The sequence below is a fragment of the Dipodomys spectabilis genome, unplaced genomic scaffold, assembly GCF_019054845.1.
Source record: "Dipodomys spectabilis isolate Male_0828 unplaced genomic scaffold, ASM1905484v1 ptg000570l, whole genome shotgun sequence".
Taxonomy (NCBI): domain Eukaryota; kingdom Metazoa; phylum Chordata; class Mammalia; order Rodentia; family Heteromyidae; genus Dipodomys; species Dipodomys spectabilis.
Window position 1 is genome coordinate 1,546,571 of NW_024871247.1, and position 72,089 is coordinate 1,618,659.

The window sequence follows — 72,089 nt, forward strand, 5'->3', positions numbered from 1 at the left end:
TTCTTTGGTGTCTCTTAGTAAGAATCATTGATTGTTTAAAAATATTCTCTACATTCTAAAATATCGTATGGAATGACAATCTTCAAGAAATACCAGACAACACAAGGTCTAATTTATTTCTTTTGTAATGCAAATACATCGCAATGTAGTTGTTTTGTAAATGTACCACAATGTAGTATTAGTCAAACATATTAACCCAACATACCACAGTGTTTTCAGATTTAGTCTATTATATAATAATGCTACTTATTTTCTTCATGGTTTCTTTTTATGTATACCTATGTATTTCAGTTGGACACATACACATACATGCACACACACACACACATGCATTTCTACGAGTGAGATGCCAGACCCTATAATGAATTAATAGTTACCCTTAAGCATCAATGTTACAAGGTAGTGTTCCAAAATTGGATTTAACCTTCAATGTCTGCAGCTGCAGTGCATTCTGCTCGCATTCACATTTCTTTCCATTCTTGGCCTTCTTCAAAGTACACTGGTACAGCACTTGGTTGGTTTTTTTTTTAATTTAATTTAATTGTAAGAGTGATGTACAGAGGGGTTACAATTACAAAAGTAAGGCTAAGAGTACATTTCTTGTCAAACATTGTTACCTCCTCTGTCACTTTCCCTCCCCGACCAAGTTGTAAAGTTCATTTCCACCATTGTGTCTTGTGAGTATTGCTGTTGCATTGGTTCTTTGTCCTTTGTCTCACCATTTTGTTAGCCCCTTTCCATTCCCCAAATCACATAAATACATACACAAGACATGGGGTACCAAAATGAAGAACAGTGACAATAGGGAATAAACTACAAGAGGGAAAATGAAAGAAAAAAGAATTTCACACAGAACATAAAAATTAAAAACAAACAAAAACCCTCATTTCCATGGAGTTCATTTCAATTTGCATCATCTTATATGGTCATATGTATGTTTGGTCATATGTACATTGAGCTACTGCGATCCTCTGCTAGGACTATCATAGACATATGCTAATTATTACAAATAAGGGAAAGCATGGAGCCTATATTTCTTTAGTCCTGGATTACTTCATTTGATATGATTTTTCCCAATCTTTCCATTTCCTTATGAATGAGGTGATGGCATTCTTCCTGATGGAAGCATAGAATTCTATTGTGTATATATGCCACATTTTCTTCATCCATTCATCTACTGAAGGGCATCTGGTTTGGTTGCTACAAAGAACATAGTTGTGCTGGTAGCTTTAATGTGGCTTTGTTTGCAAATGTTTGGGTAAATGCCCTGGAGTGGGATTACTGGATCATTAGGAGATCTATGTGGTTTCTTTTAAGGAACCTCCATAATGCTTTCCAAGGTGGTTGAACAAGTTTAAATTTCCACCAACAGTGCAGTAGGGTTCCCTTTGGCCACATCCCCTCCAGCATCTGTTGTTATTAGACTTCTTGATTATAGACATTCTCACTGGGTGAGGTGGAATCTCAATGTTGTTTTGATTTGCATTTCTTTTATGGCCAGAGATGTTGAACATTTCTTCATGTGTCTATTGGCCATTCTTATTTCCTCTCCAGAGAAATCTCCTTTTTATTCCTTAGCCCATTTTTAATGGGGTGGTTGTTTCTTTTTTTTTTTTTTAAATTTTATTTTATTTTATTTGAGAACATACTGTACAGAGGGGTTACAATTACATGGTCAGGATAATGCATACATTTCTTACCAAGCATTGTAGCCTCCTCCTTTGTTTACCCTTCACCTCCCTTCCCAGCCTCCCCCCTCCCCCCCACCCAATCATACCCCCCTCCCCCCCCTCCGACATTGTAAAGCTGCTTTTGACATGACGTTTTGTACTTCTCATTGTTGCAACAGGTCCACCTGAATCCTTAAACGACTTGTTTGTCCCCATCTCCTCCACATGTTATACTGACATCAAATATAGTGAAAGCAGGGGTTACACTGTGGGGGAGGGACATACAAAGCAACCAAGAAATAATCTTATAAATGCGTTAGAAACACATGCATGAAAGAAACAAAAACATTAAAATACATATTTGAGGGTTCGTTTTCCTAACATCACCTTCTCTGACTTTTTCCGCTTGACTCATACCTATACTAGATATTGCAGATAAGGGAAACCATGGGACCTATGTTTCTTTGGGCCTGGCTTACTTCACTTAATATAATTTTTTCCAAGCCTTTCCATTTCCTAACAAATGGGGCAATGTCATTCTTTCTGATGGAGGCATAGAATTCCATTGTGTAGATATACCACATTTTCTTGATCCATTCATCTATTGAGGGGCATCTGGGTTGGTTCCATATCTTAGCTATGGTAAATAATGCTGCAATAAACATAGTTGTGCTGGTAGCTTTAGTGTGGTCTTGTTTGTAAACATTAGGGTAAATGCCCAAAAGTGGGATTGCTGGGTCATAGGGGAGCTCTATGTGGAGTCTTTTGAGGAACCTCCATACTGCTTTCCAAAGTGGTTGAACAAGTTTACATTCCCACCAACAATGAAGTAAGGTTCCTTTCTGTCCACATCCCCTCCAGCATCTGTTGTTGTTAGAGTTCTTGATTTTTGCTGTTCTAACTGGAGTGAGGTGATATCTCAATGTTGTTTTGATTTGCATTTCTTTTATGGCTAGGGATGTTGAACATTTCTTCATGTGTCTATTGGCCATCCTTCTTTCTTCTTCAGAGAAGTTTCTCTTTAAGTCTTTCGCCCACTTATTTATTGGGCAGTTGTTTCTTTGAGGATTTGTTGTTGGGGGGTTTAATTTTTTGAGTTCCAAGTATATTTTAGATATGAGACCCTTGTCCGTTGTATGGCTAGTAAAGATCTTCTCCCAGTCCGTGGGCTTTCTATTGATCTTGCTAGCTATGTCATTTGCCCTGCAGAAGCTCTGCAACCTTATACAATCCCATTTGTCCAACCTTTCTTTGATTTGTTGTGTTTCCGGGTCTCTATTCAGAAAATTTCGGCCTGAGCCAAGGAGACCCAGGGTTTCTCCTATTCCATCCTGTAATGTTTTCAGAGTGTCTGCTTTGAGTTCAAGGTCTTTGATCCATTTGGAGTTGATTCTGGTGCAGGGTGATATATAAGGATCTAGCTTTAGTTTTCTACATGTAGTTAACCAGTTTTGCCAGCACCATTTACTGAAGAGGCTGTCTGTCTTCCATTCTATTGTTTTAGCTCCCTTATCGAAGATTAGATGGCTATAGGTCTGTAGGTTCATTTCTGGGTTTTCAATTCTATTCCATTGGTCCTGAGGTCTGTTCTTATGCCAATACCAAGCTGTTTTGATTACTATGGCTTTATAGTAGAGTTTGAAATTTGGTATTGATATTCCTCCAGCAGTGTTCTTTCCGTTGAGGAGCGTTTTTGCTATTCGGGGTCTTTTATTGTTCCATATGAATTTTTGGATTGCCTCTTCTATTTCCTTGAAGAATAAGGGTGGAATTTTGATAGGTATTGCGTTGAATTTGTAGATAGCCTTGGGAAGTATTGCCATTTTCACGATGTTAATCTTTCCAATCCAGGAGCATGGGAGGTTTTGCCATTTTTTAAGTTCTGTGTTGATTTCCTTTTTCAAGATTTTAAAGTTTTCATCATAGAGGTCCTTCACTTCTTTAGTTAAGTTAATTCCTAGGTATTTTATTTTTTGTGGGGCTATTACAAATGGAGTTGCTTTCCTAATTTCAGCCACACTTTTCTCATTGTTGGCATACAGAAAAGCCATTGATTTTTGGGGGTTAATTTTATAACCTGCTACTTTGCCAAAGTTTTGAATCAGCTTGAGTAATTTGGGAGTGGAGTCTATGGGATTCTTTAAGTACAAGATCATGTCATCTGCAAAGAGGGAGAGTTTTATTTCTTCTTTCCCTATTTGGATCCCCTTTATGTCTGCATCTTGTCTTATTGCTGTAGCTAGGCATTCTAATACTAGATTGAAGAGAAGTGGAGAGAGTGGGCATCCTTGTCTTGTTCCTGAGTTAAGAGGAAATGGCTTTAGTTTTTCACCATTGAGTATAATGCTGGCTGTAGGTTTGTCATATACAGCCTTTATTGTATTGAGGAATGTTCCATGGATTCCTAATTTTTCCAAAACCTTCATCATAAAGCGGTGTTGGATCTTGTCGAATGCTTTTTCTGCGTCTATTGAGATAACCATGTGGTTCTTATTCTTGCTCCTGTTGATGTGATGAATAATATTAATTGATTTGCGTATATTGAACCAGCTTTGCATCCCTGAAATGAATCCTGTTTGATCGTGGTGTATGATTTTTTGGATGAATTGTTGAAGTCGGTTGGCCAAAATTTTGTTGAGAAGTTTTGCATCAATGTTCATCAAAGAAATGGGTCTATAGTTCTCTTTCTTTGATGAGTCCCTGCCTGGTTTTGGGATGAGGGTTATGATGGCTTCATAGAATGTGTTCGGTAGTGAGCTTTCTCTTTCAATTTCATTGAAGAGTTGGAGGAGAATTGGTGTGAGCTCTGCTTTGAAGGCCTTGTAAAATTCCGCTGTAAAACCATCTGGTCCTGGACTTTTCTTAGCTGGGAGGTCTCTTATTGCTGTTTCTATTTCAATGCTTGATATGGGCCTGTTAAGATGGTTTAACTCATCTTGGTTTAGTTTTGGCATGTCAATATTTGCTAGGAAAAGGTCCATTTCTGTCAAGTTCTCAAACTTATTAGCATAAAGTTTTGAGAAGTATTCCCTTATAATGTTCTGAATCTTGGTTGTTTCCGTGGTGATGTTTCCATTCTCATCTCTGAGTTTATTAATTTGGGTGTGTTCTCTTCTTTTTCTGATAAGATTTGCTACGGGTCTGTCAATTTTGTTAAGTTTTTCGAAGAACCAACTCTTTGTTTTGTTGATTCTTTCTATAGTTTTTTTGGATTCTAATTCATTTAATTCTGATTTAATTTTGATTATTTCTTTCCGTCTACTGGATTGGGGTTTATCTTGCTGCTCTTTTTCAAGGAGGTTTAGATGTGTCATTAAATTGTTAGTTTCAGATCTCTCCAATTTGTTGATGTAGGAGCTCAGAGCTATAAACTTGCCTCTGAGTACTGCCTTTGCTGTGTCCCAGAGGAGCTGGTATTTTGTGTGTTCATTTTTGTTGAATAGCATGAACATTTGAATTTCCTTTCTAATCTCTTCCATGACCCACTCATGATTCAGCAGTGTGTTGTTCAGCCTCCATGTGATACCGGACTTTCTTTGGTGGCTTTTGGTGTTGAGTTCTAATTTTATTCCCTTGTGGTCAGAGAGAATGCAAGGTATAACTTCAATGTTTCTGAATTTAGACAAGTTTGCTTTGTGGCCTAAAATGTGGTCTATTTTAGAAAACGTTCCATGTGCTGCTGAGAAAAACGTGTATTCTGATGCTGCTGGGTGAAATGTTCGGTAAATGTCTGTTAAGTCTAGTTGATCTATGCAGCTGTTTAGATCTGCGGTTTCTCTGTTGAGTTTTTGCCGAGTTGATCTATCTAGTGGGGAGAGTGGTGTGTTAAAATCCCCAACAATTAATGTCTTTGGATCTATATGGGATTTGAGGGAAAGTAGTGTTTCTTTGATAAATTTGGGTGCTCCATTGTTTGGCGAATAGATATTTAGAATTGTAATATCCTCCTGAAGGAGAGATCCTTTAATTAGTATGTAGCAACCTTCTTTATCTCTTTTCACGAATTTTAATTTGAAGTCTATTTTATCTGATATTAGGATTGCAACTCCCGCCTGTTTATGCGGTCCGTTTGCTTGGTAGATTTTGTTCCAGCCTTTAACATTGAAAATGTGTTTGTTTTTACGGGCAAGATGTGACTCCTGCAGGCAGCAGATAGAAGGGTCTTGTTTTTTAATCCAACTAGACAGTCTATGTCGCTTAATTGGAGAGTTCAGTCCGTTAACATTAAGAGATAGGACTGAGAGGTATTTGGGAGTTCCTGCCATGTTATCTACCTTCTTGGGGGCTGCGAAAACTGGGTTCTTCCTATGGTTCTTGGATTCTCAGTTTGGGTGCAGTTTCTTGGCCTTTATTGCGGTCTTGTTGGTTTTCTATGCGTAGGACATCTTTAAGAATCTTTTGTAGGGCTGGTTTGGTGGAGATGTATTGTTTCAATTTTTCTTTGCTATGGAAGGTTTTTATTTGGCCTTCAGTTATGAAGGAGAGTTTAGCTGGGTACAGTATTCTTGGTTGATAGTTGTTTGTTTTTAGGGCATGGCATACGTCATTCCAGGCTCTTCTTGCTTTGATTGTCTCTGCTGAGAAATCTGAGGTGATTCTAATTGGTTTCCCTTTATAAGTGATTACCCTTTTCTCTCTGACAGCTTTAAGGATCTTTTCCTTGTTCTGAGTTGATCCTGTGTGGATTATAATGTGGCGGTGGGATGTCCTATTCTGGTCTGGTCTATTTGGGGTTCTAAATGCTTCTTGTATCTGGACAGGCCTATCTTTTTTCATGTTTGGGAAGTTCTCTGCTAGGATCCTGTTAAACAAATTTCCTAGTCCATTAACTTCTGTTTCTAGGTGCTCCTCTACACCCATTATCCTTAGATTAGGCCTTCTGATGGTGTCTTCCAGGTGTTGGATAGATCTATCATACTTCTTGGACTTGTCTTGGATGGTTGTATGTTCTTTCTCTATAATATCTAGGCTGTCTTCAATCCCTGAGATTCGATCTTCTGCATGGTCTAACCTGCTGTCAAGACTCTCTACTTTGTTTTTTATCTCTTTTCCTTCTAGTTGGTCAGCTTTGATGGCTTCAAGTTCTTTGTTGAAGCTCTGTTTTAGGTCTTGTATGAATTTCTTTACTTCCTTAATTTGGTGTTCAGTGTTTGTCCTCAAATCGCTTAGTTGATTGGTTATGGTTTCTTTGGGCTCCCATTCCTTCTGTTGGGTTCCATTCAGCATTCCCTTTGTGGTCTCCCTGACTTCCTTCAGCTATTTGTTAATGGATTCCATGAATGCCTTTAGTGATCTTTGTGTGTTCTCTACCTGGTCTCTCAATTCCTGTATTACTCTTTGATTAGCTTCCTCCCGTTCGTGGGATTCCTGCAGATCTCTTTGAGTGTTCTCAGCCTGCTCACGCCATTCCTCCCTTTCTCTTTGAGTATTTTCAAGTTGTTCACGCAAATCCTTTATCAGTTTTTGAGTAGCTTCCTCACGCTTATGATATTCCTGTATAAACTTCTGGGATGCTTCCTCTCTCTCCCTATCACGCTCATACAGAGTCCTTTGTACGTTGTCAAACTTTTCATTTATCATGTTTGCCACCAGTGTTTGTAGAGCTGTTTGGGAACTCTCCTCTGGATTATTCATTATCTCTTCTAACCCCTGATTATCAAGATTGGGAATTGAGATACCCGAATTTGCCATTTTTCTTGTGTTTTTCCGGCTTACTCTGCCCATTTGAGATGAAGATAGCACCAGTTTTGTGCTAGAACACTATCTTAAGGCAACCATCAACCAAAGTTTGCATTTGTACAGTCAATAGTCTACAGATACACTCTAGTTCAACAGATACATCTATTCGACATCAAACAACTATATGTTAAAGGGCTTCGAACCGCAGAGAAGAATTTGGAAAACCAGAAATTATTAGGGTTAGGGAGAGATGTGGGTAAAAAATAGGAATAGATTGGTGTGGGGAGGCACAGGGAGAGTTAACTATGTCCTAATCACAATGCAGGAAATAGGGTGGGTAGGATGCAAGTAGAGAGAGAGAGAAAAAGAAGAAAGGGAAAGGGGAATGAAAAGAGACCAGAAAAAAAAAAGAAACGTAAAAATTAATGTTATTTTAGAGATTAAAGGACCATCTATTTATAGAGGAATATGAATATGTTGAGAGAAAGGGAGGGACATAGAGGAGATGTGAAAAACTTTAAAAAAATGCTTAAAATATTATATAGGTATAAAGAGGTAGTACTGCTATTAATGAATTTAAGTCTCAGAGGTTTTGAATTGAGTAATAAGTTTGTGGATTAAGTGTGTACACAATGGGGGATAGGGTCTACTGGTTAACTACGGGTTTATCTGAGGATGTGCAGAACAAGAGTTAAGTTATATAAAGAAGAACAAAGAGGAAAAGATGGAAAGGATAGGAGAGTGAGAAGAAATGATCAGAAATTCAGTAGAGCTAGACAAAAAACAAAAAGATAATTAAGAATGAAAGAAAAAGAGAAAGAAGACAAGAAAAGAAAGGAAAACACACATTCACGTATTCCTAAAATAAAAATTATAAGAGGAGAAAGAAAAAAAAAAGTTAATGGAAAACAATTATTTTTTCAGAAGAGGCAAAAATTAAGGATTAATAAAAGTTTTAGAAAAGCAAAAAAAAATTTTTTATATATATAAGGTAACATAGGACGAAAAAAAAAAAACAAAACAAAAAAAGAAAAAAGAAAAGAAGAAGAAGAAAAAAAAAAAGTTCTTTGGTTTTTTTTTTTTTTTGGGAGGGGTGGGAAGAGTCCTGTATCTCCCTTTTGTCTGTAACCAGAGTGTGGTTGGAGTCTCTGGTCGGCTTGAGGTCCTGTGGCTTGATTGGTTTCTTAAGTCAGTTTGTTGGAACAGGCAGAAAAATGCTCTGCTTTACCCAAGATTTTGAGATTCCCCCTCCCAGGTTAGTTTACTGGGAGGGTGATCTGCTTTGAGAATCACAAAAGAGGGGGATGCAGTGATGAGGCTAGGTTCTGGGTAGAGTTGAGGCCTTTCAACAAACAGTAGCTTTTCCCTGGGGCTATTTTGTGAAAAGAATCTCAGAGCACCCAGCCTGGAGCCATTCTCAGAGTTTCTGTTTTTCAATTGATTGTGGTGGCTGCTAGAGGGAGGGGCAGCCTCTGGCTCTGGTTACCCAGTGAGGAGAGCCACTCCAATGGCTGGCGCCTGAGCTGGGTGACTTTTCCCTGGATGGAACTGAGTCTGTGAGGTCACTTCGCCGTTAAGTTCTTGTGACCTGCTAAATGACTCGTTTTATTCCAAGGCCTGAGCTGGAGCTAGCCGCTCCTCCGAGCTTTGTCGGTGTCCAAGATGGAGATCACTGGTGCTGGGGGGGGGGAGGGGTGGCCTTCCCTCCTCTGCTCCCTGGGAAGGAGTGAGGAAGTGGGGCTACTCACGCCGAGTCTTGGATCCTGGGTCGTCTCTGGTCTGCAAAGTGCAGGATGAAGTTGTCCGCTCCTTGTCGGTTCTTGCTGGTGTTGAGTAGAATCCGCTCGCCCGCTGCGTCTGGCTCCTTCGTCCCGGACTCTCTGTGTGAGCGCTCAGGTATGGCCGCGGCTGCGGTCGCCGCTGCGACCCTGCCGCCGCAGCAGCAGCTGCTGGCAGACGCTCAGATGTGTCTGCTTGGCTTCCCCTCTCTTGGCTAACTCTCTGTCCTGTGATGGCACACTTGGTGTGATTCTCTGGCTTGGGACTGTTCACTGGAACTCTGAAACTGTTTTCTATGCAAGAGCTTGTTCAGATTCCAGCTTCTCCTCCGCCATCTTCCCGGAACCCTCTGGTTGTTTCTTTTTTAAAAAATAATTTTTATTGAAGTTGTGATTACAAAAATTTCACAGTACTGTGGAATTTTGATACATAGTTATAGTCACAAACACATTTTAACCTTCACAAGGCAACTTGCCTTTATCATGGTGTATAAAGTTTGTGAATTTTATAAGCTTTGGCAATACAACTATGTCTTCCAAATCGGGTGATATGTACATTTCTTTACTTTTTCTTAGTGTCAGCTGTTCCCTCTTTCCCTCTCATTCCCTCCCTCCCATCACTGCCCTTGAGTTGCTTAGCTCATTTTCATCAATGTCCAGTGCAGCTGATGGGCCCCTCTGTTGTATATTTTCCCCTAATTCTATGTCCTCCTCTTAGCTTCCCTCAGATGTGCACATGTATATACCATATATGAGGTCAAGAACATGAAGTCATTTAGAAATGATATGACAAATTCAGTAGTGATCCTTTGATTCTTGTGTCGTGTTTACATTGTCATATCTCCTTTCATTTTGGATTAACATACACATATCAGGGAGATCATGTGTCGTTTGTCTCTCTGATCTTGGTTTACCTCGCTTAACATGATTTGTTCTAGTTCCATCCATTTCCCTGTGAATGTCATTATTTTGTCCTTTCTAATGGCTGCATAATATTCCATTGTATACAGATACCACAATTCCTGGATCCATTCATCTGTAGTGGAGCATCTTGGTTGTTTTCATATCTTGGCTATTGTGAATAGCGCAGCAATAAACATGGAGGTGCATGTGTCCTTGTATCCTGGTTCCTGTTGCTCAGGGTAGATGCGTTGGGAGTGGTATGACTGGGTCATAGGGGAGGTCTATATTTAGCTTTCTGAGGTGCCTCCAGACTGCTTTGCAGAATGGTTGTATTAGTATACATTCCCATCAGCAATGAAGTAGGGTTTCTCTTCCTCTGCATCCCCACCAGTATTTGTTGTTGGCTGAATTTAGGATATAGGCCATTCTGACAGAGGTAAGGTGGTATCTCAGGATTGTTTCTATTTACATTTCCTTTATGGACAGGGATGGTGAACATTTCCTCATGTGTTTCTTTGCCACTTTTTATTGTCAGTTGTGGGGCCTGAACTCTGGGCCTGGGCACTGTCCCTTAGCTCTGCAGCTCAAGTCTAGCACTCTACCACAACTCCACTTCCAGGTTTTTCTGCTTATGTGGTTCTGAGGAATCAAATCCAGGAGCTCATGCATCCAAGGCAAGCACTCTACCACTGAGCTACTTCCCAGCCCTTCTTTGACATTTTTATCTCTCCTTCTGAGAAGTGTCTCTTTAGTTCTCTTGCCCATTTAATGATTGGTTTATTGGATTTGAGATGGATTGGTTTATTGAATTCCTTTTTTATTTTTTGATATTAGGGCTTTGTCTGATATAGTGCTAATAAATATCTTTTCCCAATTTGTTGGCTGTCTTTCTAGTTTGGTAGCTTTATCTTTAGCTGTGCAGAAAATTTTTATTTTAAGGGATTCCCATTTGTTGAGTCTTTCTCCAATTTATTGTGACCCTGGGACTTTGTTCAGGAAGTTCCTTCCTGGGACTTTGTTCAGGAAGTTCATGCGTCTCTCTTACTCAGATTTGATGTTTAGGTCTTTAATCCATTTTGAGTTGGTGTTAGTGCACAGTGACAGGCTAGGATCCATTTTCAGTTTTCTGCATGTGACCACCCAGTTTTCCCAGAACCAATAGTTGAAGAGGCTATGTTCCTATCACTGTGTGTCTTTGGGTCCTTTGTCAATTATCAGCTGACTATAGGTATGTGATTTTATTTCGGGATATTCTAATCTATTTCATTGGTCTTCAGGTCCATTTTGTGCCAATAGCAAGCAACTTTTGTTATTATGGCTTTATAGTACAGTTTGAAATCTGGCATCGAGGTCCTTCCCATGTTGTCTCTTTTGCCTAGAATTGTTTTGGTTATTCTAGGTCGTTTGTTGTTTCATATGAATTTTTGGATTGTTTTTTTTTTTCTATTTTCGGTAAAGAACATCATTAGGATTTTGATGGGAACTGCATTGAATTTTTATATCAACTTTGGCAGTATGGCCATTTTCACAATATTGATTCTGCCTCTCCAAGAACACGGAAGGTTTTTCCATTTCCTGGTGCTCTCTTTGATTTCTTTCTTTAGGCTTTTATACTTTTCACTAAATAGGTACTTTACATCTTTGGTTAGATTAATTCCTAAATATTTTATTTTATGTGATTATTGTGAATGGAGTTGTTTCCCTGATTTCCCTTTCTGCTTGTACATTGTTGGTGTACAGAAAGGCAACTGATTTTTTGGGTTAATTTTGTATCCTGCTACTTTGCTGAAATGGTTCATAAGTTCTAGGAGTTTGGGAGTGGAGTTTTTGGTGTTGCTACGGTATAATATCATATCATCTGCAGAAAGGGATAACTTAACTTTTTCCATCCCTATGGAGATCCCTTTAATGTTCTTTTCTTGCCTTATTGCTCTGGCTAAGGATTTCAGAACTATATTGAAGAGGAGTGGTGAGAGTGGGCATCCTTGCCTTGTTCCTGATTTTTGGAGAATTGGTTGTGTTTTCCCCATTGAGTATAATATTGGCCATTGTTCTGTTGTATATGGCTTTTATTGTTTTAAGGAATGTTCCTTCTGTTCCTATTTTCTCCATAGCTTTTAGCATGAATGAATATTGTATCTTATCCAAGGCCTTTTCTGCATCAATGGAGATAATCATGTAGTTCTTACCTTGTATATGTTGATGTAATGGATTACATTTATTGATTTATATATGTTAATCTATCCCTGCATCTCTAGGATGAAGCCTAATTGATCATAGTGTTTCATTTTTTGATATGTTGATGGATTCTGTTTGCTAATATTTTATTGAGGACCTTTGAATCTGTGTTCATCAAACAAATTGGTCTGTAGTTCTATTTTTGCTGTATCTTTGCCTGGTTTGGGGATAATTGTGATATTGGCTTCCTAGAATGAGTTTGGGTTGTCTCCCTCTACTTCTATATCATGGAAGAGCTTGAGGAGTATGGGTATTAGTTCCTTTCTGAAGGTCTTATAAAATTCCATAATGAATCAATCTGTACCTGGGCTTTTCCTTATTTGAAGACTTCTGATTGCTTCCTCTTTCTCATTGTAAGATCTTGGCTTATTTGATTGATATCTTCTTGGTTCAGTTTGGGCAATTTGTATTACTCTAAAACTTCATCCATTTCTGCTAGGTTTCCTTACCTTAGAGAGTATAGATTCTGGAAATAGTTCTTTCTGAGTGTTTGGATGTCTTGGATATTTGTTGTAATTTTTCCTGTGGCATCCCTGATCTTATTGATTTGGGTCTCCTCTCTTTTTTCCTTAAGCTTGACAGAGGTCCATCAATTTTATTAATGTCTTGAAAAAAGTTTCTTGTTAATTTTATTTATAGTTTTCTTAATCTCTACCTCATTAATATCAGCTCTTATTTTGGTTAACTTGTTCCATGTATTATTTTTAGGTTGAATTTTTTCTTGCTTTTCTAGCAGTTTTAGTTGCATCATGAGATTACTTACTTGTTCTTTCTCTATTTTCTTTCTTTCTTTTATTTTTGGGGTGGGGTTCGATCGTGGTGCCTGAACTCTGGGCTTGGGCGCTGTCCCTCAGCCCTTCAGATCAAGGTTAGCGCTCTATCACTTGAGCCCCGGCGCCATTTCTGGCTTTTCCCCTTTTGCTTATGTGATGCTGAGGAATCGAACCCAGGGCCTCATGCAAGGCAAGTGCTCTACCACTGAGCCATCTTCCCAACCCCTGTCTCTATTTTCTTGATGTGTGCACTGACAGTGATAAAATTGCCCCTCAGGACCGCTTTTGTAGTGACCCATATATTTCTTTAAATTCATTAACTTGTAGGAACTTTAAAATTTCTTATTTAATTTCTTCTGTGACCCAGGTGTTTCTCAGAAGTGTGTTGTCCAATTTCCATGTATTTAGTAATTTCTATGGTATGCCTTGTTACTGAGAACTAGCTTGATTCCACTGTGGTCGAATAGAATACAAGGAATTAGTCGATCTTCTTGTATTTGCTTATATTCTTTGTACAAACTATGATGCTACTTTGGAGAAAGTTCCATGGGCTGCTGAAAAGAATGTGTACTGGGTTGTTGTTGGGTTGAAAACTAGATATTGTATCATTGAATTCAGTGGTTTCTTTACTAATCCTCTGGTTGGTAGACCTGTCCTTTGGTAAGAGCGGAGTATTAGGATCTATTTTGAGAATATTTACTTAACATATGGATGCACCAATGTTTGGAGAGTTTAAACTGATAATGGTGATATCCTCTTCTTGGATTGTTCTCTGTATTAATATAAAGTGTCCTTCTTTGTCTTTTTGTGTTGATTTTAATGAAAAGTTTATTTTTTCAGATATCAGGATGGCAACTCCTACCTTCTTGCAGGGAGCATTTGCATGGTGCATCTTCCTCTATCCCTTCACTTGGAGTTTGTTTTTATCTTTGGCTGTGAGATGCGTTTTTTTTTGAGGATTTGTTTGGGGGGGCTAAATTTTTTTGAAGTATTTTTTGCCAACCCTATGGCTGGAACTTTAGGCCTGGACACTGTCCTTGAGATTCATTTGCTCAAGGCTAGAAATCTACTACTTGAGCCACATCACTGCTTCAGGCTTTTTCTGTGTATGTGGTACTGAGAAATTGAACTCAAGGCTTCAGACATGCTAGGCAAGCACTCTACCACTAGGCCAAAATTCCCAGCCCCTGAGCTTTAGGTATATTTTTGATATGAAGCCCTTGTCTGTTGTATAGCTAGTGAAGATCTTCTCCCAATCTATGGGCTTTTTATTTATCTTGCTAGATATGTCCTTTGCCATGCAGAAGCTTTACAGTTAAATGTAGTCCCATCAATCCAGTCTTTCTCTGATTTGTTGTGTTTCTGGATCTTTATGAAGTTTCTACCTGTGCCAATGATCCCTGGTATATCCCTTATCCCGTCCTGCAATATTTTCAGGGTATCTGGTCTTTCATTGAGGTCTTTGGTCTATTTGGAGTTGATTCTGGTACAGAGTGATACATAAGGATCTAACTTCAGTTTTCTGAACATGTAGCCAATTCTGCCAGCACCATTTTTTAAAGAGGCTGTCTTTCTTCCATCTTAGAATTTTGACTCCCTTATCAAGGAGAGATCTGCGGGATCATTTCTGGGTTTGAATTCTATTCCATTATTCCTCAGGTCAGCACTTGGTTTTAACTTACAGTTTTCTGATCCTAATTAAGTGAAGAATCATTTCATACTTTATTGACTGTTTGTACATTTTTAGTAAAGTATCTATTCTGATAGACACTAGTCTCTAACCGAGGTTGTTTTTGTTTTTGTTGTTGTAGGTCATGGGCCATGATCTCTGGGCCTGGGTGCTGGCTCTCAACTCTTCAGCTCAAGGCAAGCACTCTACCAATTGAGCCACAGGGCCACCTCCAGTTTTCTGGTGGTTTATTGGAGATAAGAGTCTCATGGACTTTCCTGCCTGGGCTGGCTTTGAACTGCAACCCTCAGATCTCAGCCTCCTGAGTAGTTAGGATTACCGGTGTGAACCATGGGCACCTAGCTAACCCAAGTTTTTATTTACTCATTTTTTACTTATTTAATTTTTGAAAGTATTTCCTATATTTTGGGTACTATTACATTCCTAATAAAATGTCTATAAGTATTTCTTCAACATGAGTTTGTCTCTTCAAAGTATCATGTATGTGAGAAAAGTGTTCTGCCATTAAACTATATCCCCAGCTGTTTGTCCTTTTTACTTACTTCATTTGATTAACAACCACTTAATATTAATGTCACCTACTTAATCTCTATTTGTGTTAATCCTCCCCTTTATTGTCCTTGGCTAGACCTATTTTCTCCTTCTAGCCATGGAAAGGCAATGCTGAACAAAATTGCTTTTATTCAGAAAGTTTACTTAATTTCTTTGCATTAACATGGAGAAAGCACTTTGAGGGTACTGAGACACTTGGGACTGCACATGCTCAGATGGATTCAGGGATAACATTTCTGAGTTGGATCTTTTTCAGAGCTAGGGATTCTATACTGTCATTTGCCTGATGAGGCTTATTCTCAATCTGTATTATGGGAAAGTCAGGACCTTTGGTCCATATAGATTGTATAATCTTTCTCTTGAGGAAGAGCGGTACAGAAAAGGAGGGTGGCTTATTAAGAAAGTATCATTCACCAGGCCTTTGTGGCTTATACCTGTAATTCTAGCTCTCAGGAGGCACAGATCTGAGGATTGAGGTTTGAAGCCAGCCTAGGATAGAAAAATTGGAGAGATTCTTATCTCCAATTAACTAATAAAAAGCAAGAAATAGAGGTGTGGCTCAAATGATAGACCATCAGTTTGAGTAAAAACACTAAGCAAGAGTAAAAGCACCAATTCCAGCATGCAGCTTTGAGTGAAAACACTAAGCAAGAGTTCAAGCACCAGTTCCAGCACATGCGTGTGCATGCGCATGTACACATGCACACACACAGTAGAAGAAGAAGAAGAAGAAGAAGAAGAAGAAGAAGAAGAAGAAGAAGAAGAAGAAGAAGAAGAAGAAGAAGAAGAAGAAGAAGAAGAAGAAGAAGAAGAAGAAGAAGAAGAAGAAGAAGAAGAAGAAGAAGAAGAAGAAGAAGGAGAAGAAGGAGAAGAAGAAGAAGGAGAAGAAGGAGGAGGAGGAGGAGGAGGACGAGGAGGAGGAGGAGGAGGAGGAGGACGACGACGAGGAGGAGGAGGAGGAGGAGGAGGACGAGGAGGAGGAGGAGGAGGAGGAGAATGGGCTGGAGGAGGAGGGGCTGGAGGAGACGGAGGAGAAAAAGAAGAACAATAACAACAATAAGGAAAGGGGAAAGCAAGAAAGAGGAGAAGAAAGAAGAAGAAGGTGGAGGAGGGAGAAGGGGAGGAGGGAGAGGTGGAGGAGGAGGAAAAGGAGGAAGAGGAGGAGGAGGGGGATGATAAATAATTCATTTACCTTTTACCCTTTTGCCAGCATTGGTAAAGGTGAGATATTTGCAGAAATCTCACCCCCAAAAGACAAGTACTTCCAGGGAGGAGTGCATATCTACTTGTGTCATAGAGAAAGACAGCTTTGAGTTGAAAAATTAGGAAATTTGGTGAAGAACTACAAGATAATCTGGGCCAATCCCAGAAGAAAGTGGTCTTGATGATCCATGGTTGGGCTTCAATGTTTCAGAGCAAGTCACCTGAATGGAATTGAAACATATTTAGAAATGCTTGCATTTCAGACCCTTTCCATGTATTTTCTTCCTTTTTTTAATGTTAGACACTCCTATATCAATCAAATTCTCATAAGATCAAATCTGCTCATTATGAAGTATGACCATAATTTTAAAGAATTACGGTTCTTCTGAAAATCTCCCATAAGCAATAAAGATTATTTTTGAAAGTTGTATTTATATTAAGAGAGCATTAACGCTGTGTTCCCCTAAATATAATGAAGAAACGTAAAATGCTTCCCTTCTTCTCTGGAGATTGTTATTAATGGCCTTTTAAGGGTATTGGAACAATAGGCCAGAGTTTAACATAATTCTGCATTTCTACAGAATTCCTCTGATGGAGATGTGATGCTATAAGCCAATCTGATTGTCTTTCGGTGTCATTCTTCATATTGGTGATCAAGTATGTACATCCTGCATGCCTTTTATCAATTAAAAGAGGCTATATGAGCCTGAGACTTTTTTTTAACCAAAGAAGAATTCGTCAAGGAACTATATAGATTTATTGGCCAGAATACTTAACTATTACATGCACTTCTCATTCCCATTAATATAGCATTCTTCACTTACTTTTCAGCCATTTCCTGTCTTCAAGTACAACCTTTTGCCACCTTCTCACATAACTAGTCTCCCTCTTTCTATGGACTTTAATTGCTCTTGGAATTCTGATTCTTGAGCCAAGTGTCTTGCTGTTAACTACATTTTTGGACAACATAATCTTCTATTGGCAAGTGGCAAAATAGAACACAAATGCTTCTCTTTCATAAATACCAATTATCTCTTATATACATTCCATCCTTAATTATACTGAACTCTTTCTAAGCATCTAAGTACCTCTTGCCCCTCCACTCCTCCTTGATGTGCTTTTCCAGTCTCAATGTGGTGACTGAAGTGGCTGCTTCCACTTGTGCTTAGAAACATTATATCTCCATTCCATCTATTGACAGGAGTTAGTAGAAAACTGGTCAGGAAATTGAACTGATACAACTTGCAGATGACAGAATAAGCTGATAAACCAAAACTTGCCTAATGAAAACTTGCCTGAGGACAAGGGCTACAGAAGAATAAGGAAGGAAGACATTTGTTAAGTAAGAAAAAAAAAGAATGAAAAACTAAAGCTAGGATATTAAATCATTGGTGCCATAACTTGACAGAGAAAAGAAGGAACCTCACTAATATGGAGGTCTGTAGTTCTCCCTATTCTCCCTGAGGCTAATATCTCTATCCCTGAAGATGGGTGAAGATGAGCTGAAGTACTGTTTTCTCCTAGCATAGCTATTCTATATGTTCTCTCATATTGCTTATGTTCAACTTTTGCCTGAAGTCTTTTCTTGCCAGATACAAAGACCCAAGGTCAATTTAGCTACCCTAAATTTCTGGTAACATGATCAACTTCTGGTTATATTTATCCTTCCTGGTTTCATTCATCAAAACTTACCTGGTTATTCCTTTATTTTTAAGTAGTTGTACAAAGGGATTTCAATACAAAAGTCAGACTATGAGTACGATGAATAATGATCAATGTCATCTCTTCTCACTAGAGATTATCTAGAAAATGAAGTATATAACTTGCAAGTGGGGACAGGAGGGAAAAAACTGGAAGAGAGGGAGAGAAGGGGTAATATTGTTGAAAAGGAAATGTACTTGTTACCTGACATGTAACTGTAAACCCTCTATACATCATTTTACAGTAAAAATTTAAAAAATATTACCCACATAAATAGAAACAGGGTTTATCTCTATGCATCTGTCTCTTATCTCTGTCTTATATGTGTTTTGACTTCATTTTATCCTTCTTCAGATGAATCTTTCCATCCATTAGCAGCTCTAATTCATGGTATCTTCATACATCTGGACCCAAGAAGAAAAGACTTCTATTCTTAATATCCCTGTAGCACATAAAAGGAAAGAATCTGATTGGATCTGTCTGGATGAGCTCAGAATCAATCACCAAACCAATAAATATGGAAATATTTTATTCTTCTTGAGTGAATTTGGATCTTGACATCATGACAATGAATAAAAATAAAGTTGAGCCCACCTAAACCAATGAATAAAAATATAGTTGAGCCCATATAAACCAAAGGAAAAGGAGAAATTTCCCAAAGGAAAGGGCACTTACCTATTGATAAAAACATAATAGTACAAAAACAGATATCTGTTCAAAAGACAAGTTGTACTTAATGGAATCCAACACTTAAAATTAGAAAACTATATTTGTATTTCCTTACCTTAAAAAGAATATAATTTTAATCATATCAGGAACTACTAGGGATACTTAGAAGATATAAAAGGCCCTCATGATTCTAGATCAGATTATAATAATAGTAGTAATATCTAGTTAACAGTGAATGATTGGCCAGGAATAACATTAATTACACTCTTAAAATAAGTCTTCAGGTAAATTACATTTTCAAATGAATGTATTGAGACTTAGAGGGTAAGTTTTTTTAAGTCATTTAGCTAAATACTAGCAGAACTTTCTTTGTGTTATATTCATTGCCATGTTATGTGATCTTGTCTGAGATGTTATAAAACATTCTGAATTAGCCCTATTGTTTCCAAAGATACCACTTAAGAACTGAAAAAAAGTATTAACAGAAGGCTTTATTCTATCTATGTTATCTATTTATGTTTATAAATTAATGTATATATTAAGTTGAATGATAATTACTATATAATTTTACTGAGATTATTAGTCCCTGAATAATTTAAACATATTTATCTAAAAGTTAAATTGTAATAATTTTGAAGACATATTTGCCAAACGAGTTCAGTCCTTGTTTAAATTTTCACAAAATTAGAAATTAGTGGAACAGAATTTAATGTGCTTTCATCTACTAAAAATGGTAAAATAAAACTCAGTCACTTTTCTGTTAGGGTGTTTTCAGAGAAGTTTGGGTAGAATGTTAAGGAGGATATTTGAAATCGTTAAAAATAAGATCATTTACAAAGAATTTAAAATTCACCAGATGTTAGTGGATTATACCTGTAATCCAAGCAACTCAGGAGACTTAGATCTGAGGATCACAATTTGAAGCCAGCCTAGACAGGAAAGCCTATGAGACATTTTTTGTAGATTATAAGTCTGGAATTCAGGAGCTGGGAGCTGTCCCTGAGCTTTTTTGCACAAGGCTAGTGCTCAACCACTTTGAGAATTAGTTCCATTTGTCATTTTCAGGTAGTTAACTGGAGATACAAGTTTAATGGCCTTTCCTCTCCTGGCTGGCTTTGAACCACAATTCTCAGATTTCAGCCTCCTGAATAGCTAGGATAACAGGTTTAAGCCATCAGAGCCCAGACCTACGAAACTTACTTATCTACAATTCACTACCAAAAATGTCAGAACTGGAGCTGTGGCAAAAATGGTAGAAAACTATTCCCGAGCAAAAATGCTCATGGACAGTGCCCAGTCCCTGAGTTCAAACCCTAAGACCACACACACACACACACACACACACACACACACACACACACATTTACCTAGGAACGGTCCATGGCTCACACTTATAATCCTAGCTTCTCAGGAGGCTGACATCTGAGGGTTGTAGTTCAAAGCCAGCCCTGGTAGGAAAGTCCCAGTGAATCTCTTATCTCTAAGTAATCACTTAACAACACAGAAATGGAGCTGTGGCTCAAAGCACTCAAAGCACTAGCCTTGAGCAAAAATGCTCAGGGACAGCACCCAGGCCCTGTGTTCAAGCCCCACAACTTCAGGGAGAAAAAAATGCCTGTAAAATGTGTTTTTCCAGAATTCCTTTCACGTTATCATTTGTCAATCAATAAATGCATTTTGAGTATTGTATATTTAAAATATGGCTTAGAGTACGCATTTGATATTTCTGTAGAAGGGGGTCCCTTAATAATTAATAATCTCAATAAATAATAATACGGGATCCCTTATCTCACAGACCAAAGAGTGTATGAGAAACAGAAGAAAAGACTAATGCTGAGGAGTGCCACAAGCTATGGAAATGTATAAAAACACCCCAACACAGCTTCTGTGCCTTTGAATATCTGTCTTTGGTCTCTGTGTGAATGCCTACAGTCCTGTATAATTTATCATGTCTCTGTGTATCTGTGCATCTGTCACGTGGATGTGATTGGGTCTTTGAAGAAGCACCGTGGAAGATTTCTGTAATACATCATATCTTCACAATAGAGTCCTGAAGTTTTCCTAGCAAGAAAATAATATAAAAATGAATTACTCTTGATGGGAAAATAAATAATTAAAACTATTTCAACACCATAATAGTGTATGTTAATTAGCATGTATCAAAATAATAAATAATCTCCACTTGATACTTGAGATCAGACTAAAATACAAGCCTTTTAAAAGTTAAAATTAGAATCTATGTCCCTAAAGATGTACAGCAAATACTTTTTGACAAAAACTACTGGTGGACCCATTGAAACAATGAGATATACAAGTCGTTATGTCAAAAAATGAACTTTACAACTTTGGTGGAAGGGAGGATCGGGTGGGGGGAGGGAGGAGTATGGGAAGCGATGGGAAGGGGAAACAGAGGAGACAACAATGCTTGATAAGAAATGTACTCGTTATCTTGCCCATGAAATTGTAGCTCCTCTGTACGGTATTCTCACAATAAAAAATAAATAAATAAATAAAAAACATATTCATGCCCTGTCTACCATTATCTTTCACAAACAGTAAGATCTGTGCAGAAGTAACATTCTTACTGATCAATATACACATAACTTTGAGAACTGAAGTTGCGGCTCAAGTGGTAAAGTGCTAGTCTTAGCAAACTTAAGAACTTGAGATCAAACCAAAAAGGCACTAAGTTTTGAATCAAATTATTTTTCTTAGGTACTTTCACAGATTTAAGAAATTCATTGGGTGTGGTTTGCATGATTATTTTTCCTAATTTTTGTTTCCAAATGAATACCTAGTTAGGTAACTCTAGCACTTTAACAAATAATTTCCAAAATTTGAAAGCTTAGTAGTTTATGAAATATTATATACTCATCCGTTGTATGTGTTCCTGGCTGGAGTGCAGCCTTTTACAAAAATAATTCAAGTACTCAAGCTGTTCTATCAGGTCGGTCACCCGTCTTCTCTGGTAAAGAAGAAACATTTTCTTCACAGGTTTGCCTTAAAGTGAATCACAACACCACCTTTTCCCTTTCCATTGTCTTTGACTTTGCTTAGGCCTGACCTACGGCACTTACCATCTTACTAGGTTTTGTGTTCAGACTCAGGGCTTGAACTAAGGGCTTAGAAGTTGTCTCTGAACTGTTTTGCTCAAGGATAGTGCTCTATCACTTGAGCCAAAGCTCCACTTCTGCTTTTTGGTGATTAATTAGAGATAAGAGTCTCAAGGACTTTCCTGCGTGGGTTGACCTTGAACCAGATCCCAGACTTCTAAGTAGCTAGGTGTGAGCTACCTGCACCCAGCTCATATTCTAAGTTTTTTGGGTGAAGAAATGTATAAAAAGTTCCTTTAATGAACAAACTTTTCTTACTTTAGCAAGTCAATAAATTTGGAAAATAAAATACCTATAGTGAGAAAAAATTAAATAACTTACATAAAGTATACATTGTAACCCTATTATATGTTAAGAATTAAATAAATTGGCTGGAGATTATAATAAATATAAAATTGAAATCATACTTTTTGTTTGTTCATAGGAAAGTGAGCAATGTTTGGGGTTGTAGAGGAGGAGGGTATATATATTTTCCACGGTTTGTCCTTACAAACTGTTGAAAGGCAAATTTTTGCCTCTTGTTGGCTTCTGATTCTAAACTTCACAAATTTTACATAAACTTCAGCTCTTAAACATAGACAGTAGTTTGAAATCAAATTTTATAAATCTTGGAAGTGAAGTTTGTATTTTTGGCTAGGTTATCTTTGAATGGCTAGCTCCTTATTTGTATTCCTATTGACTGGCTGGCTCTTTCTTGGACCATGGTTCAAATTTTGGACATGGGGAACAGCTTGAGAGGGGGATTCTTATATCTGCATCTTATCTGTCCTATTTCATGCACTTCATCATCACTACATTTCATCTGGGCTTCAGTATTTCTCTGTCAGCACATTTCCTCTGATGAGACCTCCTCCAGAGCATTTAGGTCTCTGCTTGTTTTCAGGACACTTTCTACAAAACAAACAGCTTTCCTGTCAGACAGAATGGCGTCCATTACCAAATGGATGGGTTAGGTTAATTTGATTGGGCACCTTATTCGTCTCACATTTCTTCTTTGCTTCAATTCCTTGTTTTAGCTGGACCATTACAATAGCCACTGAACAGGTCCCTATCTCCTTGTTATCATCTATCCTTAGCTTAAAGTCTTTTTTTTTTTTTTTTTGCCTGAAGATTGAAATCTTAATCTTAACCACTTACCTACATTTCCTGGATCTTCATAGTAAGATACCTTAAAATCTTTTCAGATATATGCTTTTCTTGATTCTAACATCAGTCATCTAGCTGACTTAATACAAATATAAATTCAATTAAATTTGTTAGGTATATGAATTGAAAGCATCTTGTGTAGTTTCTGAAAGATTCATTAATGCACTCTACCTTCTACTAGATGTATGTGTGCCTGTGTGTGTGTGTGTGTGTGTGTGTGTGTGTGTATGTGTGTTCTGGGCTTTGAATTCAGTGCCACAGAAATGTCCCATTGCTTTTTGCTTAAGGCTGTGCTTTACCACTTATGCCAGAGCTCCACTTCAGCTTTTTGTTGGTTAATTGGAGATAAGCATCTCATAGACTTGTCTGTGAGTCTTAGATCTCAACCTCCTGAGTAGCTAGAATTACAGGTTTAAGCCACCAGCAACATCTGGCTTCCAATTTTATTGTCACAGTTATTATTTTCTCTTATTAATTGTAATGCTTGCTCAAATCTTAGCCTTCATTAAAACTTCCCAGATTATCTCTCTTCCTCATGTACCACAGCACAGTATTGAAATTTCTCTTAGAAGTGATATTTCTATGTGCCATATATTTATTCTTTTCACTGTTTATTTTCATTCTGACAAAATTGAAATGAGATTTTGTTTACTTTAACAGACCTTATAGTTTCTACAATATTTTTTATAGGTAGGAAGATCTCCATACATTGCAAATATACTTTACGAAGTATAACCACACAATTTTGTTGTTTCAAGAGAAACACTGTGAAGGTGAGAGAGGATTTTCCTGATAATTGTAAGGGAAAACAATGAAGTATATGGCTGAGAGGAAGCAAACTCCACAAAAATAGAGCTCAATATTGCAAAGATTACCCTAATTGAATTAGCTGATTTGGTTTTGCTCTAACAGAAGCAGCCCTTTTAGTGAAAAGGTTATGTTAGAGAATTTTTTTAGTATATAGAGAGAGTAGAGATCTACAGGGTAGGTGGCACAGTTTGAGATAGTTAGAATTAGCCTCAGTTGACCAGAGCATCAAAGATTTGAAGTAAGCTCCCTTCTCCTGAGTGCTTGAGATGGATATTCCGAGCAGATGTTGAAGACGTTGCCTGCTGTGATATACAGGAGTGTGATGGGGAATGTCCCAAGCCACAGGCCTGTGCCACTACTGAAGTGTAAACCCTTACCTTCTTCACTCCTTCCTTATTCAAGAAATTCTCAAGTTGTGGCTTTCATGGTCTGCACATCTTTGTGGTTCCTTTCCCTCTCTCATCTTTTAATGTTAGGTAGCTACTTTCAGAATGGTTTATTCCTCCTTCCACACCTCTTAAGCACCCATGTTCTCAACTATGAAAATGTTATCCAGTATGTGAAGGAAGGACACTTTTAAAGATGATGTCGTATTGTCTACTGGATGTGGTCCTGTGGCAGGCAGGCCAGGAGGTTGAGTAAGCCAGAGTCTGCACAGGGTGCATGCACACTGCAGAGGATCCATGAGAAGAAGACAATTCATCCTGACCCAGTCCTAGTTTAGGCTCTCCTCTACTCTCACCACTTGAGCAGCCAGCCATTTAAAAATTTAATACTAGCACAGAATGACCATACCACCCATGCTCCATAACAAACATGTCATGTGGAAGAAATCCAGAATTTACAGCCAAGAGATGAAGAGGTGAGGAATGATTCCTGCTTAACACTAGTACTATAACTCTTATATCAACCCTCTATCTAAAGTAATCAAAGACAGTAACAGAGCTTGGGTTGTAGTACAGGGGCCGAGCACTGACCTATCTTGTCTGAGACCTCGAACTTGATTTCAGCACTGAATAACAGAGTCCAGACAGTGACAATCACTGAATAAGGATTATATGAAGGCAAATGTGAAATCACATGGGAAACTTTAATCACTTGTAATGTCTTGCCTTTTATTATGAAGACAGACTCTTTATTTCCTATATGTTATCCTCTAACATCATGGAGATTTGACTGTTTCATTAAACATCATTCTGCATGTAATTAATTGTTTTTTTTTATCATGATTCCAGTTTTTGGTGGCCATATCACCTCATGAAAAGTATTATTACTTTAAGAAAAACAAGTAAAAGGATTTTGCTTTTTAAATTAAGAAAATTATCTAAACATGACATAACTTTTGACAGCAGGAACACTTGTGAGGCAATCTGTATAATTTGGAATGCAGGAACATTCAACTATGTATGATTTAATTGATTATGGAAGAACTTCATTTTTGGAATGCTATGTTACATTAATGTATTTAATTTCATAAATAAGATGAGGGGAAAATACCAGACTTTTGATCCAGCTCAACAACTTCTGATATTTATGACTGCTGGAAAGTCACATAATGTCTTTGGGTTTAATTTTATTTGCGAATCACTCAGAATAAATATTATTTAAAGATTTAAGATTCATTCTAGTTTTAAAATCTAGACTATTTTAAATTATTATAATTGTTCTGTATACTGATTCTAGGTCTTTAACTCAAGGCCTAGGCACTGGCCCCTACAACTTGGGCCTTAGCTCCACTTCTTGCTTTTTAGTGGTTAACTGCAGATCAGAGTCTCACAGACTTTTCTGTCTGGGCTTGCTTTGTAATGTAATCATAAGAGCTCAGCCTCTTGAGTAGTTAGGATTACAGGTGGGAGCGACTAATATCCAGCAATTACTTTAAAAGTGTGTTTTCTAGGGTTTTTTTTTCTTTTATTAAGTTACTAAATACTTGGCTGTGATTAACTTCCTCAGCACCATGAAAATAACACCCCAGGGGCTGGGAAGGTGGCTCAGTGGTAGAGCGCTTGCCTTGCATGCTCGAGGCCCTGGGTTCGATTCCTCAGCACCACATTAGCAAAAAGAAAAAAGCCGGGAGTGGCGCTGTGGCTCTAGTGGTAGAGTGCTAGCCTTGAGTTGAAGAGCTGAGGGACAGTGCCTAGGCCCAGAGTTCAGGCCCCACGACCGGACCCCCCCCCAAAAAAGAAAAGAACACCCCAAATAATGATATTCATAGAATAAAGTTGTCAAGATGAAAAGAGCAACTTATCAAACAAAGTATTAAAATGTAATTGACTTTGGAATAACCTGCCTAAGCATGGCTCTCAAATTCTACTAAAAACAACATTCTTGAGACTGTTTGCTTAGTGTGCAAATTATCATCATCATTAAAAGATCAGTGACCATGTGGAGCCTCCATGATTAATGAATTCTATGGCCAAAGGGAGAGATCATAGTTAATTGGCCCGGTGGACCTCTTTATTTCTGCCTCTTTTGGGGAAGAGCTGGATGCAGAGGTGCTTCCTTGAGGGACAGGCAGGAGTCCTCTTGTTGTGGAGGCCACACTCTTCATCTGAACCCCATGATCTCATCCACCTCCTCTCTTCTTGTTGAAACTGAGGGAAGGACATTCTTTGAAAGACAAGGAGATTATGGTCCCAAGAGAAGGTTAGATCATTACACTTGGTTGCTGATGGAAAGCAAAATAGGAAAACATGAAAATAAAATACTTTGCAAAAAGGAAGACAAAAGTAATAAGGGATAGCTAATTGCCCTGGCTAGGTAATTAGGGACATAAAAAGGCAGCTAGAATGAATGGCAACACGACAAGAACTATGATACTGTGCAGAATGTCCCTCTTGTTCCATCAGTAACTGGGCTCAGATGACTTAGCGCACTCCCCTGACATGTGCTGGAGTGAAGCACCTGTCTCTCCATCCATGGTCATGGAAGGACCCATTCCCACTCATGATCCCAGTGGAGGACCCAATAAGAGAAAATCCCAGCTCATAGGAGTCTCTTCTCGGTTTTTCTTATGTTCTATCTGCTTCAAGCACTTTTCTGCCCTTTAATCTTTATTTTTTGTACCAGTACTGGGGTTTGAACTTAGTTCCTGAACACTGTCCCTTAGTGTTTTTGTTCAAGAATAATGCTTTGCCGTGCAATACACAACTCCATTTGTGACTCTTTGGTGGTTAACTGTAGATACCAATCTCATGTACTTTCCTACCTATGCTGGCTTTGAGTCATGATCCTCAGATCTCAGCCTCCTGAAGAGCTAAGTTACAAGGATGTAATCAGCAGAGAAGAATTCAGACCTACATGATATTAAAAATGCAAATTGCTTACTGGAAAACTCCACACGCTTTCTTTTTACACATAACTTCTTTGCTTTTTCTTGTTCCTAATGTAGTAGAAAAGACCATCTTTTGGTTTCCTACCACTTGATTTCACAAACATGAAAACTGACATCTTATCAGGGACTCAGTTTCTTTGTATAAAAAACATTTCTACTTGTAAAGATTCTTCAAGTGAGGAACTCCACAATTTCCTTAATTTTAATGAAAAGGAATACAAAAAGGTTATTGGTGAAGTCTCAAGATTAAAGCAGTGGTGGATCAAATTAAGTGTAGAGAATTTGAAAAGGTAAAGCAGAGATAGTTAAGAAGTCTAATCTTATTCAAGTGATCTTTGATCAAGTCAGCAAAACCTTAGAGGAATTAAGACTGTCTAACCTGTTCATGCCTTTCTGGTCACTATTTTCCTTTCCTGTACTCTTAGATTTTCCTCCTCTATGTTAGTGCTATTTTTGTTTTCTTCTGCTGCTTTTGGTTTGCTTAACTATTGAGAAAATTCTTTTCCAGGACCTCTTCTGTGTTTCCCTTTCTGTTAATTCTTTCCCTTCATAAAAAGTTGTCCTGAATTCTCTTGGGATATTATTTTCTTGTTTATTTCCCTACTTTCTTAACTAAGTCCCTAAGAGAACATTTAGTGTCCTTTATTCCTTGTCCTCTATTACCTCTTCATCAGTTTCTATCTGCGGTCTGGCTCCTCAGAAGCAGACTCTGGACATGGATTCAAATGCAAATAGCTTACATGGAAAATGATCCTGGGTCATACAACAGGAGTGGCACAACAGTGAGATAGGAAGAAGGCAGCCATTGAGGGTATGCGGTCAGGGCTGATGCTGATGATTTTCAACTATTTGTCTCCAGCTTGTATCTCAGCTTCAGAGTCCAAATTTACAAAACTTCTGAAACCCAACTGCTACAAACATTGGCATAAGGAAAACATCCAAGTCCTAGCACTCCTAATCCCTGACTATGTTGACATTGAATAAATTACTTCTCCAAGTTCCAGGCAATGATCATGCAAGAACAGGAACAATAACAATGCCATCAACATAAATGTTTTAATTATGAAATGAGGTTGTTTATGTTAAGCAGTAAGAGGAGTGCCTATTACACTGGAAGCAGTAAATACTCACTCAGGATCTGTCAATGTTGATGACACAAACCAATTTCTTTTCTTACTTTTTAAAAATTAGAAACTCACCATTTATTAATCCCAAATGAAATAATGTCTCTGGTCACCATCTTTGAGAGTTGCATATGCCATTAAGAGAGAGGTTTATGAGGAAACTTTAAAGTTGGTAAAATGATGGCACTGATATCACCCAAATCTACAGGTCTATACTAATATCTCCCCACAAACTAATTTCCTCTTACACATTCCATGTCTGTTAATAGCAATTCCATCTATCACTTGCATCAGAAAGTTTAAAATGCTCCCAGAATCGTTCTCACTTTCAACATGAGGCACCACATCCTACCAACTCCGACTCCCACATACTTCTTAAAATTGTCATTTCCTCTACATCCTTCTTTTTCTGCCTAATGCCAGCCCTCAGAAGGCCTTGCTTAGATTAGAATGCTTTGGAGGGTTATAGTATCTGATACAAAATAATCACTAAATAAATGTTTGAATGAATAAATATCATCAAATCATTTCTAATACAGCAAATGATACCATACTACTCTGGCTGCTTGGAGTTGCCCTAGATTTCACATTTTAACCTCTACCCTTTAACTTCTACCTTCAAATATACCTTGATTCGGAGTGGCTTTTAACACCACTTCTCATCTATCCACCTAGACTTTGTTCCTCTTGACTTTTAAGGTGCCAAAGCATTTATTAGTCTCACTATTGAAAGGCCACCAATGAAAGATCTTCACATCTGCCTCAGAGGACCACGTGGAGGCAAGCAGGCACAGCAGAAAGGTTATTACAAAGTTTATTAGATGAGCCATATTTCCTCCAAGAGGGAGCACATGGCACCTGTCCAAATGCAGGTAGCAGGAGGTTCTGGGGCAGGAAGTGAGGTAGGTGGGAGATCAGGTGGGTCCTGGAAGAGAGAGAGAGGGAGGGGCCAGCTGTATGGCGGGAACTCCAGGGTTGGGAGGAGCTCTGGTCTGGGTGGAGCTGAGGACCAAAGGTGAGCAACATGCTTACAACTAGGCCTTTCTATGTTATCTTTCTGTGTTCTCTATTGACTTGTCTAACCTTATTGTTTCACCTGTCCATTCCCTCACCTTGTTTTGGTCATATTCACCTCTGTGACATACTACCAACAAACAAAACCCTCAGTCTTTGCAATTGTAGTTTTCCTGCTTGGACCACTCTTTCTCTGGGTCTTCACCAAGCTGTGAATTTACAGTAGTTTATCTTATTTTTTATGGGTCTTTGGATTAGAACTCATGGCCTGGGAGCATTTGTACTCCAAACTACCTTGCTACCACTTGAGCTACAGTGCCACTTCCAGTTTTTTGGTGTCCAATTGGAGATAGGCGTTCCATGGACTTTCTTGCCTAGGTTGGCTTCAAACCATGATCCTCAGATCTCAGCCTTTTGAATAGCTAAGATTACAGGCATTAGCCACAAGTGCCCAGCCATAGTTCAAAGTTTTAATTTCCCACAATTACCTCCTTCTCTGTATTTTTACATCTTACTGTCTTTCTCCATCTTAGAATGTAAGCTTCTTAACATAGAATTTATGGCTTCTCTTGATTGTCATCTAGATCTTAAGACCAAAGTTAGCATATAGCAGCACCTCAATAAATATTTGTTAATAAATATTTATTGATTACTGTTTAAAATGAGCACTCAATGAGATGTACGAGACGTGATAAAAAAATGTACTTTACAATTTTGGGGGGAATGGGAGGGCAGGAATTTTAAGGGGAAACAAAGGAGGAGGCAACAATGCTTGACAAGAAATATACTCTCATTACCTTGCTCATGTAATATCAATATCAATAGGAAAAAATCAATTGTCTTTTATAGGTAAGAATAGGAAATGAACCTGGAGAATTAGAAAACTGATTAATATGATAGTTCTACCTTGTTCCTTTTTTGAAAATTCCTTTATTGGATTTGAGGTCAAGATGGCAGAGGAGAAGCTGGAGGCTAAAGAAGCTCTCACATAGAAAGCAGTTTTAGAGTTCCAGTGAACAGTCCTAAGCCAGAGAATCACACCAAGTGTGCCATCACAGGACAGAGAGTTAGGCCAGAGAGGGAAAATCCAGGCAAGGAGACAGATCTGAGCTCTTGCCAGAAGCCGCCGCCACCCAGAGGCAGCAGTGGCAGTGGTGGCCGAACCCGCCATACCTGAATCACACAGAGTACTGGACGAAGGAGCCAGACACAGAGGGCGAGCAGATTCCACTCAATACAAGCAAGAACCGACAAGCAGCAGACATCTTCATCCTGCAATTCACAGACCAGAGACGACCCAGGAACCAAGACTCTGCGGGAGTAGAAGCCTGACGTCCTCACTCTTTCTCAGGGAGCAGAGGAGAGAAGGCCACCCCTCCACCCCCAGTACCGGAGATCTCCATCTTGGATACTGACAAAGCTCAGCGGAGCTGCTAGCTCCAACTCAGGCCTTGGAAGTAAACTAGAGTCATTAAGCAGGTCACAAGAACCTAAACTGACCTGCCAGACTCAGCTCCACCCAGGAAAAACTCAACCAGCTAGGGCGCCAGCCCTAGGACTGGCTTTCTTCACTGGGTAATCAGAGCCAGAGTCTGCCCCTCCCTTTAGCAGCCTTGACAATCAATTGAAATTCAGTAAACAGAAACCCTGAGAATGGCTCCAGGCTTGACTCTGTGAGTTTTTCACAAACTAGCCCCTGGGAAAAGCTACTGTTTGCTGAAAGGCTTCAATTCTACCCAGAACCTAACCTCATCACAGCATCTCCAAACTTGAGAAAAAGCCATCTCCCTCTATTATGTTACTCAAAGCAGATCTCCCTCCCATTGAACTAACCTGGGAGGAGGATAGCAAAATCCTGGGTAAAGCAGAGCATGTTTTCTGCCTGTTCGAACAAACTGACTTAAGAAACCAACCAAGACACAGGACCATAAGCAGACCAGAGACTCCAACAAGAGGCTGTTTACGGCCACAAGGGAGATACAGGACTTTTCCGAACCCTCCCTTAAAAATCAAAGAATTTTTCTTCTTCTTTTTTTTTGTACCTTTTATAAAAAACTTTTTTTCTTTTCTAAAACTTTTTTTAATTTTAAATTTTTACCATTTTTGAAAAAAATATTTTCTAGCAACTTTTTTTTTTCTTCTTATAATTGTTATTTTAGGGGTACGTATGTGTGTGCGTTTTTCTTTCCTTTTTTTCCTTTCTTTTTTTAAAAAAATTCTTTTTGTTTTTTGTTAAGCTCTACTTAACTTCTGATCTTTTTTTCTTTCTTTCTTACCCTTTCACCTTTTCTTCTCTTGCATTCTTCTTTATGTTACTTAATTTTTGTTCCGCACATCCTCAGATAAACACATAGTTGACTATTAGACCCTATCCACCAGGGTGTACACACCTAATCCATAAATTTATTACTCAATTCAATCCTCTGAGACTAAAATTTCTTAATAGCAGTACTACCTCCTTATACTGATATAATATTTTAAGTATTTTTATTTTAAAATTTTTCACATCTCTTTATATCCCCCTCCCTTCTCTCATTATATTCACATTCTTCTCTGCATAGTTTGTTTTCGTTTCTGCATAATATTTTTAATTTTTACTTTTCTATTTTTTCTGGTCTCTATTTTTTTCCCTTTCTCTTTCTTCTTCTTTTCTCTCTCTCTGCTTTCATCCTATCCAACCTATTTCCTGCTTTGAGATTAGGACTTAGTTAATTCTCCCTGTGCCTTCCGACATCATTCTCTTCCTATTTTTTACCCACAACTCTCCCTACCCTAATAATTTCTTGTTTTCCAAATTCTTCTTTGCGGTTCGGAGCCCATTAATATATAGTTGTTTGATGTTGAATAGATGTATCTGTTGAACTAGACTGTATCTGCAGATAATTGATTGTGCAAATTGAGATTTTGGTTGATGCTTGCCTTAAGTTAGTGTTCTAGCACAAAACTGGTGTTATTTTCATCCCAAATGGGCAGAGTAAGCCGTGAAAACACAAGAAAAATGGCAACGCCGGGTATCACAATTCCCACTCATGATTATCAGGGGACAGAATACATAATGAAAAATCCAGAGGAGAGTTCCCAAATAGCTCTACAAACACTGTTGGAAAACATGATAAATAAAAAGATTGAAAACATACAAAGGACTCTGTATGAGCGTGATAGGGAGAGAGATGAGGCAAACAAAAGGTCAATGCAGGAAAAGATTGAAAACCTACATAGGACTCTGTATGAGCATGAGAGGGAGAGAGAAGGGGAAATCCACAGGTTTATACAGGAATATCATGAGTGTGAAGAAACTACGCAAAAACTGATACAGGACTTGTGTGAGCAGCTTGAGAATACTCAAAGAGAAAGGCAGGAATGGCATGAACATGCTGAAAACACTCAAAGAAAACTACAGGAGTGGCGTAAACGGGAGGAAGCTAAGCAAAGAGTAATACAGGAATTGAGAGAGCAGGATGAGAATGCACAAATATCACTAAAGGCATTCATGGGATCCATTAACAAAGAGCTGAAGGAATCAAGGAGACCACAAAGGGAATGCTGAATGGAACCCAACAGAAGGAATGGGAGTCCAAGGAAAACATAACCAATCAACTAAGTGATTTGAGAATAAACACTGAGCACCAAATTAAGGAAGTAAAGAAGTTCATACAAGATCTAAAACAAAGCTTCAACAAATTATTTGAAGCCATCAAAGCTGACAAATTAGAAGGAAAAGAACAAAAAACAAAGTAGAGAGTCTTGACAGCAGGTTAATCCATGCAGAAGATTGAATCTCGGGAATTGAAGACACTCTCGATATTATAGAGAAAGAACATACAACCATCCAAGACTAGTCTAATTAATATGATAGATCTTTCCAAAACTTGGAAGTCTCAGAAGGCCTAGTCTATGGATAATCGTGTAGAGGAGGACTTAGAAACAGAAGTTAATGGGCTAGACAATTTGTTTAACAGCATCCTATCAGAGAACGTCCCAAATATGCAAAAAGATAGGCCTATTCAGATACAAGAAGCTTTTAGAACTCCAGATAGACCAGACCCGAACAGGACATCCCACCATCACATTACAATCCACACAGGAACAACTCAGACCAAGGAAAAGATCCTTAAAGCTGTCAAGGAGAAAAGATTAATCACCTATAAAGGGAAAACAATTAGAATCACCTCAGATTTCTTAGCAGAGACAATCAAACAAGAAGAGCCTGGAATGATGTATGCCATGCCTTAAAAACAAACAACTATCAACCAAGAATACTGTACCCAGCTAAACTCTCCTTCATAACTGAAGGCCAAATAAAAACTTTCCATAGCAAAGAGAAATTGAAAAAGTACATCTCCACCACACCAGCCCTACAAAAGATACTTAAAGATGTCCTACACATAGAAAACCAAGAAGACCACAATAAAGGCCAAGAAACTGCACTCAAACTGTGAATCCAAGAACCATAGGAAGAACCCAGTTATCACAGCCACCAAGAAGGTGTATAACATGGCAGGAACTCCCAAATACCTCTCAGCCCTATCTGTTAACATTAACGGACTTAACTCTCCAATTAAGTGACATAGACTGTCTAGTTGGATTAAAAAAAAATCCTTCTATCTGCTGCCTTCAGGAGTCACATCTTGCCGTAAAAACAAACACATTTTCAAGGTGAAAGGCTGGAACAAAATCTACGAAGCAAATGGCCCCCGTAAACAGGCGAGAGTTGCAATCCTAATATCACATAAAATTGACTTCAAATTAAAATTTGTGAGAAGAGATAAAGAAGGTCTCTACATACTAATTAAGGGCTCTGTCCTTCAGGAGGATATTACAATTCTAAATATCCATTCGGCAAACAACGGAGCAAACAAATTTATCCAAGAAACACTACTTTCCCTCAAATCCCTCACAGATCCAAAGACATGAATTGTTGGGGATGTTAACACAACACTCTCCCCACTAGATAAATCAACTCGGCAAAAACTCAACAGAGAAACTGCAGATCTAAACAGCTGCATAGATCAGTTAGATTTAACAAACATCTACCAAACATTTGACCCAATAGCATCAGAATACACGTACTTCTCAGCAGCACATGGAACATTTTCTAAAATAGACCACATTTCAGGCCACAAAGCAAGCTTTTCCAAATACAGAAACATTGAAGTTATAACTTGCATTCCCTCTGACCACAAGGGAATAAAATTAGATCTCAACACCAAAAGCCACCAAAGAAATTCCGGTAACACATGGAGGCTGAAAAACACACTGCTGAATCACGAATGGGTCATGGAAGAGATTAGAAAGGAAATTCAAATGTTCATGCTATTCAACAAAATTGAACACACAAATTACCAGCTCCTCTGGGACACAGCAAAGGCAGTACTCAGAGGCAAGTTTATAGCTCTGAGCGCCTACATCAACAAATTGGAGAGATTTGAAACCAACAATTTAATGACACATCTAAACCTCCTTGAAAAAGAGCAACAAGATAAGCCCCAATCCAGTAGACGGAAAGAAATAATTAAAATTAAATCAGAATTAAATGAATTACATTCCAAAAAACTATAGAAAGAATCAACAAAACGAAGAGTTGGTTCTTCGAAAAAATTAACAAAATTGACAGACCCTTAGCAAATCTCATCAGAAAAAGAAGAGAACACACACAAATAAATAAACTCAGATATGAGAAGGGAAACATCACCACGGAAACAACCAAGATTCAGAACATTATAAGGGAATACTTTTCAAAACTTTATGCTAATAAGTTTGAGAACTTGGCAGAATTGGACCTTTTTCTAGCAAATATTGACATGCCAAAACTAAACCAAGATGAGTTAAACCATCTTAACAGGCCCATATCAAGCACTGAAATAGAAACAGTAATGAGAGTCCTTCCATCTAAGAAAATTCCATGACCAGATTGTTTTACAGCAGAATTCTACAGGGCCTTCAAAGCAGAGCTCATGCCAATACTCCTCCAACTCTTCAATGGAATCACAAGAGAAAGATCACTACCGAACACATTCTATGAAGCCATCATAACCCTCATCCCAAAACCAGGCAGAGACTCATCAAAGAAAGAGAACTATAGACCTATTTCTTTGATGAAGCTTGATGCAAAACTTCTCCACGAAATTTGGCCAATCGACTTCAACAATTCATCCAAAAAATCATACACCATGATCAAACAGGGGTGATCATAGGGGATGCAAAGCTGGTTCAATATACGCAAATCAATGAATATTATTCATCACATCAACAGGAGCAAGGATAAGAACCACATGGTTATCTCAATAGATGCACAAAAAGCATTCAACAAGATCCAACACCCCTTTATGATGAAGGTTTTGGAAAAATTAGGAATCATAGAACATTCCTCAATACAATAAAGTCTGTATATTAAAAACATACAGCCGGCATTATACTTAATTGTGAAAAACTAAAGCCATTTCCTCTTAACTCAGGAAAAAGACAAGGATGTCCACTCTCTCCACTTCTCTTCAATCTAGTATTAGAATGCCTAGCTACAGCAATAAGACAAGATGCAAATAAAAAGGAGATCCAAATAGGGAAAGAAGAAATAAAATTCTCCCTCTTTTCAGATGGCATGATCTTGTATTTAAAGGATCCCATAGACTTTACTAACAAATTTCTCATGCTGATTCAAAACTAGGGAGGTTGAGCATTTCTTCATGTGTCTATTGGCCATCCTTCTTTCTTCTTCAGAGAAGTTTCTCTTCAAGTCATTAGCCCACTTATTTATTGGGCAGTTGTTTGAGGATTTGTTGTTGGGGGATTTAATTTATTGAGTTCCAAGTACATTTTAGATATGAGACCCTTGTCCGTTGTATGGCTAGTGAAGATCTTCTCCCAATCCGTGGGCTTTCTATTGATCTTGCTAGCTATCCTTTGCCATGCAGATGCTCTGCAACTTCTTAGTTACTATCATTTATTCCTTCCATCTGGAGTTATTCCTTCTCTTCTGTCACAACTGTTAATTAGCCTCTGCCTTTTTGGTGCCACGACTGAGCAAAACAAATTCCAAATCTTACTTGGACTGCACTTCTCTTGTGATTAGCAATGACCATTCAAATGCATGGAATCTTTGAATTTCCAGTATTAATCTTCACCTGATATCTAAGCACATTCCTGGCATTAATTTCTGTGACCTAATGAACAAAACTTTTTTTTCAACACAGTATCATAATATAGGTAAAGTACATGAATTAGAGACTATTGTCAGGTATCAGTATGGAAGGAGCAATTATATGTTCTAAGTATGGGTTCTTTATTGTGCATTCACTAATATTTTTTGAGAATCCTGGGGCTTAAACTCAGGACTAAGGAATTATTCCTGGGCATATTTTTTCTCAAGACTAACACTCTACCACTTGAGGCACAGAACCACTTCCAGTGTTTCTTTTTCTGTTTATGTGGTACTGAGGAATTGAACCCAGGGTTTCGTGCATGCTAGGCAATCAGTGTACCATGAAGCCACATTCCCAGAGCCCTAAATGAATTTCTTAAGATGGCATTACATTTTCATTCTGTAACTATGTATCATAATTTTGGCCAGGTGCTAGAAAATGATGTAGAAAACAATACTAGTCCAAGAAGGCTGGAAATACTATACATCACTAGGGAAGTACAGTGTTAAGACTTGCAGGACTCTTAGGACTCCTAGGGCTCATAGAACACTATCCTTGAGCTGAAGAGCTGACATGCCATGCCCAGGCCCAGAATTCAGGCCCCACAACCGACCCAAAATGGCCATAATTTCATACCATTCCATGGATAAATGTCTAATAGCACATAGTTTTAGAACTCTCCTTCTGATTTGAATATTGCCTATACTTCTATCTACGGTTGATAATTTTTCTGCTCTATCTTCCTTATGGAATTTCTTACATATCTGAAAACAAAATAAAATATTTTGTCTACTACTAAGCTACATGTACCTACTTATATAGGTTGTTCTATATACTATTATTCTGTTACTAAGCATGTGACTTTAGCTCTCAAGTTTTTTCAGCTTTAACATGAGAGGACAGAGCCTGTGACATGTCAACACCTCTAGTAATTATGATTAAAAGGATAACTAAAGCTAAAATGTACAGATGCAAACAAAAACCATCTATAATTCTTGTAGTAACACCTAGAACTAAGTACATAGAGATTCTCAGAAAATTTTTTCCACCAAACAAAGATGTCATCTTTTATTTTTGCAGCTAGAGAATGCAAAGTATCCTTCTGTGCTCGTTAATAGTTCTCTCCTAGATCAGACTTGGCAGATTGGTCTTTAATGGCACATAGTTAAGAGTTTCTGGTGAGATATAATGAAGCAAGGTAACCGTGAATGCCTACAGACAATTATCCTGGGCTCATGACTTTTTATCTTCCATGGTGCCCTGAAAAGAGACTGTGTAGCTATAGAATTGAGAACAAATTGAAGAACAAAAAAAGAAACAAAATACAATTCCATCTGTCAAACTGATGATGGATACTGTCCTAACCTGCCGAAAAAAAATGAAGTGCTTATACTATGCTCTACTGATGCCTTTATTTATGCAAATTTGACAGATGGAAAGATCATTATGCAGCTTTTATTTAAGAAACTCATGCAACTGTACAGTTTGTGCCAAGTGTAATCCATCACATGAAAGAATCTACAACAAGTATACCTCTACCTTTTTTTATAGCTTACTAGATCCTAATTATATTTCATAAATGGAGAGTCAAATAAGGAAAATAGAAAATATATATGACTGTAAATTAGAATGTAGAAACAGGGAGCCTTTTTCTGTGCCTGTTCTAAGGCTGGAATTCAGGTCCTGGACTGTGTCCTGAAATTTTTTTACTCAAGGTTAGCATTCTAACACTTGAATCACAGGTCCAGTTCTGGGGGGTTTGGTGGTTAATTGGAGATAAGAATCTCACAGTGTTTGCTTCTTCAGACTGGTTACAAACTGCAATCCTTAGATCTCAGCAACCTGAGTAGCTAGGATTTCAAGTCTGAGACACCTAACCCTGCTTAGGCAGCCATTTTCAAATAGCACAGTAATTTTCTAGCAAGCAACCCACAGCAAGAGCACAATGAAGATAATACCACTGTTACAGGATTCCTGATCCCTGATGTCCCAGAGAGGAGGTCTCCAAAAGGAAAGACTCATCTGCCTGCATACTGAGTTCCTTATGTTGTCTCGGAAAAGAATTTGAGGATACAAAATAAAGGCCAAGAACGTTTATTAGTGAAGCAGAGTGAAGCAAAGATAAAAAGATAGTGCGCAACACAGACATGTGTATGGGAATATCTGACCATAAACACTTCATGATGTTAAAGCATTCAGCATACCTGTGCTCAAAGGGAGGTTGAGAGTGATCAAATGTACCAAATCTGAGAACAGAGTTAAACACATAAGGTACACTTTCATCAATTAGGCTGAGAGGCTTCTAGACTGAACTATTTGTTCAATTTTCGTCATTGATATCTGGTAAGCCCTTAAAAGAAAGGATGAATACATATCTTAGGGTTCATTTCCCTAACATCAACTTATCTGACCTTTTCTGTTGACTCAGGCATATACCAGATATTGCAAATAAGGGAAACCATGGTACCTATATTTCTTTGGGTCTGGCTTACTTCACTTAATATAATTTTTTCCAAGCCTTTCCATTTCCTAACAAATGGGGCAGTGCCATTCTTTCTGATGGAGGCATAGAATTCCATTGTGTATATATACCACATTTTCTTGATCCATTCATCAATTAAGGGGCATTGGGTGGAGGGGGCAGGGAGAGGATGGGCAGGGATGGGAAGGGGAAAGAAAGGAGGATGCTACAATGCTTGATAAGAAATGTACTCATTATCTTGCCCATGTAATTGTAACACCTCTGTACAGTATTTTCACAATTAAAAAAAAAAAGATGAATTTTGCCACATAGTCCAAGGTTTACCATAAGATTAATAAAACTTTTAAACACGTTTTTTTTTAATTTTAGAAGTATTTTTATTATGAAAATACCGTACAGAGGAGTTACAATTACTTGGGAAAGATAATGAGTACATTTCTTATCAAGCATTGTTGCTTCCTCCTTTGTTTCCCCTTCCAAACCCTTCCCATATTCCTCCCTTCCCCCCCACATCCACATCCCCCCTCCCACCCCTGTTCAAAGTTGTAAAGTTCTTATCAAGAAAAGTTATTTTTCTCAAGTGTTTGTTTTTTCCAGGATGTCTCTGTTTTTTAATTGTGAAAATACCATACACAGGGGTTAAAATTATATGAGCAAGGTAATGAGTATATTTCTTTTTTTGGGGGGAGGGGTCCGGTCATGGGGCCTGAACTCTGGGTTTGGGCACTCTCCCTCAGCTCTTCACCTCAAGGCTAGTGAGTTACCACTTGAGCCACAGTGCCACTTCCAGCTTTTTCTTTTTGCTTATGTGGTGCTGAGGAATCGAACCCAGGACCTCATGCATGCAACGCAAGCGCTCTACCTCTGAGCCACCTTCCCATCCTGGAAATGAGTATATTTCTAATCAAGCATTGTTGCCTTCTCCTTTGTTTCCCCTTACCATCCATGTCTTCCCACACCTACCCACCACACCCTACCCCCGGACCAAAGTTGTAAAGTTCGTTTTTTGACATAGTACCTTGTAATCCCATTGTTGCAATGGGTCCACCTGTATCCCTATTTAAAGACAAGACATAAACCATGCTCATTCACTTTACTAATATAATGTGAAACATCTTATAACAGGAGGAGTCTCTTTAAGATATTGTTGTTCAATTTTCAGATCACTCTTTATATTGGACAAGCAGGCTATGTCAGAGGAAGAGATCTACACTTTTCCTTTATTCTTTTTCTTTTAACTAATACTGCAGCTTATAATGGAAGGTAGGCCTTAAAGATAAAGCTTTTGTGCTTGTAATAGAATTACTAATAAAGTGCCTCTGAATTCCATGATGCTTGTTCCCATCCCTCTTTCCCTGATTTATGTCACCTCACCTTGTAGAGGTAGTATTTCAAAGGTGTGAAATATTTTTCTATAGTCTTAATTTCATCAAGATCTCCAGGAAATAAAAAACAGAATAATTTCTGTTTTCCTGAAGCATGCCTATCTTGGCTTATAGGGGCTTATCTGATTCTGATTGTTTTCTCTGTCCCTCCTGGCAGTTCCTTGAGGTACAACTGTTTCCTATCATGTACTTTGGTATCTCACTTGCCCTGATACTTTAGAACATTTCCTTTGGTGTTCACACATTGGGGCAGGTCTTCTGCTCATCTCTCCAACACTCTGTTGTCATCTTTTTTCTAGAGAGGAGACGAGTGCCTGGCAGCTCTGCAGATATTTAATCTCAGGACAGTTAGTAAGTAGTTGGAAGTGTCTTCTCTTTTTGACTCCATGACTGCCTCTCAGTCCATGCCTTCACCACCATGAAGTTATTTACATGTGCTCAGACATAGTTTCCATACTTTCTATTCCTCTACCTCTTGATTCATCCTGTTCATTCTTGTCAGATGGATTTTAAAATACAGTTCTTCACATAGTCCTCCTATTTAAGATCTTTAGTGAGTCAACTTCATTTAAAGTTTTAATTTTTCTTTTCTTCTCCTTCTGTAAGCAATATATACCCGCATCTAATCATCAAGAGTCTATCATTTCCTAGTTTTTCTCTTCTCATCTTTTTTTGTGCATCTGCATTTACCTGCCTTGAGTATCTTCCAAACCATCTAAACTTCTTTGAAACCTACTTCTTTTTCAATTGATAAAATATAGGATTCAAAGAAGTGTGACTACTCCAAACTATTTACCTTCCATTCAGTTATGAAACATGGCCACGTGTAAAGTTATAAAAATAGCAACTTAGAATGCAAATACTAAGTGAATGTCTTTGATAAAGTTGTAAAAGTTTAGATTTTGAGATTCTGAGAGGTAAAATAAGGTAGCATGAAGAACACAAGGATTAGTCTTGGGTATATTTCAACTCTAGGCCTGACTTCTTTATGCCATTGAATATATTACCTAACTCTTGAAACCTTATGCATTGATAAAATTTAGATGGATATTGTAAAACTAGTATCATGAATTAAAAGTTTACATAAATTAAAGCTATTAATATATTTAATTTACTTGACTTTTTCAATGTTAAACATAGTGACTGTTAAATAATTGGCATTTAATAAACCTTAATGCAATCAACTGACTACATTCTCATTTAACTCTAGCCATTGCACCTACAGATATTAGATAATAAATCATCTGGATTTAACTAGGTTAAATGTGCAGAACTTATTACTACAAAATCATTTAAACTTATGTTTTTCATCAATAAACTTGTCTCAGTTACAAACATGTATATTTCAGTTGAGTTTACTTTTACACAGGTTGGATGGTTGAAATGCCTTTTGACAACCAAATGAAGACACCTGCAGAAACGGTGGCCTGAATACAATAAAAACAGGTGTCAACTGAATTTCAGCAGAACAGCCTGTTGACACCAAAGAAATTTTTAGAGATAAAAAACAACAAAGAGAGAAAGGGCCTTTCATTTTAGGGAGGTTAGTAGAGGAGACAGCATGACTAGGTCTTTATTTTGAACACTTATTTGTAATTCAGGGGATTGGAATAAGCTACAATTTCATATACAAAACAGAGCATCTTTTAAAAAATAAAACTAGCTAGATGAGGTTTCCCAGTAAAAATTCAAGCTTGATTCTTCCCTTCCTTTAATAAAGGGGAGATTATCATTGTTATGACAAAGTAGTCTAAAACTACCATTCCCTCCCTCATGTTGTATGATGTACCAAAATAAATTTATGGGGAACACTGGTTAACTGTGATGCTTGCTCCTTCATTGCCAGATTCCTTTGACGTTTCAAGAGTGGTGATGACCCTTCTAGGTACTCTCCATCAAGTTCTTTGTTTCCAAAGGTGCTTAATGAGATCAACAAAGCAGAAGTATCATATTCAAAAGTTGATGGTAAGAAGAAATTTGTATGAACTGGGAACAGATCCAAGTCATTTTACAAACAAGGTAGATTTACTCATTTCCTCATGCTCACAATCATAGAGAGTGACGATATTTGATCTATTTTATCAAATGAAATGATACAAAGTAACAGGATTTCTGTATAAAAAAATAGGACCCATTGTGTGCAAAGAAATTAATACCTAATGGAATTTCAAAATTGGTAGATCCTCTACTCCTCTGCATAAAGTTCCACCAAGTCTTCAAGACGCAACAGTGAAGGTCAAAGCAAATATATTGGGCTATTATTGGGTACCTGGTAAACAGACATGCCTTAACTCTGACAAAGTGCATACGATAGTCATTAATGTGACCTTTCTGAACAACTACATAGACTATATGTTCCAGTTTGAGCCCATGGGTGGCACAATCATATCTGAGACTGAGAAGCTTGTCATCAATGTAAAACCCCTCCTCATCTTCCACCAACATCAAAGGGGTGACCCTGGAACTATTTGTGTAGTTCTCTGATGTCTTCAGGAGGAGGAGGATGGGCTTAAAGAGGGAAGCCAAAAAGATGATCATTTGTGTCCCTTCTCTGGTATTTCAGTGTTTCTGAAGAATGTGAACACTGAGAAATTTAACTTCACCAATGTCATCAACAAATGCCTCTAGCTTGAACAAATACTTACACTTCTTGGTTATAGGTCATCATGATAATTTTGAAATCATAGAGTGACTCATCATCATAATCCATGCCACCCAGACCATAAATTCCCTTTCAGAAATTGTCACTTGTAACCTGTCGAGTTGCAACATATCCAATGCTTTTAGCTATAAATCTGACCTGTCATCACATTTGGTAGCTGTTTTCAGATGTCATCAAGAAGTATGGTGATCCACAGGAAAATGTGGTATATATACACAATGGAATTCCATGCCTCCATCAGAAAGAAAGATGACATTGCCCCATTTGTTAGGAAATGGAAAGACTTGGAAAAAAAACATATTAAGTGAAGTAAACCAGGCCTAAATAAATATATGTCCCATGGTTTCCCTTATTTGCAATAACTAGTATATGTCTGAGACAAACAAAAACTATCAGCTACGTTGATGTTAAGCTAAATGAACCCCAAGATAAGGATTCAAATTTTTTTCTTTCTTGTGATTGTTTGCAACATACTTATAAGATGATTTCTTTGTTGCTTTGTATATACCTTCCCCAGCGTATGATCCCTGCTTTCACTGTTTGATGTTGATATAATTGGTGGAGGGGCAAGGAAAAAACAAACTGTTTAAATAGGGTTACAAGTGTACCCATTACTACAATGAGATATACAAGATGTTACGTTGAAAAATAAACTTTACAATGTTGGTGGGGTGGGGTGTGGGGTGAGGGGGTAGTACAGGCTGTGCGGGTGGATGGGTAGAGAGGGGAAGGGATGGTATGGGAAAACAAAGGAGGAGGCAATAATGCTGGATAAGAAATTGTAACCCCTCTGTATGATATTTTCACAATAATAATGATAATAAAAGTATGGTGATCCAAACATCCAGAGCTCCCCTAAAGGAATACTGAAAACCCAATTGTCTATTTTTTTCACAATGATATCCACTCTCCAACTTGGATCTGAGAACCCATATCACCCTTAATAATTAACCATTTGTCAAGTTCATTTCTTGCTGCAAAATTAATTTAACTGAAAAACCAATATCTACCAGGATGGTAGATATTTTGATTCACATGGCCTCCAATGAGTAACCTTGTGACCCTACCCCACTCAAATAAAAGTGTTCAGATTTGGGGAATTTTCCTTGGAAGGGGAGACCTTAAATTGGGACAGATGATCTCCTCCTCTACTGTTTCCAGATCAGGTCCTTGAAGAAAAGGAGGAAATTGGGGAACTTTACCTTATATATGGTCAACAAATTTCACTATATCCTGAAACTGCTACTGAAACTTAGAAAAAAGCCAACTAAAAAGAACGCAAATTGGACTAGGAATCACAAAAAGTTCAGATTTGCGTTAACTATTTACTGGTCATTGGACTTCACATTTGTAACTCCTCTTAGCTTCTTAAATACTGTTCCCCATTACATTTTTTGCCCAACTATAGGGAAAAGACAATTTTATTCTCAAACTTAACTCTTTTGGACATCTGTGGGAATTTTTCTCAAAAATATGTAATTCAGTTATCTGATACACATTGGTAAATCAACAAGTCCAACCACTTAAGGGATGAAACTTACAAGATTGTCCACCTTCAGATGTCAGTCATCATCCCTTCATTGTTAGAACATTTTCTAGAATGGTTCACAATCCTCAGAAAAAGTTAACTCCTACATTAAGGATTATAATAGGAAATCACTCAGGAATTTGGATATTCCATATTTTCTCCAGATGTGCCACTTTTCTGCCAACCAAGGGTTTAACAACTTAGAAACTCATTGAACTTTGGGATTTTATTTTAAATTTTATTTTAATCTTTTAGTAGTACAAAGGAGTTGCCCTTTCAACAATGCTATTTGTGAATATAATGCAAAGTCCAGAATAAAAAAAATAAACTTTATTTAAGAGTGCTAAAATGAAATAGCCAGTATACTCAGTTAAGGGGTAAACTACAATAAAAACTGAACACAGGAAATTGACCATACTTAGGTAAGCTGTAGAGTTGGAAACTGACCATATTCAAAGAAAAAATAAAATAGAATCAAAATAATACTGCTGCTCAAAACACTACTAAGGTCTCTGTTTAACTCCTTCTCTAGAGATTTCTTTTAGTCCTTGCAATACACTCTGAGAGCATGTAATAGATCATTTATTTCAAAATAAAATGCCCTATTTTTGGAGTACTATCCCAAAATTTTTATTTTGCATGTAATAATCTATTGTCCTGGATAACAAAAATTTTATTGGGCAAGAATTATTTAAAGCTTTCCAACAGAAAGCAGTATAATGAAGCTTATCGAATTTCTTAGAAAAGTAGTAACTTTTACTTGAAGAGCTCTCTAAAATTGAGCCATATAAACTCGTACCAGTGATATAAAACAAGAATGATGGAAAATGATAAAAAGTGAAGGAGGCTCGAAATAATGGGCCAAGTAGCAATTTGATGTAAAAACAGAACAAAACCAAACAAAAACCCTGGTAAACCAGGTATCAGTACCTCATATTTGTAATCCTTCCTATACAGGATTTACAGCATGGCAGTTTGAAGCCAATCTGAGCAGAAAAGTCTATGAGATTCCATCTCCAAAATAACTAGAAAACGTCTTTCTGGAGGCTGAATGAAAATTGTTAGCTTATTTTTTCCAGCTTCTAGTGACTATTAAAATTTTTTCTTTGTGGTATATTCTATCACTAAAGCATATCACCATAACTGCTTTCATCAAATCACCTGCTTTTATTACATCACCCCCTCTTGAATGAAATATACCTTTGCTTTGGTGAATGGAAACTCTTTTGTAAAAATACTCCCAACACACCTTTTCCCTCATTTATCTTATTTTTACGTTATGTACTAAATTTGTTTGCATTTAACCCAGCAGTTTATGTGTACAATGCATCTTAATCTGTGTCATCACTTCAACATCATCAACACCTTTGGCCCACTCCTTCCTTTATAGTTCTCAATTCTGTGGTATATACAATTAATACTTGCCTGTATTCTATCCCTTCCCTCCCCATTCTTTTACTCCTCCACTTGACTACAATTGCCCCTCTTACAAGAATACATTTCCAGGCCCTTATTTTGTTGGACTTTGACTTTTTAAAAAAACTTTAGAGTTTTTTTTAAAGAATTATTTTATTTGCAGTCTCTATCATAGAGTCTAATAAACTTCAGTTAATTCATTTGTAACCCATGTCTCACTCACTGCTTATGCTCCAGAAAATTATAGGCAAATTGTAGCTACCACAAATGAAGGAAATAATGAAACTATATTGCTCTGTGTTTAGTTTGAGGACAGTCATGATTGTATCCATGAGGGATCTATTTGAATAATCCACCAGATGCCCTTCAGTAGATGAATGGATCAAGAAAATGTGATATATATACACAATGGAATCCTATGCCTCCATCAGAAAGAATGACATTGCCCCATTTCTTAGGAAATGGAAAAACTTAAAAAATTTTATTAAATGAAGTAAGCCAGGCCCAAAGAAACACAGTCTCAAGATTCTTAATTAAATCTTCTCTGTCTTTCTTTACCATAAACATGCACAGCTACTAAGGATTAGAATGAAACTATTTCTTGGGAGACCATTGTGATCCAGCAAAAATTAACTGTTTTGTGCAGTCCTAAAGATAACTAGCCTTGGAAAACAGTGGGTTATTTTTCAAATGTAAAATAAAGTGCTTTGCGTTGTCAGAAATTTTCAAAAGTAGAGAGAATTTCTTGGATCTGTGAGAAGATAGCAAACTGGATTTTTTATTCCAGTCCTGGGGCATGAACTCAAGGCCTGGGCACTGACCCAGAGTTTTCTCAAGGCTAGTCCTCTACCACTTAAGAATAGCTCCACTTTCAGCCTTTTTTGGTTTAGTGGAAATAACAGTCTGACACACATTCCTAACCAGACTGGCTTCAAACTATGAAACCATGAAACCATGATTCTCAGATCTCAGTTTAAATGTTATTTCCAATAGAATTAGTTTTGATTAAAAAAAAATCACCTTACAGGAGAGTTCCGGTAAGATGGCAGAGGAGAAGCTGGAGTCTAAACAAGCTCTAGCTTAGAAAGCAGTTTTAGAGTTCCAGTGAACAGTCCTAAGCAAGATAATCACACCAAGTGTGCCATCACAGGACAGAGAATCAGGCCAGAGAGGGAAAATCCAGGCAAGGATACAGATCTGAGCTCTTGCCAGCAGCCGCTACGGCGGCAGCAGCGATGGCGGCGGAGACCACAGGCGCCATACCTGAATCACAGAGAGTCTGAGACAAAGGAGCCAGATGCAGCAGGCGAGCAGATTCTACTCAACAGCAGCAATAACCGACAAGGAGCGGACATCTTCATCCTGCAGTTTGCAGACCAGAGATGACCCAGGATCCAAGACTCGGCGTGAGTAGAAGCCCGACGTCCTCACTCCTTCTCAGGGAGCAGAGGAGGGAAGGCCACCCACCACCCCCAGTACCGGAGATCTCCATCTTGGATACTGACAAAGCTCAGCGGAGCTGCTAGCTCCAACTCAAGCCTTGCAATAAAATGAGTCATTTAGCAGGTCACAACAACTTAACGGCGGCATGACCTGCCAGACTCAGCTCCACCCAGGGAAAAGTCACCCAGCTTGGGCGCCAGCCCTAGGAGTAGCTTTCTTCACTGGGTAATAAGAGCCAGAGGCTGCCCCTCCCTTTAGCAGCCTCGACAATCAATTGAAATTCAGTAAACAGAAACCCTGAGAATGGCTCCAGGCTGGGTTCTGTGAGTTTTTCACAAACTAGCCCCTGGGAAAATCTACTGTTTGTCGAAAGGCCTCAACTCTACCCAGAACCTAGCCTCATCACTGCATCTCCCTCTTTTGTGATACTCAAAGCAGATCTACCTCCTATTGAACTAGAATGGGAGGAGGATCATAAAATCCTAGGTAAAGCAGAGCATTTTTCTGCCTGTTCGAGCAAACTGACTTGAGAAACCAACCAAGCCATAGGACCACAAGCAGATCAGAGACTCCAATAAGACTCTGGTTACTGACACAAGTGAGATACAGGATTTTTCCCATCCCTCCCAAAAAATTGAAAGAACTTTTCTTCTTCTTCTCCTTCTTCTCCTTCTTCTCCTTCTTCTCCTTCTTCTCCTTCTTCTCCTTCTTCTCCTTCTTCTCCTTCTTCTCCTTCTTCTCCTTCTTCTCCTCCTTCTCCTCCTTCTTCTCCTTCTTCTCCTTCTTCTCCTTCTTCTCCTTCTTCTCCTTCTTCTTCTTCTTCTTCTTCTTCTTCTTTTTTGGTACCTTATATATATATAAAACTTTTCTTTTCTAAAACATTTTTTAATCTTTAATTTTTGCCCTTTTTGTAAAAAAATTGTTTTCCAGTAACTTAATTTTCCTCTTATAATTTTTATTTTAGGGATACGAGGGTGTGCGTTTTTCTTTCTCTTTTTTTCTTCAATTATTTTTTGTTTTTTGTTTAGCTCTACTGAAGTTCTGATCTTTTTTTCTTCCTTTCTTATCCTTTTCACCATTTCCTCTCTTTCATTCTTCTTTAAGTAACTTAATTCTTGTCCTGCACATCCTCAGATAAACCCATAGTTGTCTCTTAGACCCTATCCCACATTGTATACACACTTAATCCACAAATTTATTACTCAATTCAAAACCTCTGAGACTTAAATTCTTTAATAGCAGTACTAACTCTTTATACCTATATAATATTTCAAGCATATTTATTTTTAAGTTATTCACATCTCCTTTATATCCCTCCCTGTCTCTCAATATATTCACGTTCTTCTCTAGATTGTTTTCGATTCTGCAGAATATTATTAATTTTTACTTTTCTATTTTTTCTGGTCTCTTTTATTTTCCCTTTCCCTTTCATCTTTTTTTCTCCCTCTCTACTTTCATCCTACCCAACCTATTTCCTGCTTTGAGATTAGGACTTAGTTACCTCTACCTGTGCCTACCCACATCAATCTATTCCTATTTTTTACCCACATATCTAACTAAATCTAAAAATTTTTGGTTTCCAAATTCTTCTTTGTGGTTCGTAGCCCCTTACTATATAGTTGTTTGATGTTGAATAGATGTATCTGTTTAACTACATTGTATCTGTAGACTATTGACTGTGCAAATTCAGACTTTGGTGGATGCTTGCTTTAAGATAGTGTTCTAGCACCAAACTGGTGCTATTTTCATCTCAAATGGGCAGAGGAAGCCGTGAAAACACAAGATAAAAGGTAAGTCCGGGTATCTCAATTCCCAATCTTGATAATCAGGGGACAGAACAGATAATGAATAATCCAGAGGAGAGTTCCCAAATAGCTATACAAACACTGCTGGCAAACATGTTAAATGAAAAGATTGAAAACATACAAAGGACTCTGTATGAGCGTGATAGGGAGAGAGAAGAGGCAATCCAAAAATTTGTTCAGGAATATCATAAGCATGAGGAAGCTACTCAAAAACTGATAAAGGATTTGCGTGAGCAGCTTGAGAATAATCAAAGAGAAAGTCAGGAATGGAGTGAGCAGGCTGAGAACACTCAAAGAGAACTACAGGAATCCCATGAACGGGAGGAAGCTAATCAAAGAGGAATACAGGAATTGAGAGAGCAGGAAGAGAATACATGAAGATCATTAAAGGCATTCATGGAATCCATTAACAAAGAGCTGAAGGAAGTCAGGGAGACCATAAAGGGAATGCTGAATGGCACCCAACAGAAGGAATGGGAGTCCAAGGAAACCATAACGAATCAACTAAGTGATTTGAGAATAAACACTGAACACCAAAAAAAAGGAAGTAAAGAAGTCCATACACGATCTAAAACAAAGCTTCAACAAAGAATTTGAAGCCATCAAAGCTGACCAATTAGAAGGAAAAGAGATAAAAAAAAAAAACAAAGTAGAAACTCTTGACAGCAGGTTAGACCATGCAGAAGATCGAAACTCAGTGATTGAAGTCAGCCAAGATATTATAGATAACGAACATACAACCATCCAAGACAAGTCCAAGAAATATGATAGATCTATCCAACACTTGGAAGACACCATCAGAAGGCCTAATCTAAGGGTAATGGGGGTAGAGGAGCACCGAGAAACAGAAGTTAATGGTCTAGGAAATTTCTTTTACAGGATCCTAGCAGATAACTTCCCAAACATGTAAAAAGATAGGCCTATTCATATACAAGAAGCTTTTAGAACCCCAAATAGACCAGAGCAGAATAGGACATCCCACAGTCACATTATAATCCACACAGGATCAACTCAGACCAAGGAAAAGATCCTTAAAGTTATAAAGGAGAAAAGATTAATCAGCTATAAAGGGAAAACAATAAGAATCACCTCAGATTTCTCAGCAGAGACAATCAGAGCAAGAAGAGCCTGAAATGATGTATGCCATGCCCTAAAAACAAACAACTATCAACCAAGAATACTGTACCCAGCTAAACTCTCCTTCATAACTGAAGGCCAAATAAAAACCTTCCATAGCAAAGAAAAATTGAAACAAAACATCTCCACCAAACCAGCCTTACAAAAGATTCTTAAAGATGTCCTACACATAGAAAACCAACAAGACCACAATAAAAGCCAAGAAAGTGCACCCAAACTGAGCATCCAAGAACCATAGGAAGAACCCAGTTTTCGCAGCCCCCAAGAAGGTGGATAACATGCTAGGAATTCCCAAATACCTCTCAGTCCTATCTCTTAATGTTAACGGACTTAATATTAAAAAAAAAAGATCCTTCTATCTGCTGCCTTCAGGAGTCATATCTAGCCCGTAAAAAAAAATAACACATTTTCAATGTTAAAGGCTGGAACAAAATCTACCAAGCAAACGGCCCCTATCAACAGGCGGCAGTTGCAATCCTAATATCAGATAAAATAGACTTCTAATTAAAATTCTTGACAAGAGATAAAAAAAGGTCGCTACATACTAATTAAGGGATCTCTCCTTCAGGAGGTTATTATAATTCTAAATATCCATTCGGCAAACAATGAAGCACACAAATTTATCCAAGAAACACTACTTTCCCTCAAATCCCATAGAGATCCAAAGACATTAATTGTTGGGGATTTTAACACAACACTCTCCCCATTAGATAGATCAACTCGGCAAAAACTCAACAGAGAAACCGCAGATCAAAACAGCTGCATAGATCAACTAGATTTAACAGACATCTACCTAACATTTGACCCAGCAGCATCAGAATACACGTTTTTCTCAGGAGCACATGGAACGTTTTCTAAAATAGACCACATTTTAGGCCACAAAGCAAATTTTTCTAAATTCAGAAACATTGAAGTTATACCTTGCATTCCCTCTGACCACAAGGGAATAAAATTAGAACTCAACTCCGAAAGCCACCAAAGAAAGTCCGATAACATGAGTGGGTCATGGAAGAGATTAGAAAGGAAATTCAAATGTTCATGCTATTCAACAAAAATGAACACAAAAATTACCAGCTCCTCTGGGACACAGCAAAGGCAGTACTCAGAGGCAAGTTTATAGCTCTGAGCTCCTATATCAACAAATTGGAGAGATCTGAAACCAACAATTTAATGACAAATCTAATCCGCCTTGAAAAAGAGCAACAAGATAAACCCCAATCCATTTGATGGAAAGAAATAATTAAAATTAAATCAGAATTAAATGAATTAGAATCCAAAAAAACTATAGAAAGAATCAACAAAACAAAGAGTTGGTTCTTCGAAAAAATTAACAAAATTGACAGACCCTTAGCAAATCTTATCAGAAAAAGAAGAGAATAGACCCAAATAAATAAACTCAGAGATGAGAATGGAAACATCACCACGGAAACAACCAAGATTCAGAACATTATAAGGGAATACTTCTCAAAACTTTATGCTAATAAGTTTGACACCATGACAGAAATGGATCGTTTCCTAACAAATAGTGACATGCCAAAACTAAACCAAGATGAGGTAAACCATCTTAACAGGCCCATATCAACCATGGAAATAGAAAGAGCAATAAGAGACCTCCCAGCTAAGAAAAGTCCAGGACCAGATGGTTTTACAGCACAATTTTACAAGGCCTTCAAAGTCGAGTTTCCACCGATACTCCTCCAACACTTCAATGAAATTGAAAGAGAAAGTTCACTACCAAACACATTCTATGAAGCCATCATCACACTCATCCCAAAACTAGGCAGGACTCATCAAACAAAGAGATCTATAGACCCATTTCTTTGATGAACATTGATGCAAAACTTCTCAACAAAATTTCAGCCAAACTCCTTCAATAATTCATCCAAAATATCATACACCACGATCAAACGGGATTCATTTCAGGGATGCAAAGTTGGTCCAATATATGCAAATCAATTAATATTATTCATCACATCAACAGGAACAAGGATAAGAACCACATCATTATCTCAATAGACGCAGAAAAAGCATTCAACAAAATCCAACACCCCTTTATGATGAAGGTTTTGGGAAAATTAGGAATCCATGGAACATTCCTCAATACAATGAATGCTGTATATGACAAACCTACAGCCAGCATTATACCTAATTGTGAAAAACTAAAGCCATTTCCTCTTAACTTAGGAACAAGACAAAGATGTCCATTCTCTCCACTTCTCTTCAATCTAGTATTAGAATGCCTAGCTACAGCAATAAGACAAGAGGCAGACATAAAGGGGATCCAAATAGGGAAATGAGAAATAAAATTCTCCCTCTTTGCAGAGGACATGATCTTTTATTTAAAGAATCCCATAGATTCCACTCCCAAATTACTCAAGCTGATTCAACACTTTGGCGAAATAGCAGGGTATAAAATTAACCCCCCAAAATCAATGGCTTTTCTGTATGCCAACAATGAGAAAAGTGTGGCTGAAATTAGGAAAGCAACTCCATTTGTAATAGCCCCACAAAAAAATAAAATACCTAGGTATTAACTTAACCAAAGAAGTGAAGGACCTCTATGATGAAAACTTTACAAGCTTGAAAAAGGAAATCAAAACAGAACCTAGAAAGTGGTAAAAACTCCCTTGCTTCTGGATTGAAAATATTAACATTGTGAAAATGACAATACTTCCCAAGGTTATCTACAAATTCAATGGGCTACCTATCAAAATTCCAACCTAATTCGACAGGGAAAAGAAGAGGCAATCAAAAATTCATATGGAACTATAAAAGACCCCGAATAGCAAAGAACACTCCTCAACGGAAAGAACACTGCTGGAGGAATATCAATACCAAATTTCAAACTCTACTATAAAGCCATAGTAATCAATACAGCTTGGTATTGGCACAAGAACAGATCTCAGGACCAATGGAATAGAATTGAAAACCCAGAAATGAACCTACAGACCTATAGCCATCTAATCTTCGATAAGGGAGCTAAAACAATAGAATGGAACAAAGTCAGCCTCTTCAGTAAATGATGCTGGCAAAATTGGTTAACAACTTGTGGAAAATTAAGCTAGATCCTTATATATCACCCTGCGCCAGAATCAATTCCAAATGGATCAAAGACCTCGAAGTCAAAGCAGACACTCTGAAGACTTTACAGGATGGAATAAGAGAAACCCTAGGTCTCCTTGTCTCAGGCCGAAATTTTCTGAATAAAGACCCGGAAACACAACAAATCAAAGAAAGATTGGACAAATGGGATTGCATGAAGTTGCAGAGCTTCTCCATGGCAAAGGACATAGCTAGCAAGATCAATAGAAAACCTACGGATTGGGAGAAGATTTTCACTAGCCATACAACAGACAAGGGTCTCATATCTAAAATATACTTGGAACTCAAAAAATTAAATCCCCCAACACCAAATCATCAATAAATAAGTGGGCTAAAGACTTAAAGTGAAACTTCTCTGAAGAAGAAAGAAGGATGGCCAATAGACACATGAAGAATTGCTCAACCTCCCTAGCCATAAAATAAATGCAAATCAAAACAACATTGTGATACCACCTAACTCCAGTTAGAATGGCAAAAATCAAGAACTCTAACAACAACAGATGCTGGAGGGGAGGTGGACAGAAGGGAACCTTACTTCATTGTTGGTTGGAGTGTAAACTTGTTCAACCACTTTGGAAAGCAGTATGGAGGTTCTTCAAAAGACTTCACATAGAGCTCCCCTATGACCCAGTAATCCCACTTTTGGGCATTTACCCAAATGTTTACAAACAAGACCACACTAAAGCTACCAGCACAACTATGTTTATTGCAGCATTATTTACCATAGCTAATATCTTGAACCAACCCAGATGCTCCTCAGTAGATGAATGGATCAAGAAAATGTGGTATATATACCCAATGGAATTCTATGCCTCCATCAAAAAGAATGACATTGACCCATTTGGTAGGAAATGGAAAAACTTGGGAAAAATTATATTAAGTGAAGTAAGCCAAGCCCAAAGAAACATAGGTCCATGGTTTCCCTTATTTGCAATATCTATTTTATGTATGAGTCAAGCGGAAAAGTTCAGATACTGTGATGTTAGGAAAATGAACCCTTAGATATGTATTTTAATATTTTTTTCTTTCATGAATTTGTTTCTAACGCATATATAAGATTATTTCTTTGTTGCTTTGTATGTCCCTCCCCCACAGTATAACCCCTGCTTTCACTATATTTGATGTCAGTATAACTTGTGGAGGAGATGGGGAAAAACAAGTCGTTTAAGGATACAGGTGGACCTGTTGCAACAATGAGAAGTACAAGTTTTCATGTCAAAAATGAGCTTTACAACGTTGGTGTGGGGGGGGGGGGAGGATGGGTGAGGGGGAGGGGGAGGCTGGGAAGGGATGTGAAGGGTAAACAAAGGAGGAGGCTGCAATGCTTGATAAGAAATTTATGCATTATCCTGCCCATGTAATTGTAATCCTTCTGTAAAATATGTTCATAAAAAAATAAAATAAAAATAAAATGATAACAAATCACCTTATAGTTCAATTGTCGTGCACCATGTCTTTCAAAGTTTATTGATGTAAACTCTATCAAAATTTAAAATTTATTTGTTATTACTTGGGAATGAACTACTGGTGTAGCTGATTTACATGATACTCGCTCCAAACACAAGACAATTGTAAGGTAAGAAGTTCAATAATTAACAATAGTTAAAGGCCAATAAAAAGTCTGAATATCCTGATAAATGCACTATTAATATTCAACCCAAGAAAAACTTGAAAAATTCTAAAGTGTATGTTATGAAAATATGCAAGGATGAAAAATATGCCTGAACAATGCTCCAAAGGAACACATTAAACCAAAAGATAGTACTATAAGCCTATTAAAATGGCCCAAATCCAAAGCATTCAGTACAACAAATGGTGAAGGCCATGAATAGAAACTTACTCATTGCCAGTGAGAATGCAATTATATAAGTATGCTGGGAGTAAGGGTCATGATGACAAGGGTATATGGTGAAAATGTTTAGCTTTGTCAGAAATCATGTTCTTCACTGTTTACACAGAAATGCTAAAAATTCCTCTAAAACAAAATGAGAATGTGGGCGTTCTCAACAAGTTAATCCATAGTAGTCTAAACATTTAAAGAACCAAGATGCCCTTCAGTAACTAACTGAATGGATAAGCTGTGACCCATCAAGTGTAGTAATCTGTGATAAAATATAAATGAGTATTTAGCAATAGCCATGAAGGAAAGTTAAGCAATCACTAGTTAAAAGAAAACAATTGGAATATTACATATGTATGTACTATTTCTTAAATGTATGTACCCTTTCCAACTACATGGCATAAAAAGGCAAAACCATCAAGACAGTAGAAAAGTCAGTAGTTACCAAGGGCCAAGGGACAGAGTGGAGAAATGAGAAGGCAGGTAAAGAGAAATAGATTGATGCTATCATGGTAGATTCATGGTGATGTTCATTCCATGAATGTGAATAAATTTATACCAAGAGTAAATCCTGATGGAACCTGTGGGGGATACCAGTTGATAATGATGTGTCATTTGGAACAATGTACCACTCAGAAGATACTGATATTTTGGGAGGCCATGGATATTTACGGAGAGGTTATATAGGGAATCGCTGTATCTTCTACTCAATATTTTTTGCCATGAAGTATGAAACCAAAAAAAACTTATTTATAAAAAAATACAACTGCTCACACACAAACATTTGCATGCTTTAGTTCAAAATATGGTAATATGAAAGAATAAGTTTACAGCTACAACTCTTTTTAAAGCTAGTTTATCTCCAATTGTATGAATGTTTTATTACTGTTATTATAAATGCCCTTTAATATAGGCCTTCTTGTTTATTATCATGGATAGTTCTGAAGTGAAATGAAAAGCAACAGCACCTTGACAAGCTTACAGACTTTAAAATTATTCGAATGGGTGAATGAAATGAGTGCTGCAAAGCTTTATCGACATTGGTAGGTTGCTTTACTCTAAAATGATATAAATAAGCCACTTCAAAAGCTACACCAAGTATATCATGTAAATTTCTGTCAGTTTTTGCAAGTGGACAACTTTTGGACCTTAGGCATAAATAAAATACATTGCCCTGCAAAACTTGAGCCAATGCTTTTACTAGCAACTTCATAGATTTCTAAAACTGCCTTCTGAGAGTTAGTAATCCTTAAGTGAGTGAGTGAGTGTGTGTGTGTGTGTGTGTGTGTGTGTGTGTTTGGACACACGTGACTGGATGCATGTGGGTGTGTGCACCTGCACGTGCGTGTTATTTCAAACTGTAAAAGTGCTTTTTATGAAAGTAGTAAGGGAACTTTTATTATGTGTTAGGTACTTCAACATCTCACTTAATCTTAAGAGGTCAGAATTGTCATCTTCTTATCTTCAATTTAAACATCAGCAAATTATGGTATGGATTCACATAACATTGAGCACTATGTGCGGGACACTGTTTCAATTATTTTCTTGTATATTGACATTTAATTTCTAATTTTACCAGTATTGGAAAGATGGGTATGTCCAATTACTCCATTTTGCAGATGAGAAAACTGAAGAACAAACAGATTATTGAAAGTAAGAGACACTGATTGGAGACACATGACATCTGGCTGGATTCTGTGACTTTAACCAAAAAAGCAGTTCAATGTAAAGAATAGCAAGTGGATACCCAGTATGGAATGTAATCATCCCAGGTGCTTTTCAATGGACAAATGAATCAAGAAAATGTGGTATATATACACAATGAAACCTGTAAGTAAACACGGAATGATAGGCAAGTGGCAGATTCAAGGGAATACTTAAAGATTCAAAATGCCTTAGAAAGGCAAAGTGATAGCCTAACAAAATAAACACCAAGAAACATAACTGCAAGAGGTAGGTGGGGCAGACCAGTAAACAAATGAAGAGTAGAAAGGGAGAATGAAATTGACTTCCATGTACATTTCAAACAACTAAGATAAGGAAGAACAACTAAGTAAATGTCAGGAGGGATGAGTGAGAATGCAGAAGAACAATGATCAAGATGAGTTGTATTTATAAATTGCTTGGTTAAATGGCAACTCATATGTTCAACTGGAGATGATAAAAAATAAATTACAGAGTTCAAGGATCACAATGAGTTGGAAATATACAACCTACCACTTCTGTTCAGCAGATATTTTGCTACACCTATATTTTTGATCCTTGAACTCTGTCATCGTTTTAGTCATTTTCTCATTTTAGTGAAAATTTGTATGTTACTGTTATTTCCCAACTGTCAGAGTATTAGGATAAAATCAGGGAGTAACAATAAAATATAGGGAATTAGGATAAACTGTTTCATCTAAGTTGAAATGACACATTATTTTTAGCTCCACCAAACAAGTATTTAATTCTGATTTGGATATTTACATTAAGCTCTTTTAAGATAACCTCTTGTCTCCTTGCACCATAATCCCCAGGGAAAGTTTGAAAATGTTTTCTTTGTTTCTCTGTTAAAGAGACAAATAACAAAGGAAAATGTGACATTACCATAGAAGTCTGAGTAAATATTTTAATGTAAGTTGTGAGAGAATTTGAGTTATTATACAATAAAATACGTAAGACCTCACCACGAGGAGATCCGAAGATAGCACTGGTGACCAAGATGGCATCAGGAAAGTAGGGAAATGCCACAGCTCTCTCCAACTAAAACAAGAGTTCAAGTTCCAACTCTTAATTTCCCCAAGAGACTGACAAAAACAAAAATACAAACACCCAGAGAAAAACAGGAGGCAGAAAAAAAGAAAGAGAGAATGTAAAGGAAGAATTTCAGAACTGAGAAGCACAAAGACTTCTCCCCCAATCTTTACTGGCTGCATGGCAACACACCAAGCTGTGGCCAGCCCAGCCCGGCGAGGGCTGCCAGAGTCCCCAGAGACACAAGGGACTGTCTGAAAAATCACCCTCGCAGAAGATGCCTGAGGTACCCGTGTTGGACCTGCTGATTGCAACGAACAGAGAAACCTCTGAGCTGGGAGCCTGCACAAAGATACTACTCCCACCCCTCACTCTCCGAACAAAGGGGCTCAATCCCAACAAAGCCACTCGGCCACACAGAAGTAATCCCAGAAATACACAGGTCACCCACAGAAGGCCAGATCAGAATACCTGGAAGGTATTGAAACTGATCCGGAGAGCACAAACAGAGACAAAACCCAATGCTCAGAACCTGCATGGAGACACCTCCCTCACCTCTCAGCCAGAGGCCTATACCAGGGAACCGACCCAAACTGCATCAACAGAGGCAGAAACAGAGGAGAAACACGCAGAGCCACCACCACCCAGCCAAGCCCACAAACATCTCAACTGAACTCTGATTGCATCGGCAACCAGAGACCTACAGCAAACAGAAACAACAATTATCTCCAGGGTGAGTACCCCAGAGGGGACAATGTATCCCTCAAGGGAGAATACAGAAGGTGGGAACCCCTAGACCTTGACCCAGACCCATACCTCAACACCTGGACTACAGGACCCACTAAAACTGGGAACTGTTCAAGAGCTCTATCAGCCTGAGAAGCACATTCAGCCAACCAGGCTATATCAAGAGTGCCCATGGAATACTTTAAGTTATTTAGAAGGAGAGATTGGAGGAGGATGGTAGAAGAGAAGCTGGAGGCTAAAAAACCTCTCACATAGAAACCAGTTTTAGTGTTCAAGTGAAGAGTCCTAGGCTAAAGAATCACACCAAATGTGCCATCACAGTACAGAGAGTTTGGCCAGAGAGGTAAAATCCAGGCAAGGAGGCAGATCTGATCACATACCAGTAGCCCTAGCTGTGACGGCAGTGGCGGCTGCCTCAGCTGCCATGCCTATGGACAGTCTCCGGGACAAAGGCACCAGACACAGCAGGCGAGCAGATTCCACTCAACACCAGCAAGAACTGACAAGGATCAAATATTTTTATCCTGCTGATCACAGATGAAAGATGGCCCAGGAATCAAGATTCTTGTGAGTAGAATCCTGACATGCTCAATCCTTCTCAGAGTGCAGAGGAGGGAAGGACTCCACTCCCCCACCACTGGAGATCTCCATCTTTGATACTGACAAAGGCCCAGCTGAGCAGCTAGCTCCAATTCAGGCCTTGGAAGAAAACAAAAGAGTCATTTACCAGGTCACAGGAACCTGACCTGACCTGCCAGGCTCAGCTCCACCAAGGGGAAAGTCATCCCACCCAGGCAGAGAAAGCTCTCCCAGCCACCAGGAGTGACTTTCTTACTTGGTAAACAGAGCCAGAGACTGCCCCTCACTAGAGCAGCCTAGACAAATAATTAAAATTCACTAACTATAAACCCTGAGAATGACTCCAGGCTGAGTTCTGTGAGTATCTCAGGAGCTAGTCTCCCAGGAAAAAGCTACTGTTTCCTGAAAGACCTCAACCCTACCCAGAACCTAGACTCATCACAGCATCTCCAAAATAGAGGAAACTGCCATCTCCCTCTTTTGCGATACTCAAAGCAGATCTCCCTACTACTGAACTAGCCTGGAGGGAGCATCACATAATCCAAGCTAATGCAGAACATTTTTTTGCCTATTCGAACAAACTGACTTAAACCAATCAAGCAACAGGAATACCAAACACCACAAACAGACGAGAGACTACAGTAAGAGACTGATTGTGGACACAGGAGACATACAAGATCTTCCCAACCTCACCCCTCCGAAAATAATCAAACAATTCTTTTTTGTACCATTTTTAAAATTTTTCTATTAAAAATTGTTTTCTATTAATCATTTTTTCTCTCATACTTTTTATTTTTGGTGTATATGTTTGTGTGCTTTTTAAAAAATCTCTTTGTATCTTTTGGTCCTTTTAAAAAATTCTTTTCATTTTTTTCTCTTTATTTTTTACATAGCTTAATTGCATTCTGCTCATCCCCAGATATGCAGTCGTCGTTGATTTTTAGAACTTATCCCCTCTTGTGTACATCCTCAATCTAGAAATTTATTACCCAATTCACAACCTCTTTGGCTTAACTTCTTAATATCAGTATTGTCTCTTTATACCTATATAATTTCCAACAATTAATTTTAAGAATTATTACTTTTCAGTTTTTCATATTGCCTTTCTATCTCCCTTCCTCTCATCCTACCCTTTTCTTATCTCAATATCATTTCTTTAAACTTACATCATTTTAAGTGTTTCACTTTTTAAATTTAAATTTTGGTTTTCCAGTTTTTTTTTCTTTTTTTTCCAAACCTCTCTCCTATCATTCTGTACAATCAATTTCCCTCTCTGAGATTAAGACTTGGTTAAATTCACTCTTTTTACCTCTCCATAGCCCTCTAATCCTATTTTTCCACACATTTCTCCCTAAACTTAATAATTTCTAATTTGCCATATTCTTCTTTGCTATTCTTAGCCCATTAATCCTTAGTTGTTAGATGTTAGATAGATTGTATCTGTTGAACTGGATTGGATCAGCAGCCATTTTGACTGTGCAACTATAGGACTCTGGTTGATGCTTACCTTGACATAGTGTTCTAGCACAAACCTTGTGTTACTTTAATAACAATTGGGCACGACAAGCCAGAAAAACACAAGAAAAATGGCAAGCCTAGGTAGCTCAACGCCCACTCGTGATAATCAGGTGACAGAACAGTTAATGAATAACCTAGAGGAGAGTTGCCAAAAAGGTCTACAAACATGACTGGTAAACATGGTGAATGAAAAGATTGAAAACCTGCAAAAGATTCAGTGTGAGCATGATAGGGAGCAAGAGGAGGGAAACCAACGATTAATACAGGAAACTCATGAGCATGAGGAAACTACACAAAGATTAATACAGGAATTGAGTGAGCAGGTTTGCACAGCAAAAGACAAAGAAATTGTGTAAGCACGCTGAGAACAAACATAGAGAAAGACAGGATTGGGTGAGTAGGCTGAGAACATTCAAAGAGAAACACAGGAATTGTGTGAGCAGGCTGAGAACAGTCAAAGACAATAGAGAATTGCGTGAATGTGAGGAAGCTAACCAATGGGTAACACAGGAATGGCGAGAGCGGGATGAGAATAGACAATGATGAATAGAGACATTCATGGAATCCATAAACAGACAGCTGAAAGAATTCAGGGAGACAACATAGGGAATGCTGAATAGAGCCTGACAGAAGGAATGGGAGTACAAGGAAATCATAACTAATCAACTAAGTGATTTGAGAATAAACACGGAACACCAAATTAAGGAAGTAAAGAAGTTCATACAAGATCTAAAACAAAGCTCCAACAAAGAATTTGAAGCCATCAAAGCCGACCAATTAGAAGGAAAAGAAATTTAAAAAATAGAAAGTCTTAAGAGTAGTTTAGACAATGCAGAAAATCGAATATGGGGGATTGAAAACAGCCTAGATATTATAGAGAAAGAACATGCAATTATCCAAGACAAATCCAAGAAATATTATAGAACTATTCAACATTTGGAAGACACCATCAGAAAGCCTAATCTGAGGACAATGGGTGTAGAGGAGCACCTAGAGACAGAAGTTGATGGACTAGGAAATTTGTTTAACAGGATCCTAGCAGAGAATTTCCCAAACATGCAAAAAGATAGGCCTATTCAGATACAAGAAGCTTTTAGAACCCCAAATAGACCAGACCAGAACAGGACATTCCACCATCACATTATAATCTACACAGGTTCAATTCAGACCAAGGAAAAGATCCTTAAAGCTGTCAAGGAGAAAAGATCAATCACCTATGAAGGGAAATCAATTAAAATCACCTCAGGTTACTCAGCAGACACAATTAAAGCCAGATGAGCCTGGAATGATGTATGCCATGCCCTAAAGACAAGTATCAACCAAGAATACTGCACCCAGCTAAACTCTCCTTCATAATCGAAGGTCAAATAAAAACCTTCCATAGCAAAGAAAAATTGAAACAATACATCTCCACCAAACCAGCCCTACAAAAGTTACTTAAAGATGTCCTATGCATAGAAAACCAACAAGACTCACAATAAAGGCTAAGAAAATGCACCGAAACTGAGAATCCAAGAACCATAGGAAGAACCCAGTTGTTGCAGCCCCCAAGGTGCATAACATCTCAGGAACTCCAAAATACCTCTAAGTCCTAACTCTCAACATGAACGGACTTAATTCTCCAATTAAGTGACATAGACTGTCTAGTTGAATTAAAAAGCAAGATCCTTCTATCTGTTGCCATCAGGAGTCACACCGTGCCCATATAAACAAACACGTTTTGGTGAAAGTGAACGGCTAGAACAAGATCTACCAAGCAAATACCCCCACCTCCCATAAACAGGCAGGAGTTGCAATCCTAATATCAGATAAAATAGACTTCAAATTAAAAGTAGTGAGAAGATATAAAGAAGGTCATTACATACTAATTAAGGTATCTCTCATACAGGACAATACTAAAAATGTAAATATCTATTTGCCAAACAAAGGAGCAACCAAATTTATCCAAGAAACACTACATTCCCTCAGAGCTCACCTTGATACAAAGACATTAATTCTTGGTTACTTTAACACACCATTCTCCCTACTAGATAGATCAACTCGGCAAAAACTCAACAGAGAAACCACACATCTAAATAACTGCATAGATCAAATAGATTTAACAGATATGTACCGTACATTTCACCCAGGAGCACCAGAATACACGTTTTATTCAGCAGCATATAGAACATTTTCTATAATAGACCACACTTTAGGTGACAAAGCAAATTTGTCCAAATTCAGAAACATTGAAGTTATACCTTGCATTCAAAAGCCACCAAAGAAAGTCCAGTAACACATGGAGGCTGAACAACACACTGCTGAATCACCAGTGGGTCATGGAAGAGATTAGAAAGAACTTCAAATGTTTGTGATATTCAAAAAAATTGAAAACACAAATTAACAGCTCCTCTGGGACACAGCAAATGCAGTACTCAGAGGCAAGTTTATAGCTCTGAGTTCCTACATCAAAAAATTGGAGAGATCTGAAACCAACAATTTAATCAGACATCTGAACCTCCTTGAAAAAGAGCAGCAAGAAAAACTCCAATTCATTCATCTATCTTTCACTATATTTGATGTCAGTATAACTTGTGGAGGAGATGGGGAAAAACCAGTTGTTTAAGGATACAGGTGGACCTGTTGCAACAATGGGAAGTACAAGTTGTCATGTCCAAAACGAGCTTTACAACGTCAGTGCGGGGGGGGGTGTAGGGAGGGAGGGAGAAGGGGGGGAAGGAGAAGGATTGGGATTGGGGGGGAGGGGGGAGGCTGGGAAGGGAGGTGAAGGGTACACAGAGGAGGAGGCTGCAATGCTTGGTAAGAAATGTACGCATTATCCTGCCCATGTAATTGTAACCCCTCTGTAAGTATGTTCACAAATAAAATAAAATTAAATTTAAAAAAAAGAAAAACTCCAATTCAGTAGATGGAAAGATGTAATTAAAATTAAATCAGAAGTAAGCAAATTAGAATCCAAAAAAATCCATAGAATGGATTAACAAAACAAAGAGTTGGTTCTTCGAAAAAATTAACAAAATTGAGACACCCTTAGCAAATCTTATCAGAAAAAGAAGAGAACAAACCCAAATAAACAAACTCAGAGATGAGAATGGAAACATCATCACAGAAACAACCAAGATTCAGAATATTATAAGGGAATACTTCTCAAACATTTATGCTAATAAGTTTGAGAACTTCGCAGAAATGGACCTTTCCTAGCATATATCAACATGCTGAAACTAATCCAACATGAGTTAAACCATGTTTACAGGCCCATATCAATCATTGAAATAGAAACCGCAATAAGATACCTCCTCTCTAAGAAAAGCCCAGAACGGATGGGTTTACAGCGGAATTCTTAAAGGCCTTCAAAGAAGAGCTCACACCAATAATCATCCAACTCTTCAATGAAGTGGAAAGAGAAAGTTTACTACAAAACTCATTCTATGAATCAACCATAATCCTTATCACAAAACCAGGCAGGAACTCATCAAAGAAAGAGAATTATACACCCATTTCTTTGATGAACATTGATGCAAAATTTCTCAACAAAATTTTGGCCAATCGACTTCAACAATTCATCCAAAAAATCATAAACAACGATCAAATTGGTTCCATTTCATGTTTGTAAAGCTGATTCAATATACATAAATCAATTATTATAATTCATCACCTCAACAAGAGCAAAGATAAGAACCATGTGGTTATCTCAATAGATGCAGAAAAAGCATTTGAGAAGATCCAACACCCATTTATGATGAAGATTCTGGAAAAATTAGGAATCCAGGGAACACTCCTTAATACAATAAAGGCTGTATATGACAAACCTACAGGCAGCCTTATACTTAATGTTGTAAAACTAATGTCTTTTCTTCCTCATTCAGGAACGAGATAAGGATATCCACTCTCTCCACTTCTCTTCAATTTAGTAGTAGAATGCCTAGCTACAAGAATAAGAAAATATGCAAATATAAAAGGGGTCCAAATAGGGACCCCTTTTTTGCAGGTGACATGATCTTGAATTTAGAGAATCCCACGGACCTAATCCCAAATTAATCAAGCTGATTCAAAACTTTGGCAAAGTAGCAGGGTATGAAATGAACCCTCAAAAAACAATGGCTTTTCTCTATGCCAACAATGAGAAAAACGTGGCTGAAATCAGGAAAGCAACTCCATTCTTAATAGCCCCACAAAGAATAAAATACCTAGGGATTCACTTAACAAAAGAAGTGAAGGACCTCTATGATGAAACTTTAAAAACCTGATAAAGGAATCAAAACAGTTCTAAATCTAAGATTGCAACATCCATATTCCAGAACATGCCTACAGAACTAGGTATAAACTACATCGACTGTTTTTCCTTCAGTGACCTAGCTGTAAGAAAGTCCCCATTTGGTCACAGGTGTGGATTGTAGGAAAAAAGACAATTCAGTATAAAGAAAATCAAAGGATCTGGGACACTTACAGAAATTCTGGACATCACTTCCACTTGAGGAGTTGCTGTGCAGGCCCAATATTGGATCTTAAGCAAAATTAGGGATTACAAAAATTAAAACCCAATGTCTAGTAACCTCTAAAAGGCCTGGTTAATTCCTTAGTCCTCACACCTGATACTGTGATCTAGTGGGAAAACCAGAGGGAAGATTTCCAGCTATTGCAGATATCTTCCTTGGTGAATTATGAGCTATCAACTCAGTCAGGTGGGTCCAGCAGACTTGGCTCAGGTCAATAAAACTGAGTGTAGAAGTTTGAATCTCCATACAGTGAATGGAATTTTGGCCTCCTACTACGCATTTTGGGCGACCTTGGGTAGCTGTGGACAAGAAGTCTCTTTTTAATAGCCTGTCCTTTGTGCATGGAAACATAATAACTAGCATCAGTGGTCACCCCAAGGAAGAACAAGAGAGCCACACTAGAGGGACGGAGGTCAAGCTCATACCGTCATTTTATGCTGCTTGAATTGACATGTTCTGCATGTATTTTAGTAATTGACGAATAAAAATTAATATTACATATAGAATTTTAATTCCTCTTTGTTTCTGTCTTTATTAGATTATTTTTCTAAGGGAGAAATTTTGAGTATCCTAGATCAGAAGATCCACTGCATTGGGGAAAGATCAGGGAGTCAATAAAGCCCACTATTAACCAGTTATGAGACCAACAGTAAGTCCTTGCACTTTCTGGCCTCAGTTAATCTATTTTCTATATATCTTCCTGCTGTCCTCTGGAAGTTCTATGGAGCCAACCTCATGTGCCAGACCAACGTGTGGCTAAAATTACAAAGCTGTTCTTCTGTGTGCCAAAGATTAGGTGGGGTTGGGGTGGGGCCAGGACAGGCTAGGCTACGGTGGACAGTGCTTTGATAGCAAAACCAGTAAGTCCATCCAGATCAGGCCAGTGAAGCACAAGACATCATCTTGTCTCCAATTTGTTGTACAAACTCCTCTAAGTCCCTGCTCCAAGGTGCTGGCTGTAGGATCTGGTGTCTGAGAGGCTTTCATTGAACTTCTCTACAGTTCATGGTCCACTTTACATAACGAAGTCTGCTGTCAAATATGTATGTATGTGTGTGTATATGTGTGTGTATGTAGCATGTTATACTTAACACTATGTCATATGTTCTTACGGGAAATATTTGCTTAACCCATGTGAAAAAAACTACCTAGTGCCAAAGTACACAAAAAATTCCAGCTGCTATTAGTACCAGTAATGGTTTATTATTAGCACTAGCAGAAGTATAAATTGGAACACATAGAAGGACCCATCTGATCTACAAGGTAAGAATTCAGGAATCATATCCTCCTCTGCTGCATCTGTTGAAAAGACAAATCTTTTCAAGAGACTTGGGGAAGAAGGGGTTAACTCTACCTGTGAGGCTCAAAAGAAGCCCCATGCTGGCATATGAGTACTATCATGCACACACACACACACACACACACACACACACACACACACACACACTGGTAGGTCCATCAGTATATCAGTATTCTCAGGCATCTTCCATGAGCTGTGAAATCTATAGAGCAAAGTCTAGAACTGTGTGGGAAACAGGAGCAGAGCAGCTTGTCAACACTTCACCAGATGTCTGACTTGTCTTCCACTGCCCAGTAGTAGATTTATGTTATCTCAGATGCTCTCTGAGCTGGAGGGACAGTGAAGGGATTAGAGAATCTACAAAGGTAATTTGAGCAGTCCAGCATTATGAAAGTACTTCATTTAAATGCTAGTTTATTAGTAAGCGATGAGCACGCTTGGCCAGTACTGACATATATCATGTATTCTCCCTATTTTGTTTAAATAAAAATCAGTATTTATGAACTCTCATTTCTCCTTGCCCCTTCTGGTATATTCCTGTAGTGTCTAATGCCTCACGTTAAAGCTTCACTCCCCCCTATCTCTGGTGAACTTTGGTGAGTATTACCAAGTAATTTTCTTATGTAATGCAACCAAGATAAAGATGATGAAGAAAATAGTGTTACCTTCAAGCTAGTATGGATATCTCTTCTGATAAAGGAAGATGATGGTCTTACCACCATCATGCAAAAGATTCTGCCTCTGGAGACAGGGGATTGTATTTCCTCTGACTTCCGAGTTTCCTCTGGCCTCCTAGTAAAGGAATTCCTTTCTAGGAAAAAAAGCATGCCATCAAATTGCAGAAGGCCAGCACATCCACATTGTTCCTGCTTAAAAACAGTTTTAAAAAAACAGTTCTCCTAGCTGTAGACTGATGATTCACACCCATAACCCTAACCATTCAGGAGTATGAGAGCAGAGGATCTCAGTTCAAAGCTCGCTGGGCCAAGAAGAGTTCATGAAACTTTTATCTCATTCACCACACAAAGCCTTTAAGAGAGTGGTGGGCCAAGCGGTACAGTGCTACCCTTGAACAAAAGAGCTCAAGGACAGTGCCCAGGCCTGGAATTAAAGCCTCATATTGGCATGCAAACACACACACACGCACACACACACACACACACACACACACACACACACACACACAAAGCTAGAAGTGAGACTGTGGCTCAATAGTATAAGTTTAATCTTTTTTCTGCATTTTTTAATTGTAAAAATGCTGTACGGACGGGTTACAGTTACATGAGCAAGGTAATGAATATATTTCCTATGGAGCATTGTTGCCTCCTCCTTTGTATTCCCCCTACCATACCTTCCCTCCCACCTCAATTATCCTCCACCCCCCCCCCCGCCAAATTTGTGAAGTTCGTTTTCAACTTAGTGTTTTGTACACCTCATTGTTACAATGGTTCGACCTGTACCCAAACAATACAAACTTAAGTCATATGTGAAAAATTTCTCTGTGGGAAAATGTCAAGGCCCAGCATGCAAGCCCAAATATCAGTACACATTAAAAAACACTACTTTTAATAAGCTTTCCAGACTGGTTCTCTTATTTTTTATGGTACTGAGGTTTGAACTCAGGGCCTCATATTTTCTATATACCCAGTCTACGATTGAGCAACAGCTGTGAAATTTTTGCACTGTTTGTGAGAGAGGGTCCATATCTTGCTCAGGTGTGGAACTGGATTTCAGTCCTCCTATTTTCCTCTCCCATCAGTGCTGGGATGAGAGGTGCGCACCACTATGCACAGCTTCTTCTGTTCAGATAAGGTCTCACAGAATTCTGATTGGGTTAGCCTGAAAACGCAATTTTCACTCTCTCAGCCTCCCGAAAAACTAAGCCTATACGTGCATATCACTATTCTTAGCTTATTGAAGCCCTAGATTTAATCACCAATACAAAAATTGAAAATGAAAATAAATTTAAATGGAAAGGCAGTATGGTAAGAGCAGGGAAAAGGGATGAATCAATGATCCTGGGCAGCTCCTCAAGTCCAATCAGGAAGCTTTATTTACTGACATTGGGAATAAAATGAAACTGTGTAACAAGACAGGCTTGCCTGCTTTTCCTTAGCAACAAGACAGCCTTGCCTGTCTTTCTGCATTTATGCCAGAGCCAAAGGGCTCAGTAGACAATGAATAAGGAAGAAGTTAGAGCTCTTTTTGAAGATGAAAAAGAACAAGCCTTGGACACGTCTGGAAACCAACAAAGCATCTGGAGCCTTAGACTCTTAGGCCTTTCAGAAACTACTATTCTAAAGAAACCAAATGCTCAGAGAGAAAGCTCTGAGGTGTGTAGATTCCATTATTCAACACCCAGACTTCCCAATGACACAATTCTTCCTGCCAACAATAGTCCTTCAGAGTGATTCTCAGGGGTAAACACACTGTCCTCTGCTACCCACCAGACATTAGCCCACATCATGAGAGCATCAGGAGGTGCTCAGCCCTGTAAAAATCCAAGGAAGACTCTCAGAGGACCACACCTAATCTCGTGATGTACTCAGGCCTCCTAAAATCCAACAGCTGCCAGAAGGTGTCCTCAACCCTTCAAAAAGTTCAAGCTGTGATGCCCAGCTCTACAGCCCAAACTCCGGACCCAGTGTTAGCCCTGTTGAGTGACATGCAAGACAAGTAGGGCTCTCTGATAAATTTCTTAAAATCATCAGGCTCCGTGCCAGCATCCAGTTTCTTGTCCTCTGGTGACAAAGCCTTGTGGTGATTCAAGACAGAAGCAGCCATGACCTCAACTCCATCTGCCATGGGCAGTTCAGCAAGCGTTTTTCTTTAGCTCCCTCAGGGGTTGGCTTTAATTTTTGGATAATCTCAACATTACTGTCTCCTAATATCACTGCCCTTAAGGGGCGACCCCCTACCCAACCAAAAAGTCAAACAATGTAGAGGTGTTTTCTTTGGACAAACCAGCCTATCCATGATCTCATTTCCAGGGCATCACCTTCCCTCAGAAGCCTTGGAAAGGGCATCTTCTCCCTTCGGCAGCAGGCCTCTAATTCCTCCCAAACCTGCTGACCACAGCAGCCTCTAGCATGCTGGACACTCCATGTCCAAGTTGAAAGAGCTGCTTTCCCCAAGTTCTTTGGCTGAGGAGATGCTAGGCAGTTTCTTGTACCATCAGGTGGCGCATATTGAGGACTCTGCAAAGCCGTCCAGCAAGATTTCACCTACCAGCCTGCCCAGTGTGCACTCCTGGTGTTTGCTTGGTCTCTGGCTTCCCTAGATCTGTCGTGTTAGTAAACCCACAGATCCCCCTGCCAGTACCACCACTGAATTGCCCACCAAGAGCACCGAGTGCTCCTGGTCTGTCTACTTTGGTCTTTGGGATTTTGCCCATCACCAGAATGGGGCCCTCTGGTGCAACCAGTTATAGGGGGATATTTCTGTGTAGCAAGCAAGTCTAGCTTTTCGTTTGGAAGCCAGCAGACTACTAGTGTAGGCTCATCACCTCTCCCCTGACAACCTGGACAGCACTGTCCCTCCCACCTCCATTGCCCACCCTGTGTTTAGGGGCCCCCTGAGCTCAGCTTCTGCTCCCTGAACCTGCCCATGTATTCTGGAAAGAGCCCAGAGAAGCCTTTGGTATCTGTTGTGCCCCAGAAGTCAGGCCACAGTGAGGCTTCTGTTGCCCACAGCCTTGCTCCTAGCACAATCACCAACAGATCAGTGTTCCCAGGATCCAACGCAAACCTCTGACTTGGGTCAAAAAAGAGGCTGTGCTTGTGCCGCTCATAGTTACCGGTCAGCAGTCCTTGCACAGGGGAATCTGCTAAGGCCACCCCAGTAGCTGCAGGGACTCTGACATCAAGACAGGGGCAGGTACAACCATGCAGGCTGACTTTGTAGTAGCTCCTCTTCCATGTGCATGGCCTTTGAAGCAGAATATGGCAATGCAAAAGATCACACACACTAGGAGAACCTGATAAACAATAGTCCTGTGCACAGAGACCTGACAGAGGTAAGAAAGAAAGAGAGAGACAGAGACACAGAGACAAAGGAGCTAGCTCTGCATTGTACCTGTTTCAATATCACTGCTGAGAAATGCATATTTTCACCAAGAAATAAAGTGGAAAACTTCTAACTCTAACTCTGCTGGAGTAGCTGGGATCAATCTAGACTTCTACCATAAACAATAACAAAAGTGGAAACTATGTGAAAAACAAACATATGTATGTAAATGTAGGCATATAAATGTGTAGCCATACATATGTATATTCACATATACAATGTGAATGTGTAATATATGTACAATATATAATGTATATATGTATAATGTACAGGGAGGAAAAAAGAAATACATAGTATTTGAAGGAGTAATGACCAAACCTTCCCAGTTTTGATTGAAAGCATGAACTCTTCTATGCAGGCACCTAGCAGCTCAAAACAGTCAATTAGAATAATTACACAGGTCCACACTAAGACACATTCTAAACAAATACAGAAAACCTCCCAAAGTACAGAGGCACAAATCACACACAAGTGATCTTCAAAGAAACTAGATTAACTATTAGACAGCAAAGGCAACAAATTTAAAGTGCTAAAGGACATACCTAAAATCAAGCTTTCTAACCTTTCTACTTCCTCCAATGTGAGAGATGAGCTAAGTACCTACCCATGGCTTAGGCCTATAATTCTAATTACTTGGGAAGGTGAATTGTGAGGATTGTGGCTCAAAGCCAGTCTGGACCTCTAGGAGCAAGTTGTAGGATAGTGTCCTTGAGAAGGACGGAGGCCTTTGTGCCGTATTTTTGCTGGAATAAGGCACAGTACAAGTTGGCCATCAAGAATGGATGCTATAAGTTAGTGTCTCCTCAGAAGCAATTTATAAGATGCAGTAGTCCTCTAGAAGGTCAGAGCACCTTGACTACTGTCCTAGTGGTTTCAGAAATGCCATGATAATGACCATGGCAAACTCAAACCCACCTGGAGTCCTTAGCAACAGTCTTTGAGGCCTAAGAGCTAGAGTGTCAATGCTGGCAGGCATTGTTACCTCACTGTCCCAGATTCTGATTGGTCCATTTCCTCCATGATGTCACTATGCCCAGTTGTGATTGTTCCATTGTGAGAGGTTATACAGGGTATATAGGAAGCCACTGTGTTCCAACTTATGTCAGTTAACAGGGCTGGGAGCTCTTGCTTGGTGACCCACTGGACTGACTCAAAGGTAAATTGATGATTATTTTGGTCACAGGGATGGTTTGTCGTTTGGTTTTGGTATTTCTTTTTACTTTTTCTGGGTTTTCCATTATTTTATTTAGATAATTTCAGGCAGACTTACTAGCTGCCACCGTACCAGCTCCTTGAAGGAGATATCAAACAA